Raw genomic sequence first — 72,089 nt, forward strand, 5'->3', positions numbered from 1 at the left:
AATAAATAAAGAAATAAAAGGGGTTGTGGGGGTTCGAACCCATAACCCCTTGGCAAAAAGGAGAGAGTTTAAACAAAAAGAAATTTAAAATAAAAGGAGGTTGTGGGGATTCCATCCCACATCCTCACAATCCCATTGAGTGAAAAATGAAGTGAAAAACTAAGGAAAAAATTAAATGAAGGTTGTTGGGCTCGATCTAGGGTCCCAATGTCATGAGGACTAAAAATAAAATCAATGAAAAATGTAAGAGTTGTCCAAGGGATTCGAACTTGGTTTCCTTTGCCCAAATTTCCATATTCATACATAATTAATTCATATGTGAATTATATGTTCAAGAATAATTCCACCTACTTAGATCGAAATTTAGATCTTGGTATACATACAAGATACATAACAAACTACTAATGAAGCCTCATGGCTTGTATGTATGGACCCATAAGTCTAGCATACATTAAAAAATGTAAACATAAGATGTATGCCATGAAATGATGAAATGAAAAATGAAAGATGATATAATGAAATAAACAAATGAAAGGATAAAATGAATGAAATGATGAAATGAACAATGAAATGATGAAACCCTAAAAGGGTTAAGTAAGAGTGTGAAACACACTAAATGGCCAAGTGCATTGGCATATGATGAAATGAACAATAAAATGATGAAATGAACAATGAAATGATCAAACCCTAGAAGGGTTAAGTAAGAGTGTAAAAAACACTAAATGGCAAGTGCATTGGCATATGATGAAATGAACATTAACATAAAAATGGGTGAGAAATTATGAAAAGAAAATGTGCAAATGTTAATGAATGTGGTGACAACATGATATTATGTTAATGTAAAAGATGAGAGCAATCTCACGTGAGCCAAAGTAAATGTTACAACAATGTACTCACCTATGAGATTATAAAGTTAATGAAGAGAACAGTTTCTATGAATACTCTAATGAAAGTATTGAGTTTAACACACTTAATACTAATGATGAGATGAGAAATCATCTATTGAGCTATGTTGTCCTCATACTAGAAGCAAGATTCCATGACGTATGATATGTATGTAATGGAACTTTATACTGAGCAACAATACATTAGCTATGAGTGGTGATTCCTTCTTTTGGGAAGGGAGGAGGTTCACGTAACTCTCATGACATGAGACTGTCCGGCATGCCGGTATGGTTCTCCATATATCTCTTAGTCTTGGAACATATATTGCCAATATGGGGATCTGGCGGGGTTCATTCCCATGTACTCCATCATGTTTTGGGTCACTTTGGCCGGTGATTCCACCTCTTTTTGGTGTGGGGTTTCATTACACTGGATTTCATGATGCTCAAATGATCTATGTCGGATAAAGTTAAAGTTTCCAATGAACTAATGAGGTCACCCTCAAGTGATGCACATAATGAAATGAATGATACCAATGGTGTTAGGATACGATAATCAAAAGGTGAGTAAGACTCAAGTAATGACATTAGGTCATTCTTTGTCATTGCACAACGAACCAGATGAAAAACATAAACTACATCCTAGGTATAGCTGGTGTTTACACTTGCCTATGAATGAAATGAAATAGGGTACATATGAATGAACTAAGCAGACTCTATGTTTGCTAAAGCAAACTCCCTAGTTGAGGACATATGTTGAGCCCTCATTTCTGGGAAGTCTTAATGTTAATTTTATGATACAAAGGTCTCATGGCATATGAATGAATGATATGAAAGATGCTATGTTCTATATGCAATATGATATGTGCTAACTGTACGATGTTATTTGGTGTGTGTAATAATATAAGTATGATGATGCATGTTATTCTCATGGCATTACTCTCCTAATCAAAATTTTGAAAGTCCACTCACTTTCCTAATCCAAATGTTGAAAGCTCACTCACTTTCCTAATCTCAATTTGACAAGTCTACTGACTTGACCTTCTAAAATCATGTTATTAGGAAAGAGGTATTCTTTCTCATGCTTCACCTTGGTGTGTCCTTGCATGTACCCATATTTAGTACAAGTGTGTACTAATTCCATACAAATATCTACTTTTAGGTGCAGGCACAGGTGGATGGTAGAGCGTACAGGTTGACTTTGCAGCTATCCGGATGTTGAGCTTTCATTCGTACATGGTAGGCCCTCATATTTTTGAGGATGTCTATCATTATTATCTAGATTAGATGTAGGCTTTATCTAGTAAAGCATGTTCCACTAGAGTTTCTTACCACTTTCATTTCATACTTTGTATTGGTGTCGTTTTGGAAAAAATAGGTTTAAGTCAATTATAAATTGTTTCTTTCATTTGGTTATCACTATATTAGTTGGTTGATTTTTGAACGCCTATGATGTTATGTTTAAAACGCTTAGCATGAATTAAGAAGATAAAAAGTTCAAAATTTCCGCTAAAATTAACCTAGATGAAGTAAGAATGATGTATGTATGCTTGTCTGTGATCTCTAAGAGTTAAACAACGTAGGTCTCATCGGGGCTCTAGATTCCGGTCGTGAAAAAATCCTCACGAAACACTAAGTGGGAGTAGTAGTAGTATGGGATACTACTCTGACATTGCACTTTGTGTAACTTAGAAGTCCCATTGGATATGGGCACTTATGTGAAGTCCTTAATGAATGAATGTCTTCTAATGTCTAATTTAAAATGTGGACTTGTTTCCCATGCCAGGTAAGCTAATGGTTGGTAAAATTAAGGAGCAGTAAGGTGTGTATTTAATGGGGTGTATTGGTGGTTCCTTCATGTCTTACCTTTGTGAGTCTTGGGATAACTTTTTTAGGGAAACCTCAAAGGGAATGATTTCACCATGTTGTTGTATAAATGGGTTCACTATAAAGTTGGATTCACTGTAAAGTTTTTGTAGTTCAGTTTTTGTGCTAAAAATTACGGAAATATTTTATTGTCCTAAGTTATGATTCTTATTATATTAAAAATTCTATATTCATGAACTTTTTACTTATTTTTTTGAAACTTATATTTATTCTAAAACGTCCCTTTTTGCATCTTTTTACATATGTTGTACTTAGTATATATTTTTTACTAACCCAATACTTTTCTGTGCTCAATAGGTATACGTTGGAGGCATGTTGAACACTAGAAGGCAAGCTTAGTAATTGACTCTCTCAAGACTAAGTATGTCCTCATTTATTCGAGGGCATAGTTCTATTTCTTTAGTTTCTCCTAGTATGACATATGATGTGTTTTTCATTAAACCTAAAGGGTCGTGTCCCTAAGATGTTACCTAAAGGGTCGTGTCCCTAAGATGTTTAAGTCGTATCCTTAAGTTGGCTTGTTAATATGTCACGACCACATGTACCCCCGATAAGTTAGGGAGAACTCTTGGGTCATGACAGAGTTACTTGACCTTTTGGGTCTTCTACAAGCCCTTTAACTATCATTCCTTACATAAGACCTGAAAAGTACTGCTTAATTTAAGCTTTTCATGAATAATTTCATAAAATAAACATTCTTCATAATATATTAAGGAAGTCTCATAGTCACAAGATAATCTGAAAGACACAACATAACATCTTTGGTACACTGACCTTTACATTAAAAGATATATAGAATACGTCTATAAATAAAGAAACTAAGAAAAGGACTATGCCCTCGGATATGTGAGGACATACTTTGTCTAGAGAGAATATTTCCCAAGCTTGCCTTCTAAACTTCAGTCTTACTTCCAAAACCTATACATATAAAGTATAGAAATATGGGGTTAGTACAAAACAATATACTAAGTATGACAAATGCAAAAACATGCAAAAAGGGACATGTTAAAAACACATTTTCATGCCAATTAAATAAAACATTCAATAATATCATAGCAAAATAACATAAGAATCATCATTTAACACTAAGAGAAGGATTCCTAAACTTTCAGCAAAAAGGAGTATTTTACAGTGACGTACCCAAATTTTATGTTAAACTCATTCAACATTACAATTAACTATCCTAATTTAAAAAGAGTGAACTTCAAAGGCCAAGCAAAAAGGAAGTTAACTCATTTCTGTAGGTTTTTCCCTAACTAAGGTTATTTTAAGACTTACCAAGGTAAGACATGAACGAAGTGCACATACATATACTTCAATACACACCAAATTGATCCTCAAGTCTACCCATATTAGGCTTACACCTCGGGAGAACAAGCCCCCACTTAATGACAACACATTAGAATAACACTTAAGTAACACACCAAGGATTCCCTTTCGGAAAGCCTACTTAGTGCAATGAGTATATGGCGTCCCATTCCACCACCTACCCTAAGTAGTACACTCTTTTAGAAGGCTTAGCACTTAGACTCCCCTTTCGAAAGGTCTACATAGTGTAATGGATAGATAGCATCAGAACACCACCTACCCTAAATAGAATGTTCTTTTAGGAGACTTAGTTCATGCAATTCATATAAGGCTCACCAAGACTCCCCTTTCAGAATGCATACCTAGTGCAATAGATAAATAGCATCCTATTCCACTACCTACCCTAAGTAGTACACTCTTTTATAAGATTTAGCATTTTTATTAATCTTATGGTGGTAGCTTAATCGTCATAGACCACGAGAGCTAAACATGGAATCCCGATACTTCCTTTATCGGAGAAGGGTCCCCTCACTTTCCTTGAGTGAGATCTTCTCTTTTTAGCTTTTACATGGATTTCAAAATAGCTACACCTATATGGGTGCATAGGTAAGGGATAAGGAGATTGCTACTAAGTAACTCTCTTTCTATACACGAGGAGTATTCATCTTAAAAATACATTGGAATAGAACATCTCAATTCACGAAGATTTAACAGCTTTTCTTCATATTATCTAAGTGCTAGGCATAAATTCCAATGGATTCTCAACATACATTACTAATGGTCAAGGATAACTTTTGGACACCTCATCTCAATTCACGAAGGGTATCTATTCTCAAGCCTACATTAGAAAGCTCTAGGAATAGTGAGGGGTCTACTAAACACTTCTTCTCAACTCACGAATAGTGTTCACCCCTAAATTCCCCTTTTAACTTAACTTAGGTTCATTCATTCATTCAATTGTAAATGTGTGTGTGTACATGTGAACAAACCTTTCACAATAAGCATCATTTCATTTACATTTCATTCTATGGATGCTTAGATCTTGTTCCATAACATCACACACTTTAAGATGCTTCACATAATCATATAAGTTATTTAGACATAATCCTTAGCATACTTCTCATAACAAGCTTTATGAAACACATTAACAAGAATAACTTCATTTCGATCTTTCTTCACATAATATGCCTTAATGGCCTAATTCACAATACACAAGTAACTACACATTCATATAATTCAAGTAAACACCGCCACCAAGAAGGTGGACCATACCACTCAAGAAAATTTCAAAAAGTTAAAAACATAACCAACTTACACTTTAATAAAAAATTCCATCATCTATAATATTTTACTCAACAATTCATCATAAATTATCCCTTAGGGTAGTATCTTAACATCCATAACAACACAAGCAAAACAAATCTCAAAGACTACAAATGAAGCAAATTTAAACAGTTTTTCAAGCCACAATTTGATAAAAAAAAGCTTTATTAAGATTTCATTGAAGTTTTAGCATTAAAATCACCAACTAACAATAGAAATATCATATTTGAAATCCATATTTAGAGTTAAAGATAGAAGATGTTAGGTTTGAAAATTCCTTTTTGAAAATTCATTAGAATGGACTCCTTGAATGGATGAGAGTGAAAGGATGACTACCATACCTCACATAAAAGAAACCCCACTGATTATTGATGAAGAAACGTCCACCAACAGCCCTCCTAGTTCCTTCTTGACTTGTGGTTTCCATGGTGACTTGAGAGTGTCTTTTAAGAGAGAGGGGTTTTGGGTTTTAGGCAATGGAGTCTAAAATTAGGTCTTATGGTTTGAAACACATTAATATACATAATAAACCCTAAAATAAACATCCAAGGTCCATAAAAGACTTGGGGTGAATTTACCAAACACCCCAAGCCAAGGTAGCCTTCCTAAAGATTTTTCATACTGTCATTGACGCGACAAACGAACGGATCATTTTTCAATCGACGGTCCGTTGGTGTTGGTTTTTCGGTTGAGCCTGCAACTTCCAAACGTGTAGGCCTGCAGATCCAATCGATGTACCAAGTCGACAGGACATATTTTAGACCACTGGCTGTCGATTGGTCACGTTGGTAGACACTACCTAGGCAACTTTGGATCCAAGTCTTGGGAACTTCTATAGGGACCATTTTGGGTCCTAGGTGGGGTCGTATCGAACTTTAAATGACCAAAGATAGTAGTCTAGGTTTTAGGAACATCCCACACAAATTTAAAAAAATAAATACGTAAAACTCACTCAAACACATGAGATCACACAAGCAGTATCTAAGGTATATCATCCAACGTCATGGACGTTTTTGGATGTTTGACCTCCAAAATTAAGAAAACTTGACAAAATACCTAAGTACATCAATATATCTCACTTTATAACAAAATTAACTCAATAAACATTCACGGATCTCTAGTTGACCTTAATTCATTTTAGGGTATTACATTCTCCCCCACTTGGAATAACATTCGTCCATGAATGATACTTAACACTTTAAAAGTTAAAAACATAACCAACTTACCCTTAAATAAAAAATTACATCATCTATAATATTTTACTCAACAATTCATCATAAATTATCCCTTAGGGTAGTAGCATAACATCAATAACAACACAAGTAAAGCAAATCTCAAAGACAACAAATGAAGCAAATTTAAACCATTTCTTAAGCCACAATTTGATTTAAAAAAAAGTTTTATTAATATTTAATTGAAGTTTTAGCATTAAAACAACCAGCTAACATTAGAAATATAATATTTGAAATCCATATTTAGAGTTAAAGATAGAAGATGTTAGGTTTGAAAATTCCTTTTTGAAAATTCATTAGAAAGGACTCTTTGAATGGATGAGAGTTAAAGTATGACTACCATACCTCACATAAAAGAAACCACAATGATTATTGATGAAGAAACGTCCACCAACGGCCCTCCTAGTTCCTTCTTGACTTGTGATTTCCATGGTGACTTGAGAGTGTTTTTTAGAGAGAGGGGTTTCGGGTTTTAAGAAATGGAGTCTAAAATTAGGTCTTAGGGTTTGAAACACTTTAATATACATAATAAACTCTAAAATAAACATCAAAGGTCCATAAAAGACTTGGTGTGAATTTACCAAACACCCCAAGCCAAGGTAGCCTTCCTAAAGATTTTTCGTACTATCACTAATGCGACAAACAATTGGATTGTGTTTCAATCAACGGTCCGTTGGTGTTGGTTTTTTGGTTGAGCCTGAAACTTCCAAACGTGTAGGCCTGCAACGATGTACCAAGTCGACAGGCCATTTTTTAGACCACTGGTTAGCGATTGGTCTCGTAGGTAGACATCTTATACGCGGTTTTGGATCCAAGTCTTAGGACCTTCTCTTGGGACCCTTTTGGGTCCTAGGTGGGGTCGTATCGAACTTTAAATTCCTAAAGATAGTAGTCTAGGTCTTAGGAACATCCCACACAATATTTAAAAAATGAATACGTAAAACTCACTCAAACGCATCAGATCACACAAGCAGTATCTAAGGTATATCATCCAACATCATGGACGTTCTTGAATGTTTGACTTCAAAAATTAAGAAAACTTGACAAAATGCATGAGTACATCAATATATCTCACTTTATAACAAAATTAACTCAATAAACATTCACGAATCTATAGTTCACCTTAATTCATTTTAGGGTGTTACATTCTCCCCCACTTGGAATAACAATCGTCCTCGAATGATACTTAACACTTTAAAAGTTATAAACATAACCAACTTATCCTTAAATCAAAAATTCCATTATCTATAATATTTTGCTCAACAATTCATCATAAATTATCCCTTAGGGTAGTAGCTTAACATCTATAGCAACACAAGTAAAGCAAATCTCAAAGACTACAAATGAAGAAAATTTAAACCATTTCTTAAGCCACAATTTGATTTAAAAAAATCTTTATTAAGATTTCATTGAAGTTTTAGCAATAAAATCACCAGCTAACATTAGAAATATAATATTTGAAATCCATATTTAGAGTTATAGATAAAAAATGTTAGGTTTGAAAATTCCTTTTTGAAAATTCATTAGAAAGCACTCCTTGAATGGATGAGAGTTAAAGGATGACTACCATACCTCACATAGAAGAAACCCAAATGATTATTGATGAAGAAACGTCCACCAACAGCCCCTTAGTTCCTTCTTGACTTCTGGTTTCCATGGTGACTTGATAGTGTTTTTTAAGAGAGGGGTTTTGGGTTTTAGGAAATGGAGTATAAAATTAGGTCTTAGGGTTTGAAACACTTTAATATACATAATAAACCCTAAAATAAACATCCAAGGTCCATAAAAGACTCGGGGTGAATTTACCAAACACCCCAAGCCAAGGTAGCCTTCCTAAAGATTTTTCGTACTATCACTAACGCGACAAATAATTGGATTGTTTTTCAATCGACGGTCCGTTGGTGTTGGTTTTTCAGTTAAGCCTGAAACTTCCAAACGTGTAGGCCTGCAGGTCCAATCGATGTACCAAGTTGACCGGCTATTTTTTAGACCACTGGCTGTCGATTGGTCTCGTAGGTAGACACTGCATAGGCGGTTTAGGATCCAACTCTTGGGACCTTCTCTAGGGACCCTTTTGGGTCCTAGGTGGGTTCGTATCGAAATATAAATGCCTAAAGATAGTAGTCTAGGTCTTAGGAACATCCCACACAAAATTTAAAAAATGAATACGTAAAACTCACTCAAACACATGAGATCACATAAGCAGTATCTAAGGTATACCGTCCAACGTCATGGACGTTCTTGGATGTTTGACCTCCAAAATTAGGAAAACTTGACAAATTCCTAACGACATCAATATATCTTACTTTATCACAAAATTAACTCAAGAAACATTCACGATTCTCTAGTTCACCTTAATTCATTTCAGGGTGTTACATTCTCCCCCACTTGGAATAACATTCGTCCTCGAATGATACTCAACACTTTAAGACCATTAAGGAATCACTTAGCTTCAATACAACATTATAATCAAGGCTCAACCATCATATTCATGTGACCAACTAACAAGGAACACAGTGTCACACTTTCAAACATTTTGCATTACAAGCACTTTGCGAGAACTTTAACTTTTGAAAATTAACCCTTACCCTTTACATATGGATGAACTACGTTATCCAACATTAAACATGATCATTTACAATAGTTTCACACACATTGTTGCTACAATTGAAGACATCACAATTTTTTTCCAGAAATGAACATTTTCCTAATGAGCATCACTGTACACGGAAAACTTTGCAGAACTTCACAATTTCGATCTCGCTTTCATTTCTTCACTTGTGGAGGAACTACCTTATCCAACATTCGCCATGATTATAAACATCATTTTTAAACACATTGAAAGCATCGTTCATGAAAAATGCAATTTTCTCACAATTTGAACTTCTTTACAGTATATTAAAAACCTCATTGTGTCACATTCTTAAAAGTTCTATAATGCACCTTTCAAGAATCTTTAACAATAAGGCATGAAAATATGACATGAAAATAGATTTGTGCTAATTTGTTCAAGTGAACCTCGTTATCTAAGCGACTCTTCTAGTTATTACATAGTTATGCATTTAATTTTGTTATAATTTTATTAAAGGCTTGTTAATTTAAAGTTCCCATGTCTATGACTCTCAAACATGACATATGATTGATGTTCACTTAAGTTATGTGAGGAGAGTCTTGGTTAATGTGTGCTAAATGCATTAAGTCTTGTCTTATTGTTCATTCAAAGTCATACATGCTGAAATTTAATGTTTAGATTGATTTCAGTAGCTTAAAGTTTCGATTTTGTTCTCTTTAATTCCTTTATTATTCGGTCCTAGAAAGGCTAAACGAATTGGATTTTTCTACCAACTTTTTATTTAGTCCACACTGCAATTCCTTCCCTTTTCCTTTAAATCGTGTTCAAAGTATCTTATGTATGTCATACATAGGAGTTATGTTTCCTCTTCTTCTCCTATTCCTTTCACTCTTATCATCCATATTCAAATAATAATAGGCTTCATCTACTTCCCTTTAAATTAATGTCCAAGTTTTTTTTTATTAATGATGCCTGGTACATGTTAGTGTTTTTTACATCACTTTATTTACTTCATTAAATGCTAATATATTATTTTACTTTATGTTTTGCATGTGAAACTCTACCCGAATCCCTTCGGACTGCCTTCCTTTCATATCATTGAGTTGTATTGAGTCAGCCTTTGGTTTTCTGCGGTGAAAGCAAAGCTAATGCAAACCTCCTAAAAATCTAAAGGAGTTGTATACCTGCAATACAAAGTTGTATCCACTGGAATGCATGGTGAAGGCAGAGGTATACAGGTCAAGAAGTATGAATATGAGGCCAAATTTGAAAATACTGTTTGAAGGCAGCAAAAAGGTCTGGAAATAGAAATTCTAGACGTTCGGATAGCCCAAAATCAGCACTATACATTTTTTATACAGCCGTATACATTGATATGTAAGCGAAATTGGGCTAAAAGGCCCAAAGGAAACAATCAACAGCTGAATCTTGGTCTAAATAAACCAAAACTCATATTTTTTGGTATTTTTAGTAGTGGGACAAGTGCATCAAGATTTGGAATATAGGTCAAAGGCCCAAATTCAAAATTTCTCTCCTTTACCTCTTATAATTTGTTATTGTATTGACTAATCCTTCATGTGAATTGGTTTTTATTTAATTAACTCCCAAAGATAGTTGTTTATCGTTTCAAACTTAAAGTTAAACATTTATATTCAATGAGTAACTTCCTTCCCATTATTAGTCTTGTCAACATTTTGGTTTAAATCGCTTTAAGAAATTCCCTATTTGTTTTTCCCCTTATGGTAATATAATCGCAATAAGTAAGTAAAATAAATTTAAAAAATTATTAATTCTCTTTTACTTATTCAAAATTAATAAATTTTTATAGTCAAAGTAATTTTTAGTCAAATCAACTGTCAACTGTGAGTTAGCGGGCATTCCTAGGGCCTGATACCTTCTCGTAAAATGCAATGAACTTCGTACCTGTTTTTTAAAATTGATTTTGTCTTTCAATCTAGTTGAAAACCTTAAGCTTCTTTCTTGATTTTTTTAATTAAAAATTAAGTGGCAACTCTTTTAATTTGGAAAATTGATTTCTATTAAATCATAAGATTAATCGATTTTTCGAAACTTAGATATTTTTATTTTTATTATATTTTTTCATAAAACCAAAATTGCAACTCTGCTGGGACAAATTAAGTTCCAACCATGAGATTTTACTGTTTGTCTAATTTTTATTAATTGTTAAAATAATTTTTTTGTCAATATTTTTAAAAAATCATAAACTGTTATTGCATTTCGTGGCATCGTCTGATATATATGTATAGTATAGTAAAGGATGGTTTGCAAAATCACAACCAAAATTTTTATACTCCACCCTTTTTCGGAACGATCGACAAGTTATTGGTTCGTCATGCGTCCAATAGTTGTCGTGAATTCAAGACTAAGTTGTCCGCATGGGTTCCTAGAATTTCAAAGTCACTCCTAGACAACTTGCTTAAATTCCAGGCAAATCCCAAATTTAGGAAAATTTAAACTAAGATAACCCAACACCCAGGGCGTGTTGGGCCCATTAGAGAGGCCACCTTGAATCCAAAATGGCTCACGGCCTAAACGGAAATTCATACTTATGTTCTCAAATTTGAAGGATGTATATGGTGTTTAAAAAATCATTGTCTAGTGGGGTGAGAATTAGATTATAGTTTATTCTAGTTTATGAAAGAGTTTCAACAAGCTACTATCAGAAGATGTTGGCGGCCGGAAATGACAAGAAGTTCAACAGCAAAGGTACTTTCATGAAAACTTAGTATATGATTGTACCCATGTGTGGGACTGAATATCTTTTATCTTGTTTTCCCCGATATGTATCTACATTCAATTTTATTCATAAAATTTGTATAAATTTGAGTTTTGGGAAAATAAGATGTTTCAAATGACATATACATCCCTCAAATCGCTAGGCCTACCCTTCGTACAAAAGGGTCACATGTTTTTTTAGAACGCACAATATTTGTTTATCTGTTATAACTTCTTATCTGAAAATGTTGCTTTATCTGGAGATATCCTTGCTCACTCTTTTGCAAAGTATCTTTAGATCCCTAAGTACATGTATTAAGTCACTATCAAAAGTGCATCCAAATATTCTTTGAGTCTTTAGTTTCCCAACAAAACTCAAATTTCACTTTTTAAATATTACTCTCATATCAGAAAAAAGATTCGCCGTATCAAACATAGAATAAATTAAAGGTTCGAAATACGTAGGTACTGAGTTCTCCTCCTTGAGAACGTAGGAAAACTTTCAAAGTTTGGTACCTATTTTTGAGAAATTATATCTTTTCCAAACTCTTACAAAAAAAATTAGAGTTACATCTCCATCAAAAATTAGAATTACGATACAATTGACTTTGTCTTGATTCATGTCCACTTTCTAATTCACTAATTCTTGAATCAAATAGACAATTGTTTCTTTATCAGTGGGATAGTTTATCTTCAAATGTAGTGTCTCTTGTGTGCTTACAATTTAGCGAATGGTATCTTGTATTACCTATTACCTACACAAACTAAGAGAACTGTTGTTTGAGTTATTTTTCTTTGTCAGGTACTCAAAACTGATTTTTGTTGATTAATTCATGAACAATAAAAGTTTTCAAAGATTACTTTGCCAATCAAAATATAATGAAAGCGAAATAAAAATGACCCAGAGTAATGTGAACACCAGCATGACTGAAATTGTTATAGTTCAAGTTCCTACCATTGAACAAATTGAGTAAATTGCACAGTCGATGCGACAGATTGCTGAGTTGAGGGCTTAACTCAAGAAATATTAAGATTTGTCAATTCTGAGTGTCTATGACAACACTCCTAGAAATGGAAGGCTTCCACTCCATTTTTCTCCTCTGACTTCAAACTCGGAGCATGTCCTAGAAAACCTACCCTCAAATCCTACTCAAAATCCTTCAACCATCGACCTAATAACTTCAAATCTTTATCACGCTAGCATTTCATACCAAGCACCACACCCTTTTCAGAACTTGAATACCAACCCTCAAGATTTCCCCCACTTTCAAAACCAAAATACAAATAAATCTCAAATTTTTACTCCATTTCAAAACTTAAATGTCAACAATTCTCAAACATCCCCTTTCATGTACCATACACCTTCAAAAGACACTCAAAACCTACAAAACTCTCAACCCTTACCCTTTCCTCTAAAAGTCACTTTTAATATCAAGTCAAAACCAAACCACATCTTCACTATGCTGCCTATTCCAAACTTGACCACTACGAAGAGAAAGAGAAGGAGTGGAGGGCCAAAGAGGAAAAGACTAAGCAGATCATTAAGGAAGAGATTACGAAAGTGATAAAAAAACGTGATTACACTTCAAAAGAGATGCAACTGAATTCTGAAAATATATGCATTCATCAAAATTTGGACCTTTCGGAAGGGTTAAAAGTGCCAAAAATTTTCACTTTTGATAGAATTGGAAATCCTCTAGTAAATCTGAAAGTTTATTGTGATCAACTCGTGGGTGTTGTAAAAATAAAGCATTGTTGATGTGTCTCTTCAGTCGAAGTCTAAATGGAGAAGGTATGGAGTGGATTATATCACAAGAACTGAAAAAATTGATAAGTTGGAATGTGCTAGCAATGAATTTCATGGAAAGGTTTGGACATACCATAAAATTTGCCCCAGAACACTACAAATTAGAGAATATCAAATACACATCTACAGAAAATTATCGAGAGTACGCTCTTCGTTGAAGAAAAGAGACTACAAGAGTTCAACCTCCCATGTATGAAAGTGAGATCACTGAAATGTTCATTTGAATTGAAGAGCCAAAGTATTATGAAAGAATGTTATGTATAATGGGACAAAAATCTGTCGAGATTGTCTAAGTGGGAGAAGCTTTGGAAGATGGTTTAAGACTTGAAAGGCATAGACTTTACCGCATTTTGAGCTAATGGAAATGCTACCAAATTGGTGATATGGATATATCAAAAGGAAAAGCAGAAGATCTATGTATGGTCACGACTACCCATATGCAATCAGCTTCCCAACGGAAGTATCAAAATCATATTGTCAATCGGAAAAAAATTCCCCGTCCAAACATTAGGAATGATCCTAAAGTATTTACTCGATTAAGGGAATCCAAACTCAACAATATGAAAGGTTGAAAGCAATGGGTATGCTCTTTCCTATAGAAGGAAGACCAGCCAACCTATTAGGAAAATTTTACAGGGTTGACCACAAATGTGCGTATCATTCTAGAGATGTTCGACACGACAAAGAGAATTGTTCAACCTTCAAGCACAAGAATCAAAATATGATCAACATCAATTTGATCAATATTGATTAAACCTTTCCAAACATCTTTGAACAAATTCATTTGAAGATATTCGTCAGAAAATGGTTGAAAAGAAGTATGCCCAACATCGGTAAAAATTCTGCATATGAAGTTATTGTTATTTTTCTTGAAAAAGAATATTTAATCACTTTGTTTTCTTTTTATCACATATTTTTTGTAATAAATTACTTCGAACCAGATTTATCAAGAATGAGATATTTAGACGGCCTATGTCGGATTCGGTCGTTTCCTTATAAAAATTTCCTATTTTGGTTAATCCTTGAGATGGGAACTAAGTTTGACCTGATTCCTGCCTCAACGAAATACATTGGCGCCACAGCGGCTCGGTGATATACTTAGTAAGATTTCTATTTCTCATTATAATGAAAACTGGGACAGAATTACTGAGAGGATCTTTAAAACTCATTTGAAGATGGACTTCTTCAACAAGTAAAGATTGAAATGTCAAAATACAACTTGGTAGACTTTTTGGATGGATCTCAAAAACTCAACAAGATGGCATGTTATGAAAAATCAGGTTGGAAATCATGTCGAAATGTGCCGCCGAGACAAATATATTGAGTTGATATCAAAATTCAACACAACAATGTCCTTTGTTGAAAGTATTATACTTAATGAGGCAAATTGGGATAGAATTTTTAGGAGGGGCCTCAAAATTCTTGAATGAGCAACCTCAAAATTAACAAAGCAAGTTAGGAGAGTTATATATATATATATTTCTGACCGAGACAGAATTTTTGAGGAGGTACTCAAAAATTCCATCAAGACTGTCTTACAAAGGACGGACGAACCTGTAAGCCAACTGCAAAAAGGAGCACGGAGACAAGATCAACACAAATCAATCTTTTAAACTAAGAATTTTTCTTGGAATGCAGGAAAAACATAGAACCTGTCAAAGCTATCAGGCATGAAAAAAGACATCATATACGTCTCTCGTGGTCTCATTAGCATAACTAGAAAACATTCCATCTAAATTTATCTTCATTTCATGATGTTACCTAAAGTGATTTATAAAAAAGTTTCTTTTTATATAGCAAGAACATTGAAACAAAACACTAATAGATTCTTTCAAAGTTGTAAGAAACAAAGTGTTGGATGATCGCTAGTTACGAGTCATGATCGAAGTTATAACTGGGATCATCATAGCCTAATGTCGAAAAACCAAATGATTCGATCTAATTTTTCAAATTTACTTTTATTTTTACTTCATCATCAATACTAATGTTGGTGTCGAGCTTTTCTGGTGATAACATTGATAAAGTCAAAACCATATGTGAAATCGACACCAAATCAGAAGATGATCAAAAGGGGCACTATCTTAGAATTGTTCAAAGGAAAAATTAACGAGTCTGTCATGTTAGAAAGATGTTGGTGACAAGATTATCTCAATGACAATTGAAGTTATTGAATAATTATGAGTTTTAATTAACAGTTGAAGCTATCGGAAACAAACTTAAATTTTATTGAGTTTATCAAGGAAGACAATCTTCTTGTGACTGAAATAAGTTATTTACCTTGATAATTTTATCTTTATCAGAGAGAATCATAGTCGCTGCGTGCATATACGTAAATTTTGTATTATAGTTTGTTTGTCGCATAGCAATTTAGGCATACATTTTTCTTGACAATGTAAGAGTAAAAATTCCTATTTGTTGGGTATCCACCCCAAAAATGGATTGTGTTTTTATTGTCCAATCAAAGAGTCTAGCTTTTTTTTTTGGAGGATCCAACCCATAAGTGGTCCATATATTTGTGTTTCCATTTCAGGTTTATATTTTTAATTATATTTGAATAATATGGAGTCATCCACCTTGTTACAGTTTGAATATTATCGAGTCATCCACCTCATTAGAGTTGGAATATTATCAAGCATCCACCTCGTTACGAATGGACTATTATTGAGTCATCCACCTCGTTACAGATGGAATATTATCGGCTATCCATCTTATTACAGTGAAATATTATCGATTCATCTACCTCGTTACAGATGGACTATTATCAAGCATCGGCCTCGTAACAGTTGGACTATTATCGAACATCCACCTTGTTATAGATGGAATACTATCCACCCATCCACCTTGTTAAATATGGTATATAACCGAGCATCCACCTTGTTACAGTGGAATATTATCGATTCATCACCTCATTACATATGGACTATTATCAAGCATCCACCTTGTTACAATTCGACGATTGTTTAGCATCCACCTTGTCACAGTTAAAATATTATCGAGCCATCCACCTCATTACAAATGGAATATTATCGAGCATCCACCTCATTACAGTGGAATATTATCGAGTCATACATCTTGTTACAGATTTACTATTATCATGCATCCGCCTTGTTACATTTGGAATTTTATCAAGCATCCATCTTATTACAGTTGGACTAGTATTGAGCCATCCACCTTGTTACAAATGGAGTATTATTGAGCATCGACCTCGTTACAGCTGGACTATTATCGAGTCATTCACCTCATAACAGATGGAATATTATTAAGGCATCCACCTCTTTACAATTGAAATATTATTGAGCATCCACGTCGTTACATTTGGACTATTATCTAGTCATCCACTTCGTTGCAGATGGAATATTATCGAGTCATCCACCTCGTTATAGATGGAATATTATCGATCCATCCATCTCTTTATAAATGGAATATTATCGAGCATCTTCCTCATTACAAATGTAATATTATCGAGCATCTACCTCATTAAATATTGAGTTTTATCGATTAATCAACCTCGTTACAGTTGGACAATCATTTAGACATCTAGCTCATTGCAGAGATCACTAGAGTTTTCCATACAAAAACAAGAAATGACATCTCAAAATCTTTAGAAAATCATGTGATGTAATGGACATATTGTGTTCGAAAGCGGCATATACTTAAATACTTAGGTGACATCTTTCACATCAAGAGTAACTGAAAAGCATCTTAAGAGATACTACCACTTTATCATTTACATATTCTATTAACAAGTTGTTTCAGTCTTGTCGACATCATCCAAGAGGAAGAAATCTTTAATCAAACCACATGCGCGGAAGATATCAACAAGAATGCAACACAACGTGGAACTTTTTCTCAGCAGCAAATTGGGACATAGTTCGATGAGAGTTTCAAACTCTTAGGACGCGAGTTGAGGAGCGACTTCCACCACAATAAAGTCATACCCCTATCAGAAGACATGTGGGTTTTTCTTAAAATTTTTTGTTTTAGTTTTGCATCCGAAAAAATCTTAATGTTCACAAGCAGCGATTTCCCAATCCGAGTGACAATGCACCAAGATTTTTGGAAATTATGTCCGTGTAAGTTCTCAATTATGGGTGTGAAGTGCCCAATTCATGTTTAACATATTACAAGCCTCCTTTAGAATACTCGACTCAATTTGTCACTTGTGCAGAACCAAAGGTTATCTAGCATAATAGATCTTCTTTTCAATTGATCGATCCGAACTACAAACAACCTGATTCCTAAGGTTTAAGGATATGTAGTCGGGCTCAATATCAAACACTCGGCTATTATTCTAACATTCTTTTTAAAATCTTATTCCCAAGCATTTTGATCTCTCCATAATTTAATATCGTAATAACTTTTGAATTCATTCTTAATCGTGTGTCAAATCAAGCAATATTGAACTAAAGTGGCCTGAATTCTCATATAGCCTGAGATATGTAGGAACCCCACTTTTGGGGTCGACTATAATTCCTAAAGTCATTTTTCCAAAAATGGAGATGAGGTCCGTCAAAATTGAATAAGTTAATTTTATTTATCTAGAATTTCTTGCATCAATCCAAGTAAAATGATGGACAATTGTTGAAACCCAATTTCAGTCCTCCACAAAATAAATTAATTAATTTTAGCTTCTTTGATTTCAAACGAATTAAAATAATTGGTTTCATAAAAGTTAAAGAAAAAATATATAAAGCTTGTTGTTATTTTGAATAGTTTTGTCACTTCTTTTTTAATAACTTTTAAATATAATATATATGTTTTAAATAATTATGTATATAAATAGTATTTTTAAAGAATATTTGCAATCTTCTAATAAAAGATTTTAGTTTAAATCAAAATTTTGTTAATTAGTCTACTTATATAATAGTTTATATTTTTTATTTATTAAGTTTGTAATTAAATTTATTTATTTATTTCATTATGACCAAGAAAACTCGTTTATTAATTTATATTATTTCATTTTATTTGGGTATTCGTCATATCCTTTAAACACATTTGAGACCACATTTTTGGGCTTATTCTTTACTCCGCCAACCTACTTCATAATTTTTTGCCAGACCAATTTCATTCTCTTATTTCCCATTAAAAAGAAGCCCAAAGAGCCAATCAGTTCAACCAAACGTGACCCGACCCTTGCACCTTAATCTTCTTCTCCGCGTGAAGTACATACGCGAATTTGGAAAATTGAACATGACTGATCCCCGCGTCCCCCTCTCGAGTCGTCCTTTCCTCGAATCTTCTAGGAGTCTCCATCGTGTTGCTTCGATTGTCCCTGCTCCTCAAATCGACAGTCTCCTCTTTGAATCCGCTTGGAATATGCACTATTTCTAGCTGTTGAAACCTTATCTCCAATTTAAATTTCAAATTCACTGAAAATCCATCCGGAATTTTCCCCCATTTCTGCCCTAGGATTCATCTGTAAATAGTTCCCTCATCTTTTTTGATAAGTTGGCAAAAAGGAATTGGAAAATAGGGGGTTAAAAAAATTAGAAGAATAGAAGCATAATACAGTGATATAAATTCATAGAAGAGTTGTTGATTTCTATTTTTACGGATAAAATGATTTTCGATATAAAACTTCCATTTAAAAATTTCTCACGTTCTTCTGTTGAAAGCTCTCCTTCGAAGTATGGAAGTCTCTACTAGATTCGTTGTTGTCTCAGTCGCTGCTCACCAAGAGGTAAATAACACTCAGCCCTTTTATTTATTCAAATTCTAGTAGACGTTTGGATTTGAGTTGTGTTTTGTATGAGATTCGAGATACTTTAAATTTATGTTATAGTCTATGTGATATCTTTAGCTTTCATCTTGTTTCTCTCTGAAACTGGTGTTGACACCCGATTTTGACCCTCGACGATATAATTAATTAACGAGCTTGTTAATTCTAAACGACTTGAAAAAAATAGATTTTATAAGGTTTAACAAAGAATATATATATATATATACATACATACATATACATGTACATATAATAAAGTGGCTCTCGAATTATTCTAAGTTAATATTACTACTTTTATAATTTCTAGATAATATATGATTAACGTAGCTATGTATATACCTAGTATATTTTAGGATTATTTGAAAATTCGTCTCCAAAAAGATTTTATTGTGTTTAAATATTTTATTAGCCATATAATAGTTTGCATTTTTGACTTAATAATGTCATAATTTCATTGACTATTTTATTTCATTAAAATCAAGAAACTTATTTTAATTGAGTTTTATTGATTAATTTCATCTAGTTACTAAGTATTTAATCTATTTATACAAAAACCATTTTGGGCCTCTTATTTTCGGCAGTCCATCTCCCCTCTGATTCCATTCAAACCCAGCCAAATTCTTGACCCGGTCCACCGCATTTTCTCCCCTTATTTCCCCAATCCAAAAACTGGATCACAGAGACACAGAGAACAGCCTGTTCTTCGTTGTCCTCTTCCTCGTCACCCCTCTCATGGTGTACGACTAGCAACGAAAAAGCAGCAGGCGGGGGCACGCGTTTCCGCCCTGGTGTCGTGAGATTGAGCCACGCAATGTCCAGAGGACGAACAAATTGATCTGAGGCATCAATTTCCTTTTTCCTCTTTGTGAATGAGTTAAAATCCCCTAGAAAAGGTGGCCTCCCCTTTTTGGTGCAAGGATTTGAATTTCTTTTTGGGGTAAGACCAGGGGTTGATCCGGTATCCCACAGAGATTCGGAACCCTAATTTCTCAGCTATATAATTCTTTTCTAGATCCACTGTTAGAGGGGGGGGGGGGGTTCTTTTTTTGGACTTTTGGGAGGGGTTTATTTTTTTTGTATTTTAGGAAATTTTCAGTAGAAAAGTCGAGTAAGGGATTGAAAGAAATTTCGAATTGAAGTTTTTTTTTCTCTTTTAGTTGAGGATTTCTTTTGAAACCTCAATAAGAGATTTTTGGGGATAGAAAAACAAATTGAAAAAAAAAGAATTTTTTTTAGAGATTTTATTTAGGTGGGAAGAAAAGCATGAGCGATCATTTTTTGGCTGAGGAATTTAGCATCAAACTTTAGAACAAAAAATAGGCAAGGTAGTTAAAATACATACGAAATACGTTAAGTAAGCAGAGAGGATAGCGGATTCTAATTCCACTTCCGCTGTTCTATTTCACTTCCAACATTCCTTCCGAGCTCAGTTGGGATCGATATTTTCCTCGAGCTTGCTGTTCTTTGCTCGTGTGTATGGTCGTGTGGAAGTCGTTTTCCGTTTAGCTTGTCTAGTTCTATTCGCTGCCCCAAAGGAGGTAAAGTCTCTTTTCTTCGCCTTGATTGTTTCACTTCAAAGTATGCTTGTTCTGTTATGTGCGCTTTTAATCTCGTTTGAGTTTGCTTGTTGTTGTATCGTTGAAAACAAGGATAGGCAGATTCAGTATTTTGTCTCCTCTGTTGTTTTTTGCAGCGCTAAATGTTGAAACATTTTCATGTTAGATCGACCACTCTTTGTTACTCTTATCGTCTTACTTTCTTATATTAGCTTTAAGAAATGTTTACTTCTTAACCTTGGCATTTAATCCATGGCGAGATGTCATCCTCTATTAGACTAGTTGTGTCCTTTTGTGATGGTTCAGTGTTTTGGTAAAATTTGAAGACTTCTTATCCTCCATCTCCCTCTAGAAAAGTGGAGAGCATAAAATTTAATTCACATTTCCATCTAAAATTATATATGCCTTCATGGTACTTTGTCGATATTATGTATTGACTTGGCTCACGGCTAAATATTCAGATCTCCCAACCATCATTTGGTTTAGTTGACACTGTTCTCAACTTCGTGAGTTTGATTTCTATTTTTGTACTATTCTAGTTGTTATTATTTTTCTTCTAAAGTTGGATTTTGTTTAATCGTGTTCCTTTAAATATCACCAAAAATGTAATTTTTGGGGGGTCATAGGAAGCATGTCTTGTCGTGATCGCTACATGTTAATCATCTTTTGAATATTATATTTGTTTTCCTTAGCTATTGGTGTGACCTATTATGATTAAAGTGGATTTTTTACGTTATAAGGTGTATTGATGTTATTTATTGTCGGTTTTGTTTTTCTTTCTGTGAAATCTTATCTTTATTTACTTTCTTATGCATCTTTGTGTTATATTTTATATTATTCTTCTGTTCATTTCACTTGTTTTTTGTTTCAATACTTTTGTTAATTCTCTTAGGTTGTGTGATTTCTATATTATAAATTTAGTATTTATTGTTCTATTTTAATGATTGTTTATTTGTTTTTCTTGTTATATATATATTTCTATATTGTATGTCGATTATTTATAGTTATCGTGGTGTATTCTTCTGATAAATATTATACACTTTGTTATACTTAAATTAGTGTATTGTCATTTTCTATTTACTATATTTTTTTTAATTTTTTAATTTTTCATTTTTTTGGTATGTGTGTAGTTGTACTATTTTTGGTAGTTCTCACCTTATATTTTTTTTATCTACTTTTTAATTTATGCAGTCCATTAATTGTTTATCCCCTTATTTTTTTGTGATTTCTTTTTCAATGACTTTTCTTTTGTTGTATGCATAAAGGATCATTTTTATTGGTTTGTGTATACATAGTCATTTTATATGTTACGCTGCCATTACAAGTACTTGTATGATTTTAGTTTTTTTTTCAATTACCTTTGCTACATACACTCCTTTTTCTTTATAATCCCAAAACTTTGAAGTGGGCTAAGAAATTTTTAAAATCTGAATAGTTCAACACAATTTAAGCTGACATTTCCCCTATTGAGAAGAGGGAGTTGAAAGGACCAACACAGCTTTAAAAACCTGTATCCAAAGCTATTTAAATTGTACTTTGAATATGACTAACACAACTTTAAGGACAAAAAATACAGCTTTAAAAAGTTGTTCCCAAAGCTATTTAAATTGTACTTTAAATATATAATATATATTTTCTTTTATTTAACAAGGATAATTATGTAATTTTATCATTAAATTTGGACATTTGTGCAGCATGAACAAGGGAAGATGGGTAATTTCGTTATTGTCTATCCACTTTACTTCTTTCCTTCTTTGCTTCTCCTCCACATTTGCTTCTACATTGATTTCTCCGCCACAATTCCTCTCCATTAATCTCCATTTCTCCTCAAATTTCGCTTCAATGTTGCTGTCCAGATAATACAAATTAGAGGTTTTATCGCATAGTGGTCAGAAATTAGAGAGAAGAAGAGGTGTAGAATACAACTCAGATAACAATCTTTTTGAGCTTAAATTTGAACAAATTATTGTTTTGTTCTTGCATGCAGCATCAGATTTCATTCTTGTAGCCATGAGATTATTTTTGTGTGTTTTGTTTCTGCTCTTCAAATTTGAATGCTTCAACAAAGGTTGTTCATCTTCTCAACTTATAAGCTTGTACATAAGCTTCTATTAATCACAGAATTAAGGTGATAATTGACTCAAATATTGGTAGGGCGACAAGTAGTCAACAGATCGTCACTTGGTTGTTGATCAATATATGGTAAACGTTAGCCACTCTCTGTTAAATGTATTTTTAAAAGGATTCAGCGAGGACATAATCTCTATTTTTCTCGACAAGGAACTTAAGTTGGTAATTAGCAACTGTCTAGATATCAATCATATTTTGCATTATAATCTTATTAGTTAATTCATGTGGTAATCATATCTTGATAGTTTTCCATCGATATCAACAAAGAGCTTCTTCTTGTGTTCAATCTTTTCCTTGTTTTGCAGCTGATGACTTAAGGCAAATACAAACACTCTGCATATTTGTATCATCTCTTATTAATTTGTTCGAAAATATTGTTCTAGATTTAAGCAAGAAAAACAAAGTTCACCTTCTTCATTTTATCTAGGACCTGAAAGGTAGTTTGTTGCTTTCATTTGATTACAATTAAATGTTCTATCTCCTGCAAACGTCTAACAAATCTTTGTCAACTTTTTCCGGTGTTGTTTGAAAGGATTTATTCACTGCAAGAAATTTTAGGCTCCAAGAAACATTAGAACCCACAATAATTATACCTCTCAAAATCAATTACCTATAACTCAAATATGATAATATATTTTATCATCTGGAATTATAATATGATTGAACTCTTGATATTGAAGATTTCTACCAATGAAAGATATGTATTTCTCCTCTCCAAGTTACTTAACCTCTGTATTTTTATTACCATCTTAATTTACTTGTATATGTATTTCTTAAGATACCAGTGAGGTTCATGTAGCTTCTTTGTCCAAATTACTACTCCACCTTTTTTTTTCCTATGTGCTTATTTAGTTTGTAGTATTAAAAGCTTCGCAGGTGATCTTAGTAAATAAAAATTACAAGCTTTTGTTTATCACATAATTAAGGTGATAATTGACTCTAATATTGGTAGGGCGATATATATATATATATATATATTGTGATTTGATAGAACAATTGTCAGTAGTTTTAAGCCTTTCCTGCATCCACATTGTTGTCATCTAAATTCCACCAACTACATCTTTCCTTCTCCGCCGGTAACCATGCAACCTATCCAATCTTCATCTCTCCGGCCATCTCCGGTTGACCCATTTCTCAAAACCATACCCCAATTCACCAATGTAAAGCCATTGAGACCCAAAAGAACCCCTTTTATCTCAGCTTCATCCACTACAGTTTCAGCCTCAACAAGGGAAACAGACCCCAAAAAGCGTGTTGTTATAACTGGCATCAATCTGACTCCACCTTAACCTTCTATTATGAAGTTTGTTATGAAGATTCATCCTGTGGAAACTGTATTAGATATGACTACCAGATTTATGTCAATATACATTTCTACTTAAAAATAGTTATTTAGAAAGCCAGAATATTGTTCTTTACAAGATGTACTTTTCTGTGTGTCAAAATTACCTACATATTTCTCACAATTACTTCCTTCTTTTTTTTCCTTCTCAATTAGTACTGCGGCCTTGGAAAGGTGTAAAAAGCGTATTGAACTTATTGCAAACACTCTACAACTAGAAGGATTTTCGCGTATTGATGCGTTTGTTCATGCTGACACTGGCGAGGTATGTTATTGCTGAGATTCTTTTCAGTTGATTGAACAATAATGGAAGTGAATCTAATAATTAATAGTTAATAACATCATTAAGGAAATGTGACTTTTCCAGCAAGTTGCAGTTCATGATGTGCCTCTTGAGATACTTGTTACACACTCATGTTAATTATACGAGTGCACAGAGATTTACCATGTGGTTTAGAAGGCTGTAGTACTCTACTAAAATTTTCAAAGTATTCATCGTTTTTATGCTCTATTTCTGTATACCTGTAGAACCAATTAAGTTGATACAAGATAAATATAAGAGGTTGAATCACCTGTCGAAACTGGTCGTTTGCGGTTGAATTGGGGCCAAAGTATCATTTTAGAGGCAATATTTATTGTTGAGTTAATTCAGTAGTAGAACTTCAGGAGATCAGAACTTAATAAATGGATTTCTGCAAACTGCAACACTTAACATGCCATACAATTGATAGAATTAATGTAAATAAGATAACTATTTGCTGATGTGTTATAAGATTTAATTGGGGGTATGGTTGTTTTGCGGTCACAAGTACTGATTATCGAAGTGAATATAGTTCCACGAATGACTCCTTCCACCATTTTCATTCATCAGGTGATGTATCTGCTTCTTCTTCAATGACCACATATATTTTCAATTTTGGACCAACTTTATGCAATTTGTAATCATCCACAAGAGGACTATATACAATGTCATAGATATATAAAAAAAAGGGGGGGGGGGGGGTTCAGTGAGTAATTCGAATAAGTGAAACTTCAACGATTGACATTATCGTGTTTGTTGTATTTAGGCACTTTCAGAGCAACCTCCCCTGTATCCGCAACAGTTCTTCCGCACGTTGCTTGATCTGGCATCAAAGAGATCTATGTGAATATAATTATATCAGAAGATTTCAGGTTGTTCATTTCTCTCTTACTATCTGTTGTCCATCCATCATTTTCCTTCCTATGTTGTATGTTAATTCAAGACTTTTTGTAAAAATGTTGCCGATTTTGTGATTGCACTGGCCATGTGTGTTTTCATTATATTATTTACTTGGTATGACATTGCTGTTGTCAAAATATATTTATGTGAACAATTTAACAGTGGCAATAACTTAATTTTACAGTTTTTTTAATACATTAAAAAATGATTTATAGTTTAAGATTTTTTGTAGACAACAGATTTTAAAAGTCTTAGGTTCGGCTTAAGTATATGAACAACCTCTGTACATTTTGAACTGAACCCGAGGAGAGGATAAAGTAATGAACTCGCACTATGTCTTCACAACAAAGCCTGACATACTGTTCAACCGTGAAGTTACTTCCATGCTGCTCCGTCGTTTTGATGTATTTAAACCATGGGTTGCTGATTTTGTATAATATTGCTGCGGAATTTTAGACTAAGCTATTTCTTACATTTCTGATCAAATTTCAGTCTACTGTTGCTATGTGTCGAGCTAAATTTTGCTACACTTTTGGATATATTTGAGCCATTGGTTTGCCTATATATTTGGCTAAACTTTGCTGCACTTTAAAGTTAGCTAACTGCTGCGTTTTTTTCAAAATATTGCTGCTACGAATGATGCACTTTGGACAGAAGTTGAGGCTTAAGGATTGCTGCATTTTTGCTAAACTATTGGTGGCTAGAGATGCACTGCATGCATTCCTACATTATTTCTACAATGAAAACATTGAATACTCTATGTATGGTATTACAACAAATCTTGCTTGCTCCCGAGAACCCCGACCGTTTGCCATTACAGTCATGTTCCTCCACTTGTCCTGAACAACATCAATAAGTATGAATAGGAAAGCATATTAACACCACATGCATTGATAGGAAACTAAAATTAAGACTAGACCTCACAACTATATCTGGTTCAAATAACATCCAAACTTCCTCTGCACTAAATATAATTATCTAATGAAAAAAATTATAGAAGGAACCCTACTTTGAGATCTACATTTGAACGCAAACACAATACTCCATTAAATTCTTCCCAACTTTAAAGGCAGCTTCTTCTTCTGAAGTCCACTTTTGCTTAGGTGCAACCATCAATCACTGAGGGAGGAAACTTCAGAACAACCTACTGAAAGGACCCATAACAATGTATCAACAGACCATCTTAAGAAGATAAATTGCGCCATATATAAGACAGTTAATGGTTGTCATGCATATCGAAATCCAAATTAGCTTGAGTAATCAACATGTAAATCGGCTTCATTTGGAGAAAAGTAGACGCGTATATAGTTAAGTTAACCTTAATAAACATAAACCTTGACGAGAATGCCATTCATTGCATAAATGCATAAAATAAAACCAGAAACAACTCCAGACAAAACTACATACAATGGTGTTAGATAAGTATATACTAAATTAATTCATGTCTATTAAACGTGTTTGTGATATGTACTATGGAATTATAAAGGTACGCATTATAATAATCATGTTTGTTCAACTTGTTTGCTGTTAAATTTTCCTAGTCCAGGAAAAAAGAGAACCAAGTTTCTGCCATAATGATTCAACTCCTAAAAGTCCAAATGTTTTATCAATACTATAAGTTGTTGGCATCCGTTTTACCTTCAATAGCATCTTATTCATGCTTTTAGCTATGAAGTGATATTTTTTGACCTTGAGCCAATTTTTAATAACATTAGTTAAGGAATGGGTGCCTATAGATTTTAATTTCAACAAAATATTTGTTTAAACACTTCTGTTTAGAATTTTAGGGAGAAGAAGAGGTGTTTGTATAATAGTTGCGCATTTTAACGATAATTTGCTTCTTATTTTTAAATAATGTTTCAAGTTCTTCCCCTTTCATTGTTTTAGCTGTCATTACATTTAAAGATTATCGATATCTCAATATTTGCCTCTGTAAAACTAAATGTTATTAGTTAAATAATTGTGCTTGTTTGTCTTATTCTCATTCTAATTTTTATTTTCGTGAACGCTGCATTGATATTTCTCAATGTATGCCCTTTTTCTCCCACTTATGTATGTATTTTTTCCATATTGCATTAAATTGTAAATTAGTTTGACAAATCATGAAATAATTGAAACAGGAATGGAAGAAAATAGAGATAATGTGTCTGCCAAAGAAAGAACTTCTGAGAGAAATTTGCGTCGTCGTACCAGATATGCACAGATGTCACTAGAGAGAAAGCAATTATTTTTATCCGAGCTAAGAGAAAAAAGGGCTAAGTCAAAAAGACAAAAACACCTTCATCAATCAAATACTACTGCCGCTCTTACAATCAGTAGTTCTTCATTATCGCCTCAAGAAGGTTAGCTGAGCATATTCTTATCTTCCTTCTATCTTCTGAATATCTAAAACTATAGTTAGACGCTACTACTCTTACTATAGCTATTTTCCTCATTTTGTAGTTGAAGCTTCTGAAGCCACAAGCCTACCAGTTACTTTAACTACAGGACATCATCAATCAAATAGTACTGGCGCCCTTACAATCAACACTTCTTCGTTATCTCCTCAACAAGGTTAGGTAACCATATTTTACGTAAATCTGTTGTAAAAAAAACCAAAATTCTGTTAGTAATTTTCACGTATAGGATCAAACATAATGGATGCCTAGAGCACTTTTGAGAAATAATAGCTGAAATTTTCCTATTGGGTTGGGGGTTATCGAATCTTCACAGTTCACATGAGTTGCTTCTCCTCCGCCTTTACTTCGTTTGATCTGCTAAGAGTTTGGTTTCCATATTGTGCTTTGTTCTATTTTTTATATGATTATATATGAATTATTTGTGTATATTGCTGCTAAGTGAATGGTTTGTCAATTACAAATAAACACTTCTTAGCCGTAGGATGCCCAACATTTTATTTGTGGGAAAAATATCATATCATTATAACAACATTTGCTTAGAAATAGGTATAAAAAAATTGTTCAGTTCATTACATGTCAAGTATTAATTCCGGAAGTCATTACATGTTGTTTAATTCTTCCAAGAAATGCTCTTTTACAAAGCTTTGATAATTCTACACTCATATAAATAATTTTATGTTGCTGCCAGAGACATTTTGTCCTTACCACAGTAGTAAATGATTCTGAGTCGTTGGGATGAATCATAAGCTGCAACTCTATGTTCTCCTCTAATATAATCAATATTTCCTTAAAATATACCATCTAAAATATACATGTAGAGGACAGTTGATGTTGTATGCGCCAAGATTAAACTATGGAGACAAGCAATCATTTATTTGTTGAATGTGAATATGCTACAAAAGTAAGAGATACAACAACTGAATGGATAAAAGTCAGTCTACCTACAAGAGGTTCCAAGGAAACAGTAGAAATTATCAAGATAAAACATTGGAAAAGTTTGAAGAAGCAAGTGATAGCAGCTATGTGGGGAGGAAAGTAAGGAATTGGAAACACTTCAAAGGAGTGCATATGCAGTATACAGAGATAGTGAACACAATTAATAGAGAAATGGGTGAAACAATATAATGTTCAATAATACAAAAAAGCCAAGTAGGTGTAGTCGTTTTTTGGCAAAATTATGTAATTACATGTTTTTACTTTTCCTCAATATGTTGAGGTTTGGATGATTATAAGTCTCTTTTATGGTTTTTATGTTAATAATAATCACATTGGTTGCCAAAATACTTGAAGTTTTCTTTCAACCATCAGATGAAATCGTCTTGGTCACCATTTTATAGTCCCAACTTTGAAATGCGTCTTTTGAATATCTATAGATATAGTTTAACCCTTCATCTCACCTACTCTTACTAGAGGTTTTTTCCTCATTTTGTAGTTGAATCTTTCGAAGTTACAAATCTACCAGTTAATTTAACTATAGGAGAACATCAATTAAATAGTACTGGCGCCCTTACAATCGGCACTTCTTTGTTATTTCCTCAAGAAGGTTAGCTAACCATATTGTTACCTTCCTTTCCTTCAATCTGTCTTCTCAATATCTACAGCTATAGTTAGCTGCTTCAGCTCAACTACTCTTACTAAAGTTATTTTCCACATTATGTAGTTGAAGCTTCTGAAGCTATAAACCTACCAGTTACTTCAACTAGAGGAGAAAGTATAGTTAATTGCTTATCTACCTTTGAAGTAGGTCAGTTCAGAAATATTACTTAAACTATTTTGACTATATTGATTTTTAATAATTGGCTAACTGTGTCTAAATATTTTTATTCCTGATACTAGGATCAACGTCGAGTGCATCTTATGCTGCAAGTAGATCAAGTTCAAGTCGTACTTCAAATAGAGGTATGCTTCTCTCTACCATAGTAAAAAAACACTATATGCCTTTATGTAACAAATAATTGCTTTTTACCATGCACAGGTAGAAATAAGTTAGAAGTAAATCTACAAAATGATAATTTATTGATAAAAGGTTACTTACTTTTAAAGAAAATTCCAAATTGCAAATTTTGTGCTGCAAAAAGATTTCAATATGAATCACCAGGTTTTTGTAGTAATAATGGATCAATTAGGCTAACTTCTCATAACATGCCTATTGAGTTGCGAAATTTGTTCTTAGGTGACTCCAAAGAATCCCAACATTTTCGAACTTATGGTAGAGCCTACAATAATATGTTTGCATTCACTTCACAGTACATTATGATAGAGAATTATCAAGGAGATATCGTGGCATCTATACATTTAAAGTCCAAGGACAAATGTATCACTTCATTGTCGATTTGATACCTTCAGGAGGAAAAGGAAAAAATTTACAATTATATTTCTATTATAATGAAAATGACCTAACAAACCGAATGGAATTATCAGATAATCTTAATGAGATAATTGTTACAAAGCTCATAGATCTACTAAAAGTTAATCCTTATTCTACTTTTTTAAGATCGCTAACAGCTCTTCCAAATTTATCTTAATTTTATATTGCTCTAAACTCAAGTTCCAATTTAGACCAGAGAACACATAACTTACCAGCTGCATCCGAAGTTGGGGCAATTTGGATTGAAGATCAATTAAATGATAAAATTTCCACACCACATATTAGAATTTACACTCATAGTAACAGAAGTCAATTGGTAAATTACTACTATGGATGTTATGATCCATTGCAATATCCACTGTTGTTTCCTTATGGTCAAAATGGCTGGCATTGTGGTATTAAAAAAATAAAGAAATACAATTATTCCAACAGACAAATTTACTGTGAATATGAGCAGCTACCAAGTATAATCAACATCACTTCTATTGATGGAGTCCTTGACATGGAATCTAAAGTTTTATCAAAAGGATTGAGAAAAAGAGAAACTGTTTCCCTTCGTGAATATTATTGTTATAAAATTCAAATAAGAGATGAAGAACCAAATGAAACTTTACATTCTAGAAGGGTATTTCAACAATACATAGTTGAGCAATATATAAAACTAGAGACACAAAGATTAGATTTTATCTTATTTAATCAAGATCTATTTAGAGTTGAAGCCTTCCAAGGAATCATTGATTTATTAAGGCAAGGAGAAAGAGATGCTTCCAATATTGGGAGACAAAAATTTCTTCCTGGTAGTTTCATTGGAGGTCCAAGAGATATGCGTCGAAGATATATGGATGCCATTGCTTTGGTACAACATTTTGGAAAACCTGACATATTTTTAACGATGACTTGCAATCCTTCTTGGCCTGAAATACAAGACCATTTACAACCAATGGAAGAAGTTCAAAATAGACCTGATTTAGAGTATTCAGAGCAAAAGTAGAAGAATTTAAAACTGATATTCAAAAAAGAAACATATTTGGAAAGGTTGCAGCTTTTATGTATACAGTTGAGTTTCAAAAAAGGGGTCTTCCCCATGCCCATCTTCTAATTATTCTTATGGATGGATATAAATTGTTAACACAAGAAGCATATGATAAAATTGTATGTGCTGAACTACCTGATCCCCATATTGATCATGATCTATACAAACTTGTGACCAAACATATGACTCATGGTCCCTGTGGATGTTTAAATCCTTCAAATTCATGCATGCAAAAAGAAGGAAAATGTAAATTCAAATATCCAAAACAACTTACTAAACAAACAACAAAAGGAAAGAATTCATATCCCCTTTACGAAAGACAAAAAATGATCACACCAATCCAAGTTAGAGGACACAACATTAATAATTCTTGGATTGTTCCGTACAATCCGTATTTACTGAAGAAATTTGGTTGTCATATGAATGTTGAAATATGTTCTGACATTAAGGCCGTCAAATACATTTACAAATATATTTGCAAAGGACATGATAAAATTGCATTTTCTGTAAATAATAATGATACTAACATAGAAATAGATGAAATAAAAGAATACCATTCTGCTAGATGGGTTTCTCCACGGAGGCTGCATGGCGTCTGCTTGCTTTTGCGATAAGTGAAATGACTCCAAGTGTTTGCCAGTTGCAATTGCATCTTGATGGACAACAATTTGTTTCTTTCAAAAATAACCAAACTGTTGATCAAATAATAAACAATCCAATCATTAAAAAAACGATGTTAACAAAATTCTTTCTTATGAACAAAATCAATAACGATGCTATAAATCTGAATTTACTGTATAAAGAGTTTCCTCAACACATTGTATGGTCATCATCATACAAAATGTGCTCGCATCGAAAACAACAACTTACTATCGGGCGTATTGTCACATGTCATCCAACCGAAGGAGAAAGATATTATCTTAGGTTGCTTCTAATGAATGTAAGAAGACCAACATCTTTCGAAGATCTTCGTACAATGAATGAAAGATGCTACACTACATTTAGAGAAGCTGCAGAAAAAAGAGGCTTATTACGTTCTGATAACAACTTAATTGATTGTATGTCTGAAGCACTCTGCTATCAAATGCCTTATAGTTTAACAAGACTATTTGCAACATTATTAGTTTATTCTAACCCTGGTAACCCAATAGATCTTTGGAAAAAATACGAAGACTCTATGTCAGAGGATTTTAAAACAATTCCAAATGTTACAAAAAATGATATTAAACTCTTAGTTTTAAATCATATCAATGAAGTTCTACTTTCAATGGGACATAACATAAATGAATTCAAAGATATATTTGGAAATCTTAGCTCTTCTAGAACAACTAATGATGCAAAAGAAATTTATTTTGAAAGAAATATAATAGTGTCTGAAGAAGATATACTTCTACAAAGCAAATTAAATATTGAACAAAAAAGAATATATAACATATTTCTTGAAAGAGTATATTCTAATAAATCAGGAGCTTTTTTCATTGATGGTCCTGGGGGAACTGGAAAAACATTTCTATATCGAGCTTTGTTGGTTGTTGTAAGAACAAAAGGATTCATAGCTTTGGCAACTGCAAGTTCTGGTGTGGCAGCTTCAATACTTCCGGGAGGACGAACAGCTCATTCACGTTTTAAAATTCCTGTTGACATCGATGACAATTTCACTTGCAATATTAGTAAACAAAGTTCGTTAGCGATTCTAATTCGAGATTCAAAACTAATTGTTTGGGATGAAGTCTCAATGGCAAAAAAAAACATGATTGAAGCTCTTGATACACTTCTAAAAGATCTTATGAATACAAAAGCACTGTTTGGTGGAAAAGTAGTAGTTTTGGGGGGGGGGGGGGGGGGCTTTAGACAAACACTTCCTGTTGTTCTTAGTGTAAAAAAAGAAGACTTTATAAATCAAAGTTTATTATACTCCCGTATTTGGAATCATCTTGAAAAATTGTCCTTATCTGAAAACATGCGTGCGAAAAAAAGATCCAGCATTTTGTGCATATTTAATGAGAATTGGAAATGGACAAGAAAAAACTAACAATTGCAACAAAATTGAAATTCCCAATAATTTTATCATTCCCTTTACAGATGAAATAGAATCTTTAAATATTTTATTTAATGTTACTTATCCTAATTTGCGTACATTCTATTGTAATCCACCTTTTATGAATTCCCGTATTATTTTGACAACAAAAAATGATTTTGTTGATGAAATAAATGATATGCTTATACATCGATTTCCCGATGATGCTACAGTATATACGGCTATTGATGAAACTATAGAACCAAATGATCAATGCCAATTTGAAGATTTTTTGCATACCTTACATCCTGCTAACTTACCACCGTATAGATTAACTTTGAAAAAAAATTGTCCAGTTATATTATTAAGAAACTTAAATCCTACTGAAGGTTTATGCAATGGTACACGATTGATATGTCATGATTTTATGTCAAATGTTATTAGTGCTACTATTTGCAGTGGTGATTTTAAAGATAAACATGTCTTTATTCCAAAGATACCATTACTAGCATCACAAGATGAGCAACATCCAGTTCCCTTCAAAATAATACAATTTCCGATAAGATTATGTTTTGCTATGACTATAAACAAAGCTCAAGGTCAAACATTAGATTTTGTTGGAATATATTTGCGTGAACCAGTTTTTTCACATGGACAACTTTATGTTGCTTTATCTCGAGCAAAATGTTCAGACAATGTAAAAATGTTAATACGTCCACCAACTGCACAGGACACAGATGGTCATTCTACATATAATGTAGTTTATGACGAAATCATTCGAAAAGCATTGTCATGATACTTTTAAAAGTAATAAGTGCAACAAGTAAGTCCTTATGCTAGATGTTGTGAAATTTTGGATTCCTTTACTTCATTTGTTTTTAAAGCTAACTACAAGTTACACTGCAATCATATCACTTCAACATTTGAAGTTTTAAATTTCATCTTTCAATTCAAATTGTTCCTGTCCAATTACTCAAATTTGAAATTGTTGATTTTCACTAACCTAAATACTAACATTGCAGCAACAACTTTCCCTATATGGGTAACTATTTTTATAGTTCTAGATGAAGGAAATGACAGAGAAGAACTACCTCTTAATGCTTCAAATTTTCTTATTTCAGATTATACAAGTGCAAATAAGTGATGATGAGGTAATCAAAATTTCCAGTCATTACGTTAAACCAACTAATGCTCTTAACTTTTTTCACTGATCAGTCAATTTTCTTGCTTTTCTTCTCTGTTTGTTTATTATTTAACTTCTCGCATCTCATTTTGATGTTGAATATCTATTAAATTTTAGCCTTTCGCTGATTCTTTTTTTGTGTTGTATTTTGAGCCGCTGTTTTTTCTGTTTTTTCACCAGATTTCACTCAATGGTTGCTATATGTTTCTTCTTCAGTGTTCCAACATTTAACATATATGTTTTGCTGAGTTTATTTGGGCTTTTTTTCTTCGCTCTTTTGGATTATTTTTATTTAATGATGTTGTTAGTGTACTATATAAACTTGAAAAATCTGCGTTGTCAGCTTCTCCTTCTTCTCTTGCTTCTTCTATGATTTTTCCTCATTTTAATATGTTTGATGCTATTTTTTAAAAAATTTCAACTGTTTTAACATCTTTTTATGACGCTGAGAAAGACAAAAGAAGTATTGTCCGTTATTTCTTCACTTTTGTGTGGGTCGCTGGATCTATTTTCTTAGCAATTTGCTGATTACATTTTACAGTTTACACTTTAGGTTTACGTTTTACTTCAACCTACCCCCTCATTTTATCTTATGTTTTTAGGATTATGATTTTCATAGTTGATTCCTTTATATAACTTATAACTAAGATTTAAAACTGTTTAAGTGAAATATTTCTACAGCCAGTTCATTTGACGTTTCCATTGGACGATTCAAAATTTGATAAAGCTTAAGTTTGATTAGGATTACAATTATTAAATTACAATGAAAATAAGTTGGTGAATAATTTTTTTTGAAAAAAATCATTCCTAATTGTCATGACATTCTATAGTATAATGCAAAATTATGTACCTTACTATTGTTAGTTCCTACATTGCATCTCTCTGTTATATTTTCCATCTTGATGAAGTATTATATTGGGTATAATACTACATTACTACTTAATTATATAGTATATTTGTCGTCTTTTATCATGACAAGTTAAGTGGGCTAATATTGAGCCTCTCTACCTCGCAGTTGTAGTGGTATTCTCCTAAGAGAGTAGAGAAATTTCAAGATTAAAATCTCTCATTAGGATTTTTTCCCATTTTCCATTTGTAACACTTGCCATGAGGTGACATGATTCAATAAAAACTAACTCAGGTACACATTTCAAAAATCTCATTCTTCAGATTTATACAGTGTTTTTTCATTATTGCCTCTCTATTTCTTAAAACGTAAAATGAAGATGCCATATAATTATATGTATGATTGTGAATTCATGATTCAAGGTCTCTTTTCTTCAATGTCTTAAAAGAATGTTAATGCTTCATTTCAAATGTTACATTCACTGATGAAGAAATCTTGATTTGTTTTTCTTATTCTTTACTCTCTTTTACATTGAGATTTTTCACCTTCTATGTCTTCTTGCTACACAGTTACCCCAGTGAATTCAACACCTGAAGCATTAGATGCACTGAACACTTATGGATGGTATATAGGTATCGTACTTTCTGAAGCCTCCCTTCTTATTTTCAATGATTTTTTAGTTTCACCAAGCTGGACATCAATTTAAAACACAATGTTGAGTGAGCTCTTTTTCATTTTATTTTTCTAACTGAAGTAGTAGAAATCATGTACAAGATATCCTTTATTGCGTAATGTATCTTTTCTTTTCCTCTTTCATTCTCTTGTGGATGTGAAAATCATCATTGGTTGTCTATAGTCTTAGAATTTCATGTATTTATAATTTTGGGAAGGTATCGATTATACTCGATGTCAAAAAAAAATACATTTGTTCTGAGGATCAAAAGAGAGACGAATCATGATAAAATGATGGATAAATTAGAATCTATGTTTTGGAGGATTTCAACTTTCAACTGGAGTTCACCATATATGGAAGCATATAGTTCCTATATTTACGGGTTTACGCCTCAGATGGAAGATGACTACTCTGATTTGCCATTTTGAGAAGCAGAAATCTGAAACCTTTTGTTAATCAAGTATCAACTCCTGATTTATCTACTTTTATGTTTTGGAAAGTTGAAGGAATTATATGTTAGAGGGGAGACCATTCAGCATTGTTCAGTTTCCTTTGTGTTGCTTCTGTAATTTCTTTATTTTCTTTTCCTTCTGCAATGAACTTGTCATCCTCTATGTAAAGAATGTTTCTTGTACTTTTCATACATCAATCACAGTCGAATTATGAGTCAAAGCTATAGTACAGTTGCTATTGTTCTTGTAGAAACTCCATTGATTTATGTAATTAACTAGGTCTATTGCAACGACATCACAATTATCTTTATTATTATTAACTTATAGTTGTATACTTTCCCATGTAAATTATCATGTGTAATTTAGTGCCGCTTCTTACATTACCCAAAATATGTAGCTGAGAGCCTGTTGTATGCCCAATAGCTTCTTCGCAGGAGTAGCGGTTTTCAAGTGCTGCAACTCATCTGCATGCACAAAAGGTATTTGGTTGTGGAGTTCACCTTTAAGGAGAATGTAACGACCCGTTTAGTCGTTTTGAGCAGCAGACTTTATTTCTGGAAAAACTGGCAGAAGCGACGGTCCCCACGACGGACCGTCATGGTCACGACGGACCGTCGCAGGGTCTCGTTTCAAAACACTTAGAAAATCTGAAATTGGGTACTAAAAATCGACTCTCTGAACTTTGTGACGGAATGGCAGGACGGACCGTCACAGGTGTGACGGACCGTCACAGACCCTTGGTGGAAATTTGGGTCTCTGAACTCTGCGACGACCTGCAGGACGGACCGTCGCAGGCACGACGGCCCGTCACAGGTTGCGCAAATCCCAGGCAGAATCGGATTTCCTTACACGTTTTAAGGGACGTTTGGGACTATTCTTTCCTTAATTATAGATTTCGTGGGTTTATATTAATAACTCAAATTCTTGGGGGTTAAAAGAGGTAACCCTAAGTTAATTAGTGGGGTATTATTGCCATCTTTTATTCTTAATTATATGTTAATTTGGGGTAAAAGAAAGAGGGTTTTGAATAAGAAAAGAGAAAAGAAAAAAGAGAGATAGATTGATCGATTGAGGGAGAGAGAGAAACGATCGAGAATAAGAGGAAAACATCAAAGCTTGGGAGATTGCTTGTTGATTCCAATTCTTCGGTGGAGGTAGGTTATGGTTTTCATGCTTTCATAGTAAACTCTTAATAGAGAATGATATGTATTGGTAGTATTGTAAACCCTACTATATGTTTAATTGTATGTTTGCGTGAATATGATTATGTGATTGTAATAAGATAAGCATGATGAAAATATTGAATCCCAAATCTTGAAAGGAAACTTTAATATACATTATTAATGATGATGCCTTGGTATAGAAGAAGGCTTGATGAATTAAAGTAATGGGATTGATGATGCCTTGGTATAGAAGAAGGCTTGATGAATTAAAGTAATGGGATTGATGATGCCTTGGTATAGAGAAGGCCTGATGATTTACAGAATGAATTAGGGGATTGGGTGTCACGAACCGACACGTAGAATTAGGGGATCGGGTGTCATGAACCGACACATAGAATTAGGGGATCGGGTGTCACGAACCGACACGTAGAATTAGGGGATCGGGTGTCACGAACCGACACGTAGAATTAGGGGATCGGGTGTCACGAACCGACACGTAGAATTAGGGGATCGGGTGTCACGAACTGACACGTAGAATTAGGGGATCGGGTGTCACGAACCGACACGTAGATATAGGGGATCGGAGTGTCACGTACCGACACAAGAGGAATAATGAATATGAGGGATCGGAGTGTCACGTACCGACACAAGAGAATTAAAGATAATGAATCTTGAAAGATGTTAATATACTCAATCTAACGAACATAATTCCAAAATGAGTAAGGTGTTGAGGCTTGAGCCCTCATGGATGAACTTGATGGTACTTATTGATGATTATAATACTTGTTGTGGCTACATGTTGAGTTTTATAGTTGATTTACGATAATGTTGATATATATTGTTCCCTATTTTGAGTTGGCCGATGATATCTACTCAGTACCCGTGTTTTGTACTGACCCCTACTTTTATGTTTTCTTCTTGTTTATTTGTGGAGTACAGCAAAACGTGCCATCGTCTTCAACTCAACAGTAATTCAAGCCAGTCTTACTACATCGGAAATTCAGGGTGAGCTAATGCTTCTAGCTTGGACTGGATCTTCTTCTTCAAGTCTTGATGCCTTGAACTTCCGGCATGGACTAGCTTCTTATGTATTTTTAGCTTTTAGAATACTCTTAGTTTAGTCATTTGATTGTAGATGTTCTTGTGATGATGACTTCCAGGTTTTGGGAATAATAGATGTTGAATATTGATAGTTATTGAATTGGTTTTATTAATGAGTTTAAGTCTTCCGCATTATTTTCTGTTGTTATTACATTGAAATGTTAAGGTTTAGATTGGTTGGTTCGCTCACATAGGAGGGTAAGTGTGGGTGCCAGTCGCAACCCGGTTTGGGTCGTGACAAACTTGGTATCAGAGCATTAGGTTCGTTGGTCTCATCACACAAGAAAAGATCTAGTAGAGTCTTAAGGAACGGTAGGGGGACGCCCTTACTTTTCTTTGAGAGGCTATAAGACTTTAGGAAAATTTCACTCTTTCATTCTTTCTTTCGTGCTACTACTTGAGTCCAATTGGTATCTAGGTAATACAAATTGGTATCTGACCATCTTCACTCTCTTTCGCGGATGGTTAGAACTAGAGCAACGACTGCGCCAACACTAACATCGGCAAGACAAGAAGCGTCTGAGCCAGCCACAGGGGCTGTGGCTCGAGGAAGAGTAGCGGCAAGAGGCCGTGGTAGAGGTCGTGGGAGGACGTCCTCTAGAGGAAGAGGACGAGCATCTAGCCCATCTGATACTAGGGCGGTGACTCGTCCACCGACTGAAGAAGTAGTAAGAGAGGGTGAGGAAGGGGAAACTGAGCAAGTGCAGAATGAGGAACTACCACCCCAACCTACCCCAGAGATGATAAATCAGGTTCTTGCTTATCTTAGTGGGTTATCTGATCAAGGTCAAACACCTCCAGTGTTTTCTGCACCAGCACCTCAGGGTCCAGAAGTACAACAGTCAACTGTTGCGGCTCCCCGCATGGATGTTCCATTGGAAATAGGCACGTTTCCTCGTCTGACTACAAGGCCTATAATGACAAATGATCAACATGAACTTTTCAGTAAGTTCTTGAAGTTGAAACCTCCAGTCTTCAAGGTTGCTGAATCTGAGGATGCCTATGATTTTCTGGTTGACTGTCATGAGCTACTACACAAGATGGGTATAGTAGAACAGTTTGGTGTTGAGTTTGTGACTTATCAGTTTGAAGGGAACGCCAAAATGTGGTGGCGGTCACATGTTGAGTGTCAACCAACAGAGGCACCACCTATGACTTGGGCCTCATTCTCTAGCTTGTTCATGGAGAAGTATATCCCCCGAACCTTGAGGGATAGGAAAAGGGATGAGTTCCTGAGCCTAGAGCAAGGTAGGATGTCGGTTACTGCATATGAGGCTAAGTTTCGTGCATTATCAAGGTATGCCACCCAACTTTGTTTCAATCCACAAGAGCGGATTCGCCGTTTTGTGAAGGGGTTGAGATCAGAGTTGCGGATTTCAGCCTTACAGGTAGCGGCTACAGCGAAATCCTTTCAAGAAGTGGTGGACTTCGTGATAGAGGTAGAGGGAGTGAAAAGCCCAACTTCAAGAGTTGTTGAGCAAATGCTTCAATAGACCAAGTGCATCTCCTTGGGGTGCTACGGTTTTGTTTGTGAAGAAGAAGGATGGGAGTTTTCGAATGTGCATAGACTACAGACAACTGAATAAGGTAACCATAAAGAACAAGTATCCTCTTCCTCGCATTGATGACTTGTTCGATCAGTTACAAGGTGCTTGTGTCTTCTCTAAGATTGACATGAGATCCGGTTATCATCAGTTGAAAATACGGGCAACGGATGTGCCAAAGACTGCTTTTCGAACAAGGTATGGGCATTATTAATTTGTAGTGATGTCTTTTGGTCTTACGAATGCCCCTGCTGCGTTCATGAGCTTGATGAACGGGATTTTTAAACAATATTTGGACCTCTTCGTGATCGTATTTATTGATGATATATTGGTATACTCAAAGAGCAAGAAGGAACATGAAGAGCATTTGAGAATGGTATTGGAAATGTTGAGGGAGAAAAAGCTTTATGCCAAGTTCTCTAAGTGTGAGTTTTGGCTAGATGCAGTGTCCTTCTTGGGGCACGTGGTTTCTAAGGATGGAGTGATGGTGGATCCTTCTAAGATTGAGACAGTGAAGAATTGGGTAAGACCTACTAATGTGTCAGAAATAAGGAGCTTTGTTGGGTTAGCTAGCTACTACCGCCGATTCGTCAAGGGATTCTCTTCTATCTCTTCCCAATTGACGAACTTGACTAAGCAGAATGTCCCATTTGTATGGTCGGATGAATGTGAAGAAAGCTTTCAGAAGCTCAAGACTTTGTTGACTACCGCACCCATTCTCACCTTGCCAGTAGAGGGTAAGAACTTCATTGTTTATTATGATGCATCCTATTCTTGTTTGGGTGCAGTACTAATGCAAGAGAAGAGTGTGATTGCTTATGCTTCAAGACAATTAAAAGTGCATGAACGTAACTATCCCACTCATGATTTGGAATTGGACGCGGTAGTGTTTGCATTAAAACAATGGAGACACTATTTATATGGGGTTAAGTGTGAGGTCTACACGGATCATCGTAGCCTTCAGTATGTCTTTACTCAGAAAGATTTGAACTTAAGACAGAGGAGATGGATGGAGTTACTAAAGGACTACGATATCAATATCTTGTATCATCCGGGGAAGGCGAATGTTGTAGCTGATGCTTTAAGTAGGAAGGCGGGAAGCATGGGAAGTCTAGCTCACTTGCAAGCTTCTAGACGCCCATTGGCTAGAGAGGTTCAAACTCTAGCTAATGACTTGATGAGATTAGAAGTAAATGAGAAGGGAGGATTGCTGGCTTCGGTGGAGGCAAGATCTTCCTTTCTTGACAAAATTAAGGGAAGACAGTTCGATGATGAGAAACTGCGCAGAATCCAAGATAAGGTATTGCGAGGAGAGGCTAAGGAAGCACTAATAAATGAGGAAGGTGTTTTGAGAATCAAGGGAAGGGTATGTGTACCCCGCGTCGATGGTTTGATCAACACTATTCTGACAGAGGCTCATAGTTCAAGGTATTCTATACATCCGGGCGCAACCAAGATGTATCGTGACCTAAAGCAACACTTTTGGTGGAGTAGAATGAAGCGTGACATTGTGGATTTTATTGCCAAATGTCCAAACTTCCAACAAGTAAAGTATGAACACCAAAGGCCCGGAGGAACACTTTAGAGAATGCCCATTCCGGAATGGAAGTGGGAAAGAATTGCAATGGATTTTGTGGTTGGTCTTCCGAAGACAATGGGTAAGTATGACTCCATTTGGGTGATTGTTGATAGGTTAACTAAATCTGCTCATTTTATTCCAGTTAAGGTGACTTACAATGCCGAGAAGTTAGCCAAGATCTATATCTCAGAAATCGTTCGATTGCATGGGGTTCCACTATCCATCATATCAGATAGAGGTACGCAGTTTACTTCTAAGTTTTGGAAAACATTGCATGCGGAATTGGGTACTAGGTTGGACCTTAGTACCGCGTTCCATCCCCAAACCGATGGTCAGTCTGAGCGAACAATTCAAGTGTTGGAGGATATGCTTCGTGCGTGTGTGATAGAATTTGGTGGCCATTGGGATAGCTTCTTACCCTTAGCGGAGTTTTCATACAATAACAGCTATCACTCAAGCATTGATATGGCGCCAATTGAAGCATTGTATGGTAGGAGATGTAGGTCTCCCATTGGTTGGTTTGATGCGTTCTAGGTCAGACCTTGGGGTACTGATCTCTTGAGGGATTCGATGGAAAAAGTGAGGTCTATTCAAGAAAAGCTTCTAGCGGCGCAAAGTAGACAAAAAGAATATGCAGATCGAAAGGTTAGAGACTTAGAGTTCATGGAAGGTGAACAAGTCTTGTTGAAAGTTTCACCCATGAAAGGGGTGATGCGGTTTGGAAAAAGGGGTAAACTAAGTCCAAGGTACATTGGACCATTTGAAGTACTTAAGCGAGTAGGAGAGGTGGCTTATGAGTTAGCCTTGCCTCCAGGGCTGTCCTGAGTGCATCCGGTATTCCATGTGTCGATGATGAAAAGATACCATGGGGATGGAAACTACATTATCCGTTGGGATTCAGTTTTGGTTGATGAGAACTTGTCTTTTGAGGAGGAGCCTGTTGCTTTCTTAGATAGAGAAGTTCGCAAGTTGAGGTCAAGAGAGATTGCATCCATCAAGGTGCAATGGAAGAATCGACCGGTTGAAGAAACCACTTGGGAGAAGGAGGAAGATATGCAAGAAAGATACCCACATCTGTTTAAAGATTCAGGTACTCCTTTTCGCCCTGGTTTTCCTTCTTTTGATCGTTCGGGGATGAACGATGGGTAAATTGGTATCTAATGTAACGACCCGTTTAGTCGTTTTGAGCAGCAGACTTTATTTCTGGAAAAACTGGCAGAACCGTCGTGGTCACGACGGACCGTCGCAGGGTCTCGTTTCAAAACACTTAGAAAATCTGAAATTGGGTACTAAAAATCGACTCTCTGAACTTTGTGGTGGAATGGCAGGACGGACCGTCACAGGTGTGACGGACCGTCACAGACCCTTGGTGGAAATTTGGGTCTCTGAACTCTGCGACGACCTGCAGGACGGACCGTCGCAGGCACGACGGCCCGTCACAGGTTGCGGAAATCCCAGGCAGAATCGGATTTCCTTACACGTTTTAAGGGACGTTTGGGACTATTCTTTCCTTAATTATAGATTTCGTGGGTTTATATTAATAACTCAAATTCTTGGGGGTTAAAAGAGGTAACCCTAAGTTAATTAGTGGGGTATTATTGCCATCTTTTATTCCTTATTATATGTCAATTTGGGGTAAAAGAAAGAGGGTTTTGAATAAGAAAAGAGAAAAGAAAAGAGAGAGATAGATTGATCGATTGAGGGAGAGAGAGAAACGATCGAGAAGAAGAGGAAAACATCAAAGCTTGGGAGATTGCTTGTTGATTCCAATTCTTCGGTGGAGGTAGGTTATGGTTTTCATGCTTTCATAGTAAACTCTTAATAGAGAATGATATGTATTGGTAGTATTGTAAACCCTACTATATGCTTAATTGTATGTTTGCGTAAATATGATTATGTGATTGTGATAAGATAAGCATGATGAAAATATTGAATCCCAAATCTTGAAAGGAAACTTTAATATACATTATTAATGATGATGCCTTGGTATAGAAGAAGTCTTGATGAATTAAAGTAATGGGATTGATGATTCCTTGGTATAGAAGAAGGCTTGATGAATTAAAGTAATGGGATTGATGATGCCTTTGTATAGAGAAGGCCTGATGATTTACAGAATGAATTAGGGGATTGGGTGTCACGAACCGACACGTAGAATTAGGAGATCCGGTGTCACGAACCGACACGTATAATTAGGGGATCGGGTTTCACGAACCGACACGTAGAATTAGGGGATCGGGTGTCATGAACCGACACGTAGAATTAGGGGATCGGGTGTCACGAACCGACACGTAGAATTAGGGGATCGGGTGTCACGAACCGACACGTAGAATTAGGGGATCGGGTGTCACGAACCGACACGTAGAATTAGGGGATCGAGTGTCACGAACCGACACGTAGATATAGGGGATCGGAGTGTCACGTACCGACACAAGAGGAATAATGAATATGAGGGATCGGAGTGTCACGTACCGACAAAAGAGAATTAAAGATAATGAATCTTGAAAGATGTTAATATACTCAATCTAACGAACATAATTCCCAAATGAGTATGGTGTTGAGGCTTGAGCCCTCATGGATGAACTTGATGGTACTTATTGATGATTATAATACTTGTTGTGGCTACATGTTGAGTTTTATAGTTGATTTACGATAATATTGATATATATTGTTCCCTATTTTTAGTTGGCCGATGATATCTACTCAGTACCCGTGTTTTGTACTGACCCCTACTTTTATGTTTTCTTCTTGTTTATTTGTGGAGTACAGCAAAACGTGCCATCGTCTTCAACTCAACAGTAATTCAAGCCAGTCTTACTACATCGGAAATTCAGGGTGAGCTAATGCTTCTAGCTTGGACTGGATCTTCTTCTTCAAGTCTTGATGCCTTGAACTTCCGGCATGGACTAGCTTCTTATGTATTTTTAGCTTTTAGAATACTCTTAGTTTAGTCATTTGATGGTAGATGTTCTTGTGATGATGACTTCCAGGTTTTGGGAATAATAGATGTTGAATATTGATAGTTATTGAATTGGTTTTATTAATGAGTTTAAGTCTTCCGCATTATTTTCTGTTGTTATTACATTGAAATGTTACGGTTTAGATTGGTTGGTTCGCTCACATAGGAGGGTAAGTGTTGGTGCCAGTCGCATCCCGGTTTGGGTCGTAACAACTCTTGATGGAATAGAATACAACTTATTACTGCTGGACACAGAAGGAATTGATGCTTATGATCAAACGGTTAGTTTCCACCCTTTTAACATTATTGGTTTTCTAAAGGAGGATACTAACCTAGAACATGCTATATGTTTATATATTACATTGTCATACCTTTGTATAGCTAAACTTTTCACAAACTAAAGGAACTAGCTCTATAACTCCAGAACATGCCTTGTTTTTTCCTCTGTCCTTTCTATCCTTCCTGTCACTGACTTTTGCCTTTTATAAATTTTTGTTTTATTGTTGTCTCAAAAAATTTCTGTTTTTTTTTGCTTTTTGACAGGGTACATATAGCACAAAGATATTCTCCCTGGCAGTCCTTCTTTCAAGTATGTTTGTATATAACCAGGTTAGGAGCACTGAAACTTGGATTTCGTTTGCTTCTTTTGATATGCGATTTTCAACCCTTCTGCCTCAGGATTCAGTAAATTTCCTTGTTGCTACAGTCAGTTTGTTTGTTAGTTGTCCTGATAATCTCTTTAATCCTGTAATTTAGATGGGAGGTATCGATGAAGTTGCGCTTGACTGCCTCTCTCTTGTCACTGAAATGACTAGGCATATTCGTGTTAGAGCCTCTGGAGGAAAGGCCAGTGCTTCTAAGCTTAGGCAGTTCTCCCCAGTCTTCATTTGGTTGCCTAGAGTAATTCACAATTTGTTTATTATCATTGTAGATTTTCTTCTGTTCTTGTTTATGAAACTATTAAAATACATTTTTCTTTTCTGCAAAAGGATTTTTATTTGGATTGGGTCAAGGATAACCGCAAAATAACTCCGCAGGACTACCTTAAACTTGCATTGAAGCCAGTTCAAGGTGGTGAGAAAGATGTTGCTGCTAAAAACGAGGTAACCACTTTACATGAATGTTTTGTTTGCTTTACTATGCTGTAATTATTAAATTTCTATTGTAACTTCCTCTATTTTTTGAACTGGTTTTTCTGAATTTGCACATGTTTTACTAAAAATAAAGAGAACTTGTACATGTTTTTATGCGATTTGGAAACCATCCTCCTTTTCCTTCTAATGAGTTAGCACTTAATGGTTGATTAACCATTGAGATTTTGACTGCATAATGATTTTACTTGATTTTTGCAGGAATCTGTCTTTTCTCAAAATCAATTCCACATGTTACATTATCTGTTTGCCCATACTCAAAACTTCACACTATTTACGCCCAACAACGATGGAGCTTAGTCTTGAAATAGTAAGTTCCTTCATAGCCACAATAGTGCTCATTATTTGATAATTCATGTTTTACCAAATGAAACATGTCTAACTTCTTAAAATGTTGTGATCATCACTTCTTCAATAAGGTTGGGATATAGGTCTAGAATGAATATATTCGTTCAGGAATTGTGTTCATTATTACTGCTCTGTCACGACCCAAATCCGGGCCGCGACTGGCACCCACACTTACCCTCCTATGTGAGTGAACCAACCAATCTAAACCTTAAAATTTCAATGTAATATCAACATAAAATAATGCGGAAGACTTAAACTCATTAATAAAATCAATAAATATTATTATCCCCAAAATCTGGAAGTCATCACCACAAGAACATCTATGATCAAAGTACTAATCTAAGAGTATTCTAAAAAGCTAAAACAAATAAAAGCTAGTCCATGCCGGAACTTCAAGGCATCAAGACATGAAGAGGAAGATCCAGTCCAAGCTAGAAGCATTAGCTCACCCTGATATCCGGAGTAATGAAGACTGCCTAGAGTTACGGTTGAGTCGAAGATGACGGCACGTTTGCTGCACTCCACAAATAAACAAGAAGAAAACATAAAAGTAGGGGTCAGTACAAAACACGGGTACTGAGTAGATATCATCGGCCAACTCAAAATAGAAAACAATATATACCAAGTAATATCATAAAATAAACTATGATACTCAACATGTAGCAACAACAAGTACTATATCATCAACAATCACCGTCAAGTTCACACATGAGGACTCAAGCCTCAATACCATACTCATTTGGGAATTATGTTCATTAGATTGAGTATATTAACATCTTTCAAGATTCATTATCTATATTTCTCTTGTGTCGGTACGTTACACTCCGCTCCCTCATATTCATTAATCCTCTTGTGTCGGTACGTGACACTCCGATCCCCTAAATCTACGTGTCGGTTCGTGACACCCAATCCCCTAATTCTACGTGTCGGTTCGTGACACCCGATCCCCTAAATCTATGTGTCGGTTCATGACACCCGATCCCCTAAATCTACATGTCGGTTCGTGACACCCGATCCCCTAAATCTACGTGTCGGTTCGTGACACCCGATCCTCTAATTCTACGTGTCGGTTCGTGACACCCGTTCCCCTAAATCTACGTGTCGGTTCGTGACACCCGATCCCCTAATTCTACGTGTCGGTTCGTGACACCCGATCCCCTAATTCTACGTGACGGTTCGTGACACCCGATCCCCTAAATCTACATGTCGGTTCGTGACACCCGATCCCCTAATTCTACGTGTCGGTTCGTGACACCCGATCCCCTAAATCTACGTGTCGGTTCGTGACACCCGATCCCCTAATCTCATTCTATCAACTCATCAAGCCTTCTCCCTTATCAAGGCATCATCAATCTCATTACTTTAGTTCATCAAGCCTTCTCCCTTACCAAGGCATCATCATTAAAAAGAGATTAGGTTTTTATCAAGATTTGGGATTCAATAACTTCATCATGCTTAATATAATCACAATTATATAGTCACGTTCATGCATGCATACAATTAAGCACATAGCAGGGTTTTACAATACTACCAATACATATCATTCTCTATTAAGAGTTTACTATGAAAGCATGAAAACCATAACCTACCTCCACCGAAGATTAGTGATTCAAGCAAGCAATTTTCTCAAGATCTTGGCTATCCTCTTCGTTTTTTACTTCTCTCGATCGTTTCTCTCTTTCTCCTCTGTTCTTTCTATTCTTTTCTTATTCAAACCCTCCTTCTTTTACCCTAATTAACATGTAATTAAGTGTAAAAGATGACAATAATAACCCACAATTTAACTCAAGGTTACCTTTTTTATCCCCCAAGAAATTGAGTTATTAATATAGACCCACGAAATATATAATTATAGCAGGAATAGTCAAAAACGCCCCTTTAAAAGTTAACCACAAATCCGACTCCGACTGGGATTACGCAACCTATGACGGCCCGTCGCACCTGCGACGGTCCGTCATGCAGGTTCGTCAGATACTCGATTTCCTTAAGGAGTCTGTGACGGCCCGTCGTACCTATGACGGTCCATCCTGCACTTAAGTCACGACGTTCAGAGAATCGTTCCCTGTACCAAATTCTCAGGAGCTGAAGTGTTTTGAAACGGTGGATCATGACGGTTCATCGTGCCTGTGACGGTCCGTCCTGCAGGTCCGTCACAGAGTTCAAAGAGTCGATTTCAGCACCCAAATTTTAGAATTTCAAAATGTTTTGGGACGAGACACCCTCGACGGTCCATGGTGCCCATGACGTTCCGTCGTGGGTTCCGTCGTCTCAGCCTGTTTTTCCAGAATTAAAATCTGCTGCTCAAAACGACTAAACAGGTCGTTACATGCTGTATGACAGAAAGTAAATTTTATAGCACATTAATTGATATGTATTTTATATATTTATATGTTTCATTCATGGAATGATCTTATGCGCTTATTACAATAATAAAAAATCCTTATAAGACAACTATTGCACATAGACTATAAATTATTACTACTTCAACATGAATGAATGTTTGGTTCTATCATGATCCAAGATTGAAATATGATCAATGTTATTTGATAGAAGAAATAGCTCATCTCTTTCTCACATGTATATGCAACTGCTCTATTCAGATTACAGAATTCACAGTGAGTTAGCTTGTGAGTTAGTTTCCAGGGAATTTGCATGCTATGTACTTAAATGAATATAAAACTATTTTTACTTTTCTCTTGGTTTCCTTTCGCTTCAACACTTAGACCTCATACTGTTAAAGAATGCAGTCACAACTTCAATAGAACATTGGACAAATTGAAACATGTCAATCACCAAGTATATCTGACTTGGTTCACTACCAAATTGTGTGGTCCTTTCTAATTTAAAGAATAAGTCTTACTAATTTTGTTATGTCCAGGTAAGAAGATATCTATTATCTCAAGTAGTAATTTATTGATTTTTATAGACGTGAAAGCTTTATGTAATATGTACATACCAACTGTAAAATTAAACTTGGACAGGAGTTAAAACTTGCTACACGACCATTTTGTTACCTCAAATATTATATACTGGTTTTCAGTTTATTTTTATATAGTTACAATAACTGTTAATTCTCAAATAAATTCTCAAAAAATCCTAAAAGGCAACTTGATAGCAATCACTCAAGATAAATACACAATACATATACTTGAAAAAAGATAAGTGATTTCTGCCATTTTCATTTTCCACTCAATATTTATCAATTTCCAAATTTATATATCTAATAATAAAAAAATAAATTTCAAATGTAATAACTTCTTTTTCTGACATACATCATTAAATTTTACTATCAAATCCAATAACTTTTTCTCTTTTTTTGCAGAATCTCATTGGCTGCCAAATCTATCAATTTTAAAGAAGGCACCTGTACTTTTATATAGTATAACGTGTCTACTTTGTATTGTATATATTTTTATATATAGAAAAAAAATATATATATATATTATATATATATATATATATATATACACATTATTACACATTATTCATCAACATCATTACATTAAAGCACAAACTTGTCATCCTTTCCTGAAGAAAAAAATATTGCTCTCTTTCTAAGGTATTTTTCTCCTTTTCATGTTTTCCCTCTTCCCATTTTCAATTTTCTTGCAGATTTTAGTTGTCATCAAAGGAGAAAATCAATATGGGACAAAATTAAACTTGTTATTTTCAATTAAAATTTCAATTTTATTACTAGCAGACAGATTTGAGGAAATTATATTTTCTAATGTTTCACTGAGTTAGGGATAATTATATTCTTGCATGTTCTGAATTTCATTACAAATATTCCTATTGTACTTTCATTACAAATTATATACTTTCAGTATGTGGAGGACAATATGTTCTTGCATGTTCTTCCTAATTCAGTTGTTCATGTTCATGAAACCACATAAAAGAAAGGACTTTCACTCAATAGTGATGCTATCCTGCAGATACTACTGCTTGGTTAAATATTTCTAACAAACATTGTACTAAGATTGAACTCGATCAAATAGAATCAACAACACAAGATTGTATTTGCAAAGTTCAAATTGTGGAAATCGAACGCCCGAGAGAAAGCCCTGACAAGAAATGTAGATTCCAAAATTTGATTTTGGAAGATGAACAAGTGAGCTCATTACATTTAATCTCATGAATATTCTCCTTTTTTAATATTCACCTCATATGAATATTTTTTGTTTTATTTTACTCGTAGTAAACAGTTTACCTTATCCTCAAATCTCTACAACTCTTACTTTCAGGAATGCCAAATAAAGGCAGTATTGTATGAAGATGAAATTGAACAGTATGCAGAAATGCTTAAACTCATGAATACCTATCTCATCTCTACCGCAAGAGTCAAAATCTCCCAAACTTCACACGGCAAGCCGATACACAAATTTTACTGGGTTATTGACAAAGAAACAGTAATTGAACATATCACACCATCTAATGGTGTTGAGAATCCACTTCCACGACCAACCAAGATGAATATCACAACCTTTGACCGCATTCCTCACATGATGCTTGATTCTGCTGTTGAAATCGGTATATCCACCCTATTAGCTTTTACAACAGTAAAATATACCTGCTTACTGATTCACACACTTACAACATTTCATTCTTTATTATATACACAGATATACTGGCAATCGTTCTCCGTTGTAGTCCTCAAAAATACGCAGGTCGCAGTAATCATAAGTGTCGAGAAATTATCATTTGTGACAATCAGTAAGCCCATTTTGCCTTATATATTCCCATTTAATGAAAATATTTTGCATAAGTAAACACTTTTATTGTTTACTTAATCGTACCATCACTTATCATCTGGTTGTTATCATGGTAATTTAGAAAAAATCAATTTCTCCTCACTCTATGGGAGGATTTTGGAGAAATTGAAGGAAATGAAATCGAAGCAAAAATGGAAAAAGAAATTGATCTTATTGTAATCATTGCCAGGAATATAGGAATCTCTGCTTTTCAAGGTACATGCATTGAACTTTTTACCAACAGAATTTATATATTAACAAAACGTTATGCAAGCTTTCTGTCGTACAGGGTTGTCACTGCAGAGTAGGTACAATTCAACAATACGCGTAGCTCCTAATTACCCACAGGCAGTAGAACTCACCAAATGGTACTAACATTCCATCACTATTCTCTAGCTTTAATTTGCATTTAAAGAACCTATTAAACCAACTATTTGTTGTAACAATAGGGCTAAAGAAAACAAATCAATGTTGATAATTTAAGAGTTTGCATATTTATTAAATAATAAAAACAAATTTTATTTATTCATCAGTAACACAACATGTATTATGTATATGATATTTCCCAACAGATGGGACTATTCTATCTTGAAGCAGAAATGGTCATATCAGAAGAATTGCAAGAGTTTTGTGTACTTGAATGCTCAGGATGCAAACAAATGAAGCGCACAAAAGATAGAAAGGATTTACATTGTCCAAAATGCAATCGGAAAACAACATTACTTCCTCGGTATTTCTCCTTCTCCTTCGTCTTTGTTCAATTGATATATCTACTTAGGAATACATATTATGTGCTATTGATAACCCGTATATATGGCAATGTTCACTGATGTGTATCATTTATAACAGAAAATAGTGACAAGTTTATACCAAATTAACTTTACATTAGTTGCTTAGTAGTTCTAAATAGTTTTACATTAAGATATCTTCATTTACTACAATTATAGGTTTGAAAAAATAATATAAGACCTAAACATATACAGAAGCATTAAGTAATACTTTAACTATGTAAGTACCAAAATCGAAAACACTTTTTGGTAGGACGCTATCCTTCAACCTCTAAAATTAATAGATCACACACATAACAACAAACATTATTGATATGTATTAAGAAAGAATCATAAATTGTCCCTATAATAATAAAAGAAAAAAGCACATTAAATCAAATCTAAAAAAGTCAGAAAAAGGAAAAGTAACAAACACTCATATTTTTAACTTATCATGATTTCAGGTGTATTTTCAAATTGATCTTACCAACGGTACTGCTACAGTCACAGAATCTTTCTCTGGTGAACTGGGAGAAAAACTACTCTCCATGACAGCGGAAGACATATTTGACATAACCTGTGCTAAGGTGATCTCTTATTCCAACCAACAAATGTATTGTCACAAAGAGTTTCTTCTCACTCTTTACATTTACAGAGGAAATCATTGCATGTTAATCATGTCCATGAGATTTTGTCCAACAAACTATTTCAAATTCAGCTAAGGAAGTCATCTTGGGGTACCTCAAACAATACACAAGCGACTTACTCCATTATTTCCTACATGGAAAAGCAGCATACTTCTCCAACCACTATTGATAGGAATTCCAAAAAGATAAGACCTTTGGAGATAAGTGAGATGGAGGTGACAGAAACAACTACTGCAGCTGGTTCTTCAAATGCAACTCTGAAATTTGAACCACCCACACCAACAAAAAAACTGTAAAAGGTCAGTCTACATCTGATTATCACATTTATTATTCAAAATCAAACTATAAATCACAGTGATTAACAGTTAAAAACATTTACATGTATTTGTAATTAATAAAATTTAAGAGTGTCATTGATAAATTGTAAATTAGTTTAATAAATCATGAACTACTTGAAACAGGAATGGAAAAAAATTGAGATAATGTGTCTGCCCTGTCTGTCTTTGATGAGAATTTATTGTTGCCTTTGATGAGGTTGGCTGCTATGGTTTGATACCTCATTTTGAGGTTGAATCATTGTTGCATTTTAATCTTTTTGTGCTCCATTTTTTTGATGTATTTTACACCATGAGTTGCTGATTTTTTATCATATTGCTGCTGAATTTTAGACTAAACTATTTGTCACACTTCTGGTCAAATTTCTGTCTATGGTTGCTATGTGTCAAGCTAAATTTTGCTACACTTTTGGCTATATTTGATCCAATGGTTTGGCTATGTATTTGGAAACTTTGCTGCACTTTTAAGTTAGACAACTGCTGCATACCATGCCTCTGTTTAAATCTTTGTTTTTGATATGCCTTCATAATTCTGAATAATTATAGTTTAATCTTATAACAAACAGACAACCAAACAATGTAAATCAAGCAACAGTTCAAAACATTTACAAGTATTTGAAATTTAATAAAATTTAAGAGTGTCATTGATAAATTGTAAATTAGTTTAATAAATCATGAACTACTTGAAATAGGAATGGAAAAAAATAGAGATAATGTGTCTGCCCTGTCTGTCTTTGATGAGAATTAATTGTTGCCTTTGATGAGGTTAGATGCTATGGTTTGATACCTCATTTTGAGGTTGAACCATTGTTGCATTTTAATCTTTTTGTGCTCCATTTTTTGATGTATTTTACACCATGGGTTGCTGATTTTTTATCATATTGCTGCTGAATTTTAGACTAAACTATTTGTTACACTTCTGATCAAATTTCTGTGTATTGTTTCTATGTGTCAAGCTAAATTTTGCTACATTTTTTGCTATATTTGAGCCAATGGTTTGGCTATGTATTTGGAAACTTTGCTGCACTTTTAAGTTAGACAACTGCTGCATACCATGCCTCTGTTTGCATCTTTGTTTTTGATATGCCTTCAGAATTCTGAATAATTATAGTTTAATCTTATAAAGAATAGATCACCCAACAATTTAAATCAAGTGATGAGCTTCTGCAATTGCATATCATATATCTTCCTAACATTTATTGTGTTCAAAATTTGTACCATTTTCCAATTTAATTTCTGTGAACTTTACATTATTACTTACATGAGCATCTTTGTATAGTTTCACTGAATTCCCTTACCTCAATGGAAAATATGAATTTCTAACCCCTAAATACTGAGGATCTGAAGAAATCCTGTGTTTGTACACTGAGTCTTTCTCAACTTCTGCCATGTATCTCATGAGTTATTGCCTATTTACATACAGGAAATGACACATCCAACTGATATGAATTTGAATATTGTATTTTCACTTTTTAACATACCTTAATTTGTCTAATTACAGGAACTTCCTCACTTGATTTTGTGACTTTTGCTTAATGAAGTTTTTGGATTCCCAGTCGATTCAAGTTTGCTCAATAGGGAGAATGAAATGAATCAGTTAACTTTTTGTCCAGGAAATGAATCAGTTAATTTTTTGTGAAGCCTTCGTTATTTAGCTTTGATGGTAATATTATATCCCACATTTGTCATATATACTTTTTGAACGGTTTCATTTTTGTCATTAACAACTCAACTATCTAAATTTACTAACACTAACAATTTTCTCAGGAACCCCTAACAACTCCCTATGCTATGGTTTTGGGAATGATGAAGAAGATCAGCAACTGAAAGTGAACAATCACATGTTGATCTCATATGTCAAAAAAATATTTTGATTTTATTACCTTAGTTAATATGGTATTAGTTGTACATATATTTTGAGTATCTCTAATGCTATATAACATTATCACATTATCTTTTCTTCTGCGACAATTATCATCAATGATTCATTAATACTGATATTTTCACTATTGGGCCCGTGCTTGCCACGAGCCTTCCCCATCTAGTATAAAAATAAGAACAGCTCATGCAAAGGCCAAATCAAAGTTATTTTAGATAATTATTTTGGTTAAGTTATCTTTCAAAGTTTGTTATTTTGTACCCTAATTCGTGTCATCATTTGTGTTGCATGTGAAATTGAGTCGAGTTCCCCAAGGACTCCTCTTTTGTCTTTGCATCTCGAGAGAGAGCCATAAAGTCTCAACTTCTCCATCGAGTCTTCCAGCTTTAAAATTGACGGACATGTCCCGCTGTTTAAAAAATTGAAGATAGTCGACGAAGTTGAGATTAGGAGGCCCATTTCATTTTAAGCATATTTCTATTTTGTTGTCTTTGGGCCTAATCCCTTTTTGTCCTTTTATTTCTGTATTTATTTATTATCATTGTATTGCTAGATTTAGGACATGGGAAAATATTGGGTCAAAGGCCCAAAACAAAAAGGGATAAAAGCCAAAAACAGGTGGGTCAAAAAACAGTTCAAGGAGAACTGAACCCGGATTCGGACCCCAATCTCTTTCCCTCTCTCATATTTCTTGTTTATTTACTTGCATTATGTGTGTGTTAGTTTTAAGTTAAGAAAACTCCAAACTCCCTGGAAACGCCTCAAATGGTTTATCAACATAAAACCAATAATTTTGCAAATAACTCACTTAGATAATAAGTTAATGTTTTAATTCTTTACCCTCCTAAGTGATATTAAAAATTAAGAGATTTTAGCCAAATACAAAGTTAGTTGTCGGATAACCTTATTAAGCGGATATTTTAGGTGCCTTAAAGACCTTCCTAAAATATAAATTTGAGTTCCCGAACCCCTTTCAAGTTTTAAGAATAATTTTTCTGTTTAAGACTTTTGAAAACAAAATTTTCTTGATTTTTCTTCAAAAATTAAGTGGAGACTCTCTAAAAAGTCAAAAACTTACAAAAATAATTTTTTTCGATTACGAGTAAAACAACTGGTAGTGTCTATTTAATTTTAAGGTGATTTAATGTTTGTTTGAATCTTTTCTTAGTTCTCTCTCGCTCATGACTTAAGTGCTTGCTTCAAATGTTAGCTTGTTTTACTTCTTTATCATCAAAATTTTGTTGCGTTTCTATTTGTGGAAATGGTATTCATGTTTTGCTGTTTTTCTTTTAATGTGTCAAAAGAATCACCCCACTGATATACTTTTTTTGACGCATATTTTCGAGTTTAAGTTAGTTAGTTCTGATTCTTATCGGTGGGCATAGATTTGTGCTAATTTATTCAAGTTAACCTCGTTATCTTAGCCGCTCTTCTGGTGCTTACTCTGTTGTGCATTTAATCTTGTGATAATTTTATTCAAGGTTTGTTGATTCTTAGTTCCCACGTCTATGACTCTAAAAATTGAAATTTATTGATGTTCATTTAAGTTATGTGCGGATAGTCATGGTCACTGTGTGTTAAATGCATTAAATCTTGTCTTAGTGTTTTTTCAAAGTGGCTCATACATGCTGAAATTTTAAGTTTAGATTGATTTAAGTATCTTAATGTTTCAATTTCGTTCTCTATAATTCCTTTATTATTCGCTCCTAGAATGGCTAAAAGAATGTGATTTGTCTACAGACTTTTTATTTTCGTCCACATTGCGATTCTTTCCCTTTTCCTTAAAATTATGTTCAAATTATTTGTATGTATGTAATACTGTGGAGTTATGTTTCCTCTTCTTCTCCTAAATCATTAAACTGCTTATCATTCATATTCAAAGATTAAAAGGCTTCATCTACTTCCCTTTAAATTAATGTCCAACTTTTGTTCTATTAATATTGTCTGGTAGATGTTAGTGTTTTTTCATCACTTTATTTCCTTCCTCAAATGCTATTATCTTATTTTACTTTATGTTTTGCATGTGAAACTCCTCCCGAGTCTTTTATACTGCCTTCCTTACATATCCATGAGTCTCATCGAGTCAGCCTTTGGTGTTCGGCGGTGAATGGGAAGCTAATGCAAACCTCCAAAAAATCGAAAGGAGTTGTATATCTTCTATATACATTTGTATACACAGGTATACATGGTGAAGGCAGTGGTATACAGGTGAAGAAATATGCATATGAGTCCAAATTCGAAAATACAAGTTGAAGGCACAAAAAAGGGCTGGAAATTAAAATTTTGGACATTCGAAAAGCCCAAAACAGTTAGTATAAAGGCTTTATAAATCCGTATACATTCATATCTAGGCAAAATTGGGCTCAAAGGCTAAAAGGAAACAATCAGCAGCTGAATACTGATCTAAATAGGCCTAAACTCATGTTTTGGGTATTTTTAGTAGTAGGACAGGTGCATCAAGATTTGGAATTTGGGTCAAAGGCCAAAATTAAATATTTCTCTCCCTTTCCCTCTTATTATTTGTTATTGTATCGACTAACCCTTTATGTGAATTGGTTTTAATTTAATTAGCTCCTAAAGTCAGTCGTTTCTCATTTTAAATTTAAATTTAAATATTTATATTTCATGCTTAACATTCTTCTCATTATTAGTCTTGTCAACCTTTTTATTTATTTCTCTTTAAGAAATCCCCCCTCTTTCTTTTTTCTCCTTAAGGAAATATAATAGAAATAGGTATATAAAGTAAATAAAAGAAAAAAAAGTTTCTTTTACTTAGTCAAAAGTGATAAGTTTTTATAGTCAAAGTCATTTTTAATCAAATCACCGAATAAACGTGAGTTAGTGAGCATTAGAGGGCCTAATACCTTCTTAGAATGTATAATGAACTTCAAACCTGTTTTTTTAAACAGATTTTATCTGCTTAAATCTTTTTTAAAAAACTTAAGCATTTTTCATGATTTTTTAAATAAAAATTAAGCGGCGATTCTGTTAATTTGAAAACTTATTTCTTTTAAATCATAAGATTAATTAATTATTCAAAACTTACTCATTTTTATTTTTATTTTATTTTTTTGTAAAACAATAATGACCACCAAAAATCAAAGGAGGAAACATTCACTCCATGTTCAACACAATAAGGCATCATAATGATTCTTATCATCCTTGACATCCCAAGTAGCATTTTATACAAGTTGATTCTTCCAAAGAACCTTTACGGAAGCTACTTCGTTATTCATCAACTTTTTCACTTGCTTGTCTAAGATCTACGTCAGAACCTCTTCATACGAAAGGTTAGCATCAACTTCTAAACCTTTTAGAGGAAGGATAAACATCGGATAACCAATGCAATTTTTTAGCATGGACACATGGAAAATCGGATGGACCGGAGCCAACTAAATAGGTAACTTCAAATCATAGGCAACCTTTCCGATGCATTTCAAAACCTTATATCGCCCCACATTCCGGGGACTAAGTTTCCCTTTTTTACAAAAACACATCACCCCTTTCATGGGTGATATATTCAAATAAACCAAATCACCTACCATAAAATTAAGGTCCTTCTTCCTATTGTTGGCATTAGATTTTTGTCAACTTTGGGCCGTCTACATACGATCCCTTATAAGTCAGACTGTCAAACTCAGATTCTGGAATCCGAATGCAACCGGCGTCGTTAACCTCTCAGAGGTCGCAGACAAACCTTTTCTTAGTTTTCATTACATTCATATAGTGAAATTGTCGGAAAATTTTAAAATTTTAAACATATTGAAGTGTACATAAACTTCATATACTTTTCGCATAAGTTACTATTATACTAAGCCCAAATTAAAGACAATCATCTATCATTATTCAACCAATTTGAAACAAAGGATTAATATATTATAATAAGTTGCCTTAATACAAAATCTTTGAAAAGAAAACATTTGAAAGAAACACTAGGAACAAGATTCTCTAGCTATGTCTAAATACTAGGCTATGAAAATAAAAGTTACATCCTTGAACTAGAGAGGACCTACCAAAAGATCTAGGGATCGCTGAGTCCAAACCGTTGCAATGAGCCTTCAATCTGCTCTCTGACCTGGACCTATAAAAATAGTAAACGTACAGGGTTAGTACAAACTTGTTCAAAGTATTGGTGTGCACACATACACATAAGTCTATGCATGATCAAGAAATGCTCTTCCTATATAACATGCCATTTCTGAAAATTTAAGTCACTGGACTTTCCTAATTTGTTAGTTGTGAATTGTCGTATGGATATGATGTATTTTAAATGCATTCAAACCACACAACTCATTTTCTATGTGATTACAAGACATTAGTATCATCAACATAATTTTAGAACAACTTGAGCGAAGAATTGAAATTTTGCTATCCCTAACCCGAGAGCTCTCTCTTTTGTACTTAGTTTATTTTTCAATCTTTTTCTTCTTCCTGTTGTGTAGTTATAGGATTCCTTTGATCCTATATTTTACTTACAAATTCAATGATTCATTGTAGTCCTATACACAGAATGAATCAAGTAACTAATCCAAGGACTAAAGAATGATTTCACTGTCCTTGCAAAAACTTATTAATTACATTTGGTATTCATTGGGAAGGAACATTTCCTGAGCCACTATTTGTTGGCCATGCTACTTATTTCATCATTTTCATATTATGGAAGTTATGAAGAATAGATTGGACCTTACATTTTACTCCCCTTTATTGGCATAATATAAGAAGTCATTATAAGCCAATTTTATTTGGCTTTGCCCATTATTTGCTGAAAAACTTAATCGGTATCCAAACAAAATATTGATATTCTTAAGCTCTTACTTTCACTTTGAACATATGTTCCATACTCTTTCTTGCTTGATTTCTTGTAGTAATCTTTAGAATTAAGATCATGCGACCTAACAATAAATCTAGTCTCTTCCTCACAGCGAAAAGAGGTGATTCATCAACCAAAATGAATCTACATCATGTGAGCTAACATGAAATCTAGTGTCTGCCCCATACCGAAAAGGGGTGATTCCTGGCTAAGGTGAATCCATGTCAAGTGTTTACCCCACACCGAAATAAATGGCTCACGATTATAGTGAAGCAAGAACATTCTTTTGAGCATTAACCGACATAGATCATGTGAGCTAAATATGTAATCCCGTGTCTACCCCACACCAAAAAAAGGTGATGTCACTGTCCATGGTGAGATCGAAACCTACCTAGCTCTCTTAGGTGGAATCCACAGGCTAGTTCCCATAATGTCTAGACATAGTTCGAAGAGTAGGAGACACATGGAGACTACTTATCCACCTCGGTGCCATCCTAATCTCATGATACTTACACTTGAAAGCTTAAGCTCATCGCTAGTCTATCAGTTCTTTGCTCACTTTCTTTATATTCTTATCTTTTAGAGTTGACTAAAACATTATGGAATCTTGCTTATAGATTGAGGTTTACTTACTCTATTTATGACTTGTAATCCCTTTCTTTACATTGATTAAATGCGAAATTCTGAAATATCATGTTTGGTGTTAATAAGACTTATCTCACACGTCCTAACACCCTTTTTCATGAGAATCTTAACATAGTAACTTAAGTGTAAGTGAGGCTTGTCTCACTTCCTTTAGCACCACATTCTGGTCACTTTCTTAACATAGACATATTTATTGATGTTACTACTCACTTTACTTTCTTACGTTCATTTGGTAGCATCAATTCATTGTTTATGGACGATGAGAACTTTTTGGATGAGTTACATATGTTCATAGTTCATTTGTTTAGGGCATGTTGGGACTTGTCCCAATGATTGGCATGCCCTTGAATATGGATTCATTGAATTACTTAGATGTGCTTATTTTATCATTTCAATATATTGGCTACATATGATTGGCATAAAGTTAGTATTGGCCTAAACAAGAAAAGATTTCATAACCATCTTTGTTGGCAGAAGCCAAAGTTACATGCATTTATGCTTAATTTGAGATACATTATTCGTTATCCAAACTTTTGATTATTTAAAGATAAAATTATATCCCATTCCATTTAACAAATTGGACAATGTATTGTTAGCCATTTTATCGGCATAAGCTAAACATTCATTCAAGTACGATTTCATGGAGATCTTTTTCGCGAAATTTATAACATAGAATAAGCATTACATTAGTAGCCATTTCGGACAGCCTCATATGAACACTTTAATTTACATAACATTTACATAAAGTCACGTTTCACATTAAGTATAAACATAACAACCGTAACATCTCAAGAATAGCATTTTAGGACACAAATTGATGCAACATAGTTATTTATATCACGTAAGGAACACTTAAAATCATACAAGTACAATTCATAGGTTCATTTGACATTTACAAATCAAGAACGCTACACATTACTATAAGTCAGCACCACATAACAACAATATCATCAAGACTAATCTATATATAATTGAAATCGTGAACAAGGATACTAGGCAAAACGACGTTCAATAAGAATCTTGGGAGACAACCCTAGTTTCGAGATTTCATAGATTCAAGATGACGGAAATTACTCTTGGAAAAATAATTCTTGTATAGAAACCCATACCTTATGTAGAACATAATCTAATAAGACCACCTTGAACGAAACCTTGAAGAACACCTTCACTTCGCCCTAGAGAGTCGATGAACTTTCTGCCTTTTTGCTTACTATTTTAACGTTGTGTTTTCTAAGTGTTTGATCGTGAGGTTTTAGGTTTAGGAAATGATATTGAATCATTCAACTAAGGATAGTAAATTAAAATTAATTAATTAATTAATTACTAAAAAGTCCCTCCTAGATTGACTAGAACTACAAAAACACAACTTAGTCAAATCTGAAACTTTTCCTAGGGATTTCGTTTTGAACCTTTAAATTAATTAATTAAATATCTTATTTAATTAATTAAGGGACCTAGGATACTTAATAAAGTACCCCTAAGTCACAGGAACCAAAACTAACCCTTTTGTTCCATCCTAGGTTAAGTACTAGGATGTTTCTTGAATTTTACTAAGTTAGTGTAAGAATTTCGGTTTAAACCCTTTAATTTAATTAATTAATTTTATTCTATAATTTATTATATGACATATGATAATTATTAAATTACCCTCAATTCGTTAGGACCAAAACAAACCCTTACGATCATCCTAGGTTATGTACTAGGTTGTCTCTTTAACTAGTTACTAGGTTAGTTTCAACCAATCATAGGTTGTCGGGTGTACTATATAATTTATTTTTGTCTGACCTAGGTTAGCTAGTTAATTCAGTAGGTCAGAGTATAGAATTAGTTAGAGAGCTAGGAACCACATGGTTGAACCCATATGCACGCATGCCCCCTAACTACCATAAACAAATTCGGTTAGGGTGGTCCCCTCTTGGCCGTTTCTCCCCATGTGCTTGTACAAGGGCTTTCACATGGATTGCTTGTATTTAATAAATGACTATTATTTATAGTTTATTTGATAATGTTTATTTATTGTCCCAAGGAATCTCACCATGTCCTTGGGCACTGCTTAATTTACATTATAATTTTAAATGGTCATGTGCTATCTTACTAGGCTTGACACTTGGATTCCTAGGATATATTGTGTGTTACTATTATGAAACATGATTTTTAGATTAGGGTCTTTATTGCAGGTACATTTTCCTAACAAAAATATTAATGTTAGAAAATTGGCTAACGCCCTTTAAGCCAATATTTTCTACTATGCCCATAATTTGCTAATATGCCCAATATTTAAAAGTATTGGGCATTGGGATGCCTATTTACCCCCAATACCTATTCTTAAAACTAAAAGGCCCTTCACTAGATGGGTATATTTTTTGGAATGTTTCATAGGCTTTCTCCACAGCCTCATAGATCGCTTCGGGACCTATTAGAACAAACTCATCTACCTCAAACAACCCACTTGGAGGAGCACATATACTCCCATAAAGGGTCTCAAAGGGTGCCATGGAAATACTCAATGATGACTATTATTGTGGGAAATTCAATAAATGGTAGAAGGTCATCCCAATTTCTCTGGAAGTCAATAAAGCATGCCCTCAACATGTCTTCAAAGATTTGGATGGTTTGTTTCACCAAACTATACTTTTGTGGATGAAATGCACTATTATGTTTCACCTTGGTACATAGTCCACGTTGGAATGCTTTGCAAAACCTAAAAGTTAATTGGGGACCCCTATCCGAGATGATAGACAAGGGAATCCCATGCAAACTCACAATCTCATTAATATACAACTTAGAATATTCCTCAATTGAATAATTAACTTTGACAGGGATAAAATGGGAAGATTTTGTAAATCTATCCATAATAACCCATATTGAGTCATTTTGAATCTGGGTTCAAAGCAAACCCACAAAAAATCCAGATTGACATCTTTCCATTTCCATGTAGGAATAGCTATTTCCTGAGTTAACCCTCCCGGTCTTATTAGATATTTGTCCTTGACTTGTTTACAATTTGGATATTTGGCTACAAACTCCTTTATATCTTTCTTCAAACAGTTCCACCAATAGACCCCTTGTAGATAACGATATATTTTGGTGGCACCCATACGAAAGGAATATGGGGAACCATCTTATTCTTCCAAAATTTTTCTTCTCAAGTGATCAACATCCGGCACACACAACTTACGTTGGTACCTATGTATACTAGCTTCCCCTTGGGAGAATGAATCATTGAACTAAGAATTGTTCCTTTAACTCTACAAATAGAGGATCAAAATGATGCTTAAACTTTGCCTTAACCATTAAAGATGACTCAGAGTTATGATGAACCATGAAACCCCCTTTTAGAGAATCTTCTAATCGAACACCCAATAACAATATATAAACATATTCTAAAAGTTATTTCTTACTAACATCGATATTAACCACACTACCCATAGTCATTTGACTCAAAGCATCAACCACACCATTTGCTTTTCTGGTTGGTAAAGGACACTCGTGTTATAGTCCTTAAAAATCTCTAACCACCTTATTTGCCAAAGATTCAACTCATTTTGACTGAACACATATTGGAGGCTCTTATAGTCGGTGAATACATCTACATGCACACCATATAGATGATGTCTCCATATTTTCAAAGAAAACACTACGACCATTAATTAAAGATCATGAGTTGGAGAGTTATTACCATGCACCTTGATTTGTCTACAGGAATATGATATCACCTTACTATGTTTCATGACAAAACAACCGAAACCTACTTGAAAAGTGTCACAATGCACAACAAACCCTTTGATTCCCTCCGGTAAGGTCAAGAATGGAACGAAGGTAAGATTATCTTTCATTTCTTGAAAAAATCTTTCACAAGCTTCCAACAACTACAACTTAACTTTATTATTGATGAGTATTGTCAAAGGAGAAGCAATATATCGAAACCCATTAACAAAACTTCGATAGTACTCATCTAGACCAAAGATTAGTCGTATTATGGTGGGATTTAAAGGTCATAGATAGGTTAAAAACCTCCATTTTTTTGTCGGATCGACCTCTATACCCTCACTTGAAACAATAAGGCCAAGAAAAGCAATCGATATCAACAAAAATTTACACTTACTAAATTTATCAAATAGTTGATGTTCCTTGAAGACTTGCAATACTACCCTCAAATGACACATGTGTTAATTCTCCCTCGTGGAATATATAAAAATATCATCAATAAAGAAAATTACAAATGAATCAAGATAATTTTAGAAAAACCTATTCATCAGGTCCATGAAAGTCGTCAGGGCATTAGTTAGATGAAAAATACATGACTAGTAACTCCTAATGACCATACCTTGTTCAGAAAGTTGATTTAGGAATGTAAAAACCTCTTACTCTAAGTTGATGATTGCTCGGCCTCAACTAAATTTTTGAAAAGTAACTCACTCTTTTCAATGATAAAATCAATCATCAATTCTAGAAAGAGGATACTTTTTTTAGTGAATTGATAAATTTTCAATATTCAATACACATTTTATGATACCCATCTTTCTTTTTCACAAATAATATCGGAGCGCCTCATTCAAATATGCTTGTATCTATAAAACTTGTGAGACCCCGAGAATGACTTTTGTGAACTAGATCCTAACATGTTGATGATTATTGTATAAGGTCTTAAATAGGTTTATTATGTGGTTTTGACGCAGTGTCTAAGAGTTTAGGTGCATTCGAAGTCAAATATAAAGGGACGACCAAGATGGTCGGCGACTAAGTCACCTATGTACCTCATATGTGGTTTTATGTGTTTATGTGTTATTCCTTAGGTTTTAAGGTCCTTAAATGAATTATTATAGTGTATAAATGCAGTGTGTCAAGTTTCGTGGAGTTTGGACTTGAAACCTCCATGATGTTTGAACTGTTTGCCTTGAAAAAACTTTGTGTGTCCAAAAAATATTTCGTCAAGTTCTACGTGTTTGTTTTGTGTGAAATTTATGTGAGAGGTACTAAACTTGCATAAGAGAATTATTTGATTGGAAACATCTATGTAAACATCCCCAAGGACCATCCAAGGGTCCTTTAGGGAAGACCCAAAGTTTGTGTCAAGATTGCCCACGACAGCCCAAACCACGGAGGCAATCGATGCCCAGTGGGTCAATCAATGCCCCGTTGGTTGGGTATCGTCGCTTGAGACTTATCCTGGGGATTGGAGGGACCAATAACAAGCCTCTGTCTCAGAGCAAGGACGAACAGGATTGTCCATTAGTCAAGGGACGGTCCGTAGGTTGTCTTCCGTTGATGGGCACTGCATTTGTGCAACTTTACTTTTAAGTGAGGGGTGAAGTTGTGGTTTCACCCACATTCAAATAAGAGTATTGGAGGTTACATAAGGGTTTTTTGGGTATTTTAAATGTATATATGACTGTTTAACAATTAGAAGTTTCCATTCTTCCAAATCAAAACCCCAAATCCCTTAGAATTCTCTCTAGAACTCCAATGGAGTCAAAACTAAAGGAAGGGATAGGTGTGACGAATTCAGTGGATATTATTAATAAAAGTGAATAATTATATTCATAAAGTTATTGTTATGATTTTTTATTCTTGAAACTCTCTTCATCAAGGAGCCCAACCTTCAAAGAAGAATTCCAAATTTTCAAAGTTGAATTGTCCAATTTAATTATTCTAGCATGGGTTCTTGCATTAATTGTTCTTAAAATTTTACTATTGATTAAATTTAATATTTTATTTATTATGTTAATTAAAATGATCTATGAACCCCTGAATTGGTTGAACCCTAGTTTTTGACTAAGTTTATAAGTTACTTTATATTGACCTAATGTTGGTGAATTATGGTGTAGACTTCTATGGGATATCTAATGATGTAATAATGATAGTATTTTGATATCTATGTTGTGTTATATTGATTAATATGTAGTAAATTGACCTAGTTTCATGAATATTATTACAATTATGTAAAATTATTTGTTATGGCCATGAGTAAGGGACTTGTTGTATCGAGTGTGATGATTTGACAATGGATTGAGGTGTTGAGGATGATGTGGTTGTAAGCTGACTTATTTTATTTATTTGATGTTAGTTACACTCAAATTACGTTGTGATTGGTACGGTCACCTTATAGTGGCTGTGTTATGTGTTGTACTTGCAACTGATGCGGCCTTGTTGACATTACGTTATGTATTTTGATGATTATGGACTTGTCGGAAATTACTTGAAGAAATGTGGATAATTGTGTAGTTGATTATTTGAATCATGAAAATATATATCTACATGTTAAGTCATACATTTGTTCTTCTCATCATGCCATCTTCGATGATCATGTTAGACTATGACATTGACCTTGTGTGTTTAATCTCAAGGGGTATGCTTAGTTATTCCTAATTTTCTATATGAGTATATGTTAGTCACATTGATGTTTGTATGATAGTATATAGGATGACTTAAAGAGAATAAGGTTATGTCTATTTGTCTCTAGAATGGCGTGTATTATGAGTTAAAGTGAAGTATGTGGTGTCTTATATTGATTGAATTGTGTCCCTTACTTAATGTATATATGAATATGTGAAGTATTTATATAGGATGTTAAAGATCTTAGTTTTGTATGTATCAATGACTTGAGATCTTATATGATGTTAAGAGTATCTTTTATGTGAAAACCTTGAACCTCATGGTAAGGTTATGAATGTTGAAGTAGAAATCCATAATGGTATCCTTCAAAGTAAAGGAATGATAGAATTAAGGTTGATTGGCTGAAAAAAGAATCATATAAGTCCTTAGGAAATTCATCATGATCTTCTTGTCACCATTTTAAGGTTACCCTAGAAGAACTCTTTGTTAGGTATGTAATTGGGTTATGAACTAGATATGGAACCCTTTTATATGAACCTTAAAGTTAATTAAACTATGAGAACAACGACTATCACCGAGTGATATGGTAAGGGATGTAGTTATAGTCAAAATGAGACTAGAATACAAAGCATGCCCTTCATATTCCTTAACGATCTGCTTTTATGGGATGTGTCTAAGTTCTACCATTGACAAGTAGAACACCCCCATCGGAGTAGGTTAAAACTTTGGATTCAATGTCTTGCTATCATGGTCTATGTAGGTTATTGACTATCATCATCATGTGGGATACTTACTAGCATTAGCGAAGTTCTAGGAAGTTTAGGTGGTGGTATGGGACTCTATATACACATTGCACAATAGTCTTTGAAGGTCTTAATTAGAGTCCCTAGGGCTTGTCTAAGACCATTACTTGTATGTCCTTTATGTTATGTATGAGTCTCTTATGAACTCATGAACTAATGAAATATGTAATAAAGTATGTAAATAAATGAATACCTAGTCTAAAGTGATTTAATGATTCCTAGCTAAAGTATGAAAAGGTCATAAGGGATGATATGTTCATGTAATATTTATGGAAGTCTTGAGAATGATTCTAGTTAGGGAAGGTGGTTGATAATGTGGATATGATCTAAGCATTAGGTATTCTTATGGATTATTCAGGTTATCTTGAAGATGTCAATCATATACGTTATCTTCTTGATTTACTTAAGTAAATGTTGATAGCCTTTGGAAGGAGAATGTAATCTCGTCTTTTATATTGATGTGTTTTATGTCTTGTAATTGTGTATATGTCTTATTATAAGTGTTATTGAGGCTCATTTTTGTATTCTTAGAGTGTTGGATGGGGGGTATCTCTTTGTGTTGCTTAAGTGGGTCTTAGGATAGGTTTTAGTCAGAAGACTACACGTTAAGAAGTGTCTAAGGAAGAAATTGACCACTTCACTATAACAGTAAATTCCTTCATTGTATAGTGAGTTGAGCTTAATGTAATGCTAGGTCAAAAATGTGTCAATTTTTTTAAATTTTATGTGTTTTTCTATGTTATTAAATGTTTTTCTTATGATTATAACATGATTTCTAAATTAAAAGATGCATATTTCAAATAATGTCCATTTACATACTTAGTACATGTTATTGTACTAATCCATGCTTTTATCTATCTATATAGTTATTGGTAGGTAAGAAGCATTTGGGAAGGAAGACTTGGATCGTAGCATCATTCAAGAGAAGTCGAAGTATGTCCTCATTTGATTGGACGACATATATGTCTTTTATGTTTAATTTGAAGTATTGTAATAGACTTATTATTTCTATAATAGTATTTTATATGGGCCGTGTCCCAAAAGTATTCTCGTGTCTTAAGTTTGATGAAACAGAGACTTAGTATTTCCTATGACTTTATATGAAAGAGTTGTTTCAAGGACTCTGATATGCTTTGTGAAAAGTTTTAATTCTGCACTACTTTTCATTATGTTTATGCGATGATTGATATGTAACGACTTGTATAAGACCTCCTAGAGGTAAAGTACGCCAGTTGCAAATCCAAGATTTCATTAACTTCTAGGATGTGGTTTTGGGATGTGACAAGCTTGGTATCAGAGCATAGGTTGTGAAAGTAGTTTTAGGAATCTAAAAGTATCAAGTCATGTCAAGTAAAATCTTTACCATCGGTGGGGGTCACGACACATCTATGGGTGAGAGGCTATTTGACGCTAGAGTTTCCCTTCTTTTTACTCCTATGTCGTGCATAGAGTAAAATTTATAAGTACTATTTTGTTATAATTTTCCTTGTGTTTCTAGGAAGATGATTACGAGGAGGACATCGACTAGGAGAGTTGAAGATAATGAGGTAGAAGAAGAGATTCCTCCTCAAGTTGATTAAATTGAGAAAGATCCTCAATGTTCTCATGGTGTTAAAGATGATCAAGTCCCAATCATGGAAGGAGGTAATGAGGATCCCCCGGAGTTGAGAAATAGGAATATTAGAGAGGCTTTGCTTGCGTTATCCCAAGCCGTTACTACTCAAGTGAATTTGAGTATGGTGCCTATGGTGAATGTTGTATAAAGCACTATGGCATCTACATTAAGAGACTGTGAGGATAAATCCTCCTATGTTTCTTGGATCTAAAGTGGAAAAAGATCCACAAGAGTTTCTTGATGGAGTGTACAAGGTATTGAGTGCTATGAGGGTTACATCTAGGTAGAAGGCGGAGTTGGCTTCGTATAAATTGAGGGATGTTTCTCGAATATGGTACACTCAATGGAAGGATAATAGGTTAGAGGAGTCGGGTCGTGTTGAGTGGCATGAATTTAAGGAACCTTTTATTTGTAAGTACTTTCCTCATTAGAGGAGAAAAGTTAAGGTAGAGGAGATTATTAATTTAAGAAAGGTAATATGAGTGTTGAGGAATACTCTTTGAAGTTCTCAATGTTATCCAGATGCGCCCCTTCCCTTGTGTCTAATCCAAAGGATGAAATGAATCGTTTTGTGATGGGTGTGGCCGACTTAGTAAAGGAGTAATGTAGTACCACAATGCTACATGATAATATGACCCTAGATAGAATCATGGTGTATGTACTATCGATTGAAGAGTCTAAACTTACGAGTATTGCTTGAATCTTGAAAAGGATTGGTGCTAGTGATCAAGGGAAACCTAGGTTAAAAAAAGAGGGCTCAAACCCAAGATGGACCTAGTACTAAGGTAAAATTAGTGAAAGGAGGTGGTTCTCAAAATGTCAAACTTACATGTGTCAGTTGTGGCAAGAAACATTGTGGTGAGTGTCTATTGAGTACCGGGAGTTTCTATGCTTTTGGTAAGGAAGGACATAAGGTGAGAGATTGTCCTAACATTGCTTTTCGAGGAAAAGAGGGTAAGGAAGTTGCTCCTAGTGTTCCAAAGGATGATGATCCAACAAAGAAGCATTTATAGGCACTCCGGACTAGAGGGGAGAAGCCGGGTGATGGTAATGATGATGAGGGTAAGTCCTTGCATTTTTTAGATATACGAGTTCATTCTAAGTGGGTGACTATGGTTAGAAGATGGGATATAATGATATAGAAGTATGTTGTATGTGCATGATGTTTAGGAGTTTTGTTGAAATTGAAATTCATCTACTTCTTGCATTGTATATTTTATGAAGCCATGATTTTGTTGAAATATATGTTTATTTGATGTTACTTTGCATATTAGCATCTACCTATCATGAATTTCCTTAAAGTTGCATTTTCAAAAAAAAAATGGTATAAATCATTGTATATTGGAAAACTTCTCACTGTTACATTTTTGGGAATTTGACTAATTAATTCTTTGGTCTAAAATTCTTGTATTGTGGATAGAGCTGATGATTATTAGTAAGATATTGAATCTAAAAATCGGTTTTTGCTATATGTAATGAAGCATGTGAGTTCAATAGCATAACGAGCTATAGAATTGTCTTCTAGTTTCTTGTTGTGTTGTGAATCTCTTGACTATATGAAATTGATGATTTATTCTTCATTATGTTTTGTATAGTATGGTCATGATATTCTTATTGAATCTCTATTACTGAAAGTGTTCGGAGAGTGGCAAGTGTAATTCATGGATGAATGTTGTACAAGTGGGAGGGATTGTAAGACCCCGAGAATAAATTAGGTGAAATAGAGCCTAAAATTTTTGTATTCATGGAATAAAGTCATAAATAGGTTTATTAGTATTGAGGTAGTTTCTAAGAGTGTAGTTGCATTAGAAGTTAAACGTCAAGGGACGACCAAGACGTTGGACGACTAAGTCACCTATGTGCCTCATAAGTGGTTTTATGTGTTTATGTATGATTCAAGAGTATTTAAGGTCCTTAAATGATTTATTATTATTTATATAGGCAGCTTGTCAAGTTGCGTGGAGTTTCGAGGTCAAACATCCAAGAACGTCCATGACGTTTGAAAAGTTTGCCTTGAAATGACCTTGTGTGTCTAAGAATTTTTCGTCGAGTTCTACGTATTTGTTTTGGGTGAAATTCTTGTGAGAGGTACTAAACTCGTATATAAGCATGTTTAGGTTGGAAATATCCGGGAAAACATCCTTAAGGACCATACATGAGTCCCTAAGGAAGGACCAAAAGTTGGTGCCAAGGCTGCCCAAGACAGCCTAAACCGCGGAGGCAATCGATGACCAATGGGTCAATCGACTCCCCATTGGTTGGGTATCGTCGTTTTGGACATATAGTGGGGAAAGGAGGGACCACAGACAAGGCTTTGTCCCAGTTTATGGACCAACTGGATTATCTGTTTGTCAAGGGATGGTCCGTAGGTTGGCTTTCGTCGATGGGAACTACCTAAGCGCGACTTTACTGTTAAGTGAGGGGTGAAGTTATAATTTCACCCCACTTCTAAATATGATTAATGAGTGTTCCTTAGGGGTATTTTGGATATTTTAAATGCGTATATAAGTATCACGAACAGAATCTAGACCCCTGTTGAGAACGACGTCGTTGAAATTTTAAAGGTCGCAGACGAACCTACATGCGTCATACTTACTTCATCTAGGTTAATTTTAGCGGAAATTTTGAAATTTTTTCTCTTATTTCATGCGAAACATATTATACTTAATATCATAGGTGTTCACAAATCAACCATCTAATATAGAGATAATCAAATGAAAGAAGCAATTCCTAATTGCATTAAACGTATTCTTGCAAAAATGGCACCAATATAAAATCTAAAATGAAAAGGGAAATGAAACACTAGTGGAACATTATCCACTGGCTAAACACTAAGTTTAAGCTAGATAATAATGGTATAAATCGTCGAAAGCATGAGGGCTTACCATGTCCGGATGTAAGCTCCACGTCCGGATAACTGAAACGTCGTGCCGTAAGCTATAAGGTCCACCAGTGCCTAAACCTAAAAGTAGATATTGTATGGGATTATTACA

General features: G+C 34.3%; 1 protein-coding gene across 36 annotated transcripts; it reads left to right on the forward strand.

Moving 5' to 3' along the window:
- Nucleotides 1–20,035: 20,035 nt before the first annotated feature.
- On the forward strand, nt 20,036–54,966 carry LOC101251233 (uncharacterized). Of its 36 annotated transcripts, XM_069293187.1 has the most exons (27): nt 27,902–28,039; nt 28,120–28,255; nt 29,529–29,639; nt 29,757–29,840; nt 29,933–29,995; nt 34,245–34,337; nt 34,537–34,665; nt 35,713–35,838; nt 36,114–36,176; nt 38,772–38,837; nt 44,823–44,888; nt 45,179–45,293; nt 45,556–45,621; nt 45,769–45,912; nt 46,002–46,115; nt 46,365–46,473; nt 49,834–50,070; nt 50,444–50,619; nt 50,753–51,038; nt 51,131–51,221; nt 51,342–51,475; nt 51,549–51,627; nt 51,832–51,989; nt 52,491–52,613; nt 52,682–52,972; nt 54,510–54,671; nt 54,776–54,966. In XM_069293187.1, the coding sequence occupies exons 9-16, from the start codon at nt 36,166–36,168 to the stop codon at nt 46,461–46,463; spliced, it is 681 nt and encodes a 226-aa protein (XP_069149288.1). In that variant the 5' UTR covers nt 27,902–28,039; nt 28,120–28,255; nt 29,529–29,639; nt 29,757–29,840; nt 29,933–29,995; nt 34,245–34,337; nt 34,537–34,665; nt 35,713–35,838; nt 36,114–36,165; the 3' UTR covers nt 46,464–46,473; nt 49,834–50,070; nt 50,444–50,619; nt 50,753–51,038; nt 51,131–51,221; nt 51,342–51,475; nt 51,549–51,627; nt 51,832–51,989; nt 52,491–52,613; nt 52,682–52,972; nt 54,510–54,671; nt 54,776–54,966. The 36 variants fall into 36 exon arrangements, 35 of the variants coding, with proteins under 35 accessions (XP_069149300.1, XP_069149303.1, XP_069149284.1 ...); XM_069293184.1 differs by lacking the exon at nt 34,245–34,337; XM_069293186.1 differs by lacking the exon at nt 34,245–34,337 and having other exon boundaries at nt 34,636–34,665.
- Nucleotides 54,967–72,089: the final 17,123 nt, after the last annotated feature.

The sequence above is a fragment of the Solanum lycopersicum genome, chromosome 2 (assembly GCF_036512215.1).
Source record: "Solanum lycopersicum chromosome 2, SLM_r2.1".
Classification (NCBI taxonomy): domain Eukaryota; kingdom Viridiplantae; phylum Streptophyta; class Magnoliopsida; order Solanales; family Solanaceae; genus Solanum; species Solanum lycopersicum.

What these genes read in the sequence shown, in the direction of transcription:
- LOC101251233 (XM_069293176.1), top strand. Translation starts at nt 27,820, where the DNA reads ATGGAAGAAAATAGAGATAATGTGTCTGCCAAAGAAAGAACTTCTGAG. An exon ending in TTCATTATCGCCTCAAGAAG is followed by an intron (nt 28,040 to 28,139) that starts GTTAGCTGAGCA and finishes CTCATTTTGTAG; the next exon opens with TTGAAGCTTCTGAAGCCACA. An exon ending in AAGTCGTACTTCAAATAGAG is followed by an intron (nt 29,996 to 32,963) that starts GTATGCTTCTCT and finishes CTAATAAATCAG; the next exon opens with GAGCTTTTTTCATTGATGGT.